Here is a 68,767-nt window from a genome sequence, read left to right on the forward strand (position 1 = left end):
CGTCGACGACAACGAAAGTAGGATAGGGAAAGTCCATAACCAGAAAGGAAATAAAAAATCAGAGCTCCGTCAAGAAAGGGTCGGTTTGCTGGGGAAGGCGAGGGTTGCAAAGTTCGCGATTTGATCGATCGAGTGCATGGCCCTTGGTGGGCTTTTTTTTACGCCCCTCCTAACAACAGTTAGTTTTCGCTACTTTAATCTCCTCTGATCTGCTGCAGTCAGGTCTAGAACTTGAATAGCGAAAACCGCAGTAAATGTCTGTTTCGGGGTGCTTTACTTTCATACGGGTTTCCTTTGCTTGGCTGGCACTCGGATCGGCCATGCATCCCACGCGATATCTTAGGCAATAGTGGATACGAACTGGATAGGAGCAAATCTATTGATCCGATTTAATCGAGGTTTTTGAAATGAAACCTAAAATAAGACAAGCAACAGAACCAAAGGGCCTGAGAAATAAGAGGGTTGATATCAGCAAAAAATGTACAATCTTCAATTATTGACCGGTCCCCCTGTCCTGGCCTACACAGCAGGCCAATACATGAAATGAAAAAAAAAGAGAGTTAAAGAAAAAACATGAAAATACGGAAACATGATTTAATTTGTCTGGCAATCTGGCCACGGTAGTCTCGCCGTTACGACAGAAACCTCAGATAAGAAACCACCACTCAAACAAGAAGAAGCCGCGACGGAAATATACATAAGAGAATATAGAAAAAACAACCAACACCTTCTTGAGGAGGAATACTACAGGAAATATACCCAAAGCATTAGGCAGGGTCTCGGAACCCTTCCCTCGCTCGTCGAAAGAGCTTCGAGCGAGGATAATAGAAGTAGAACCCACACAAAACAAGAACACAAGAGGGCCCCAAAAATAAAAACAAGAAATCATTGGTAACTACCTCCACCGCTCGCCCATCCAAGCAAATAACCATCCATATTTTTTTTGAACGAAAAAGACAAAACCCAGAGACAAAACAATCAATAATCAAAAACATAGCCCAAATTGTTTCGTGAAAAACAACAACCAAGGAACCCCAAAGAACCCCGTTAACAAATTCATAAATGGCATAACCCAAAATCGACAAAATCCTGAACCTGAGAAAAGCCGCTACCAGCACTGAACCGTCTCTCTCTTCTCTTTATTAGCTCATATTCGCATATTGTTCTTCGTCTCAGTTCGTGAGGTCGTTAGGACTGGGTGTTGTGTACATGCGCGGGGTCCAATGGCATATTTACTACCGAAGGAAATGAATATCCGTAGCTGTCCTGGCTTGACGGGGCATTAAGAGGTGAAGAGGCAGCTGAGGAAACCACCTGCTGGAACTGGCTCATTGAAGAGGTGCTGCTGTTTGAAGGCGAGTTCATGACGTGCCTCTGAGGAGGGCTCCCGGTGGAACTGGCTGGGCTAGTGAGATAAGGTGCACAAGATTCCATCGTCTGCTGGCTCATGCGATTCGCGTTGCTAGCAGCAGAGAACTCGAGGGGGCTGCTACGGCGGAGAGTGCAGCTAGGGCAGTTGCGCACAAAACGTGCAATGAGTTCCTTTGTACCCTATTAAGCGCAATTATTAGCCAGGTTACTCATAGTTAGAATCCCAACTAAGCGGCCTACCATGAGTAGTTCTTTCGGACCTGAGCAGAGGTCTTATCACGTCCACCGTGCTGCGCCTGTCCGTGAGAGGTTGTCAAGACGTGGTACAGGTCTTCCCGCACGGCAACCGGCTTGCCCTCGTGGCAAACAACGTCATTGTAGCCATCCTCCTGCTGCACCAGACGGAACATCTTCTTGGCCCAAAATCTGAACTGAGCGGACTCAATTGTGGTGCATTTGGGGTCGCGCAGAACGGCGCGGATGTTTTCGTAGCGTTTCTGGGGAATGAGAGCCTTGTCTCTTTTCTTGGGGAAAGCGAGAGGATGTATTCGTTCAGAAGGTTCTCGAATTCGGCGGCTGTGGGGAAACCTTCCATGTTCTGTGGTTGTTCATCAAACTGGTTGCCCAACTCAGATGTAGGTGTAGGCATGAGGTGTTGCTGCTGTTTGGGACTTGAGTTCATGAGAACCGCATGCTGATCCTAAAAAGCCATGTTAACAACCGTTTTTAATAGACGACACCGGAACAGGATCTTCGACAGAATAGCCACTGTAACCACCACATTCCATATGCAGCCGGAGGTAAGGGCAGTAGTATTATCTACCACTGCCAAAACCTCGTTAACACTAGGTAGGAAAGCGGTACGCTGAGCCAGTGGCTGTTCTCTCAAAAATTCTAGTCACACTGCCCAGACGAATTGTGTCTCACCTGCTGTTGCTGCGCCTGCTGGTGGTGGTGGTGGTGGTGGTGCTGCTGGGGGTGGTGGATGTTGTGGTGGTGGGTATGGGCCTGTTGGTGAGGGTTCGGCGAAAATTGTAGTGGGGTAGGCATGATGAGGCTTCCAGGTGGGGGAGCGCGATTGTACATCAGGCTAGAGTGAAAACGGCTTGATGGGTGAAGTCGAATTGTGAAAGGTTATGGAGATGACGGTCCATAGCTGGCATGGTGTTCATCATGATTGTTGAAGTTAGTGTTTTTAGCTAAACGAGCGTGGGGCTGGCCGATGCTTGTCGACTATATTGGCGAAACTTTAAAAGCGAGTGCGATGGGACTTTCAAAGTGGCAGAGGCAGAGGACAGGCTTTAATGTATTTGTTGGTGAAGATGGTTGAGGATGAGGGTGGATATGTAGTAGGTATATAGGCAGGATTATAAAAAGAATGAGCCTGGACTTCTCTCGAGTATATAATGTAATGATGTTGAGTATGAGGAGAGGAAGAGGGAGAGAGGGAAGGAGCAAGCGGGAAATAGGGCAGCTATTAAGTTGGGGCGACCTAATAACAGTATCAGTGATAATGGATGGATGGCCAACTATCGATAAGTAGAGTACGATGATCGGGAGAACCGAGCGTGAAGGAATGGGTATATTTTATTTTTATTCCCCGAGTAGAGAGTGGGTGGGAGGATGTTCTACTGTCACACAACAGGCGAGCGAGCAGAGAAGAGGCTAGTCTACAGGTTACTTACAGCGGACGAGCTTTCTGCAGCAGAGGGATTCAGGATGCTGTTTCGGTGCTCGTGCTGTGCGTGTACAGTACGTTGCTTGGCCTCACGGGAGGAATTGAAGTGGGCGTAGTGGAGGGTGGGATGGGAGTGGGAGGGTTGGTGGTGGGCTGCAGGCCGGTGCTGTCTGCAGGATTTGGGGCATGGGTTGAACGGGGGGGTGTGGACTGGTGGGTTGTGGATTGGCGGGATGAGTGGGGTCCTTTGGTGCTCTACATATCGCGTGGAGGTAAAACTTATTGATGCTAGAGTACATGTACCTACATGTACATAGGTACTTCTTTTCCAAAATTTGAACACCGAGTCTTACTTTCATCACTCGGCTTCCCGGCGCCAGGACTCTCATTCAGGAGTGGAATCCCGATATGTTGATGGCCATTTCAGACCTGAGCTGAGTGTTTCATGAACACGGCAGATATTCACGTAGCTAGAGAGGTCTCTTTGCCATGATACCAGTTATTGCGATAGATTCCCAGTGCATGTTGCAATAAAGTTTTTAATCGAGGTAGGTAGAGTATTCGAGTAGATATCCGAGTACGTATCACCGTCACATCACAAACCTCCGGATTCGCTGGAGAGAGAGGGAAGTGGGAGTATCATGGAGATTAGTGTGGTGTAGTTGAATCGGCGTCCGTGACTCGGCTGGGGACGATCAACGGTCCTCCCTGAACTGTCACAATTCCAATTTCGTGACCTTTCAAGATTCAACAAACATGACGTTTTGTCCACGTCTTAATTTTGATCGACGTTATTCCATTTTGGACAGCTTCGTAACCTGGAACAGCACGATATGAGAATTACGCCCTACACGTACTTCGGAGTACTCTACTTGGTATAATTAGGAAGTATGCACTTTATGTACCTGTGTGTAGATACATAACTCATTGCACCAGGCAAGTAATACCTATAGGTACCTCTTACCAAATTTTGACCATGTGTAACTTGAGGTTTCTAGTGACAAATGTCGTTTTCAAAAGCCCAGAAGTTCTTACTTCAATTTTCAACGGTTTTCCTTTTTTTCACACCCCTCTTCTACGATAGACAAGCGAGCGAATCAGACTGAGAATCGAATTAAGATCTGAAGAAATGAAAACTTGCGATCTCGGAGGAAAGTTTTCACTCTCGATAGCCTGAATGTACCATCACACACGTACCATATCTTTACTCTCTTTATAATGTCACAAACCTCTCTGGATTGGATTCGTTTATACAAACCTTGTCTCCAGTGAGATCGTGACAATCGCTCAGAAAGTCTCAAAACACTCGATCGGTTTCTTCCTCTCCCCTCTTGTTCATTGCATGTCTAATCTCCCCACACTACGAGTCAAGGTCCCTCCCACGCACGATGATATCCACATATTTCAGATCTCGGAATTGCCAGGTTATCAAAGGAGTGTTTGCTCTGTTTATCCTTTGTTGACATCAAATGCCTTCTCTTTCTTCATCTCGTAAGAAAGCACCTACCTTTTCACTCACCTGTTACTCTTATTCTTACCCCCACTATACAACCCCCAACTCTCACCAGATCCCTAATCGGAGTATCTAGGCTTCCTCCCCACACACGCATAGTTTTCCCATTCCCGGTCTAATTCGCATCCTGTCTTTCTGTTTAACTACTTACATACACACGTACATCATGCCTTACACACCACCTAAACACCACACACCACCTCATCCACACCTACATAAATACATAACACATAGTTATCCAGATCTGGCTTCTTCTTCAAACCACGAAACAAGCCCTCTCTCTATCTTTCAACTCACATGCAAATCATGCGGCTGGATTAGATGGATCGATTGTGCGCATAGATACATGAGCTGTGGCTCCCCCCCCCCCCCCGGGGGCCGCTTTCGCGCGCCCCTGGTGGATAACGAGCCCGTTTCGCCTCTTCAATCCCCGACAAATTTTCGGCTGCCCGTTCTTCCTTCGTTTTTTTCGTCTCTGTTGCCTACCGATGATCGACGGCAGTGGATTCCTTCCTGCTCGCTAATGGCGCTTTTTATTTTTATTCCCCTGTCCATCATTAAACCAGCAGCATCAGACATCGAGTAACCGTTTGGAAATCGGACCAGGAGCATAATTGTGCTGGCTTGCCCGTTGTGTAGAGTACAGCTCAGCACCATGGCATAACCCTTCTCGGTTCTCCCCACCGCCAGGGCCGCTAAAAGGGCCGAGACCACCAAAACCAAATAGAGACACAGGCAGCCCTATCACCTTTCCCCGTCTGTGCCCTTCCCTCTTCCCCGGTCCGAAAGATAGGATGAACGTCCACAGCACTGTGGTTGGCTGTTGTGTGATTACCTATTTTCGCTACTGAATCTTTGGAGCCTTGGCAAGTAATATTTGGTATACTTGCTACTCTAGTAATACTAGTAGTAATCCAGAACCTCGTTGGCAACTAAATATTTGATACTTTTTATTTGCTTCTTCCCGGTTTCTGAACCCGGGCTTGATCTCTTTTTTATTTTTTATTTTTATTTTTGCTTCCTTTCATCTGATTCTCATTACTCGTAACCCTGGGACGGAAGGAACGGTTGAGTACATCAATGCGGGTAGCCTACTTCTACCCCCAGTTGATTGCTTTTCTCTAGAAGCATTGAACCCCTTCTGAGGATCCGATAACTAAAAAAAAAAAAGTTACATACTTAGTTTTCCCATGGCCATATCACATTCAGACTTACCTTTTGATACCGAGAGAATGGAATTCACATGCTTCGTCGCAGCCTTTTCTGCCTTCATTCCAGACAAGATCAAGCACGCCCCTACGAGACACTGAAACCCAAAATTCGAAAACCGACCCCCCAAGAAAAGAAAAAAAAGCCCTGAACAGAGCAGAAAAAGAAAAATATCATGTACTCCAAAAGTGAAGCATTACAGCTCATCCTCGTTCCTCCTTCCCATGGCAAGGCGCCCCGCGGTGCACAGCAAAAGAAAAGAAAATAAGCATGACCCCCTGAGTTACTGCAACTAATTTTTTTGGTTCCCCAATCTTTTCTTTTTTAGGTGTTCCGAAGCCCAAAGAAAGGCAGCGGTCTGTATGTAGTGCCTCGCAGTGTGCAAAAGCCGGCACCACACCCTCTAGTTCCCCGCATTTTGGGCCTGAACCAGCCATCGGACATAAAAATACAGTGCCTGCACACCCTCTTGTCTGCCCGTCAAATCTCTCGGCGCGCCATACCCCGGGCTCTCCCACCTCGCCTCTTGATCTATTTCCAAACTTGGTGCATGGCACCTGGTAAAACGCGACCGCACGCAGCGCATGCGCAGAGCAGTTTCAGCAAAGTGTTTTTATTTTTACTTTTTCTTATTTTCATTGAATCTGCTGCTTCCTTTTCTTCCCCGCCGTTTTTTTCTAGCTTCGTATCCCGTTCACTCCCTAAACTTTATTGATTCTCCCACCAGTTGACATTCTATCACACACCATGCTACCATACCACGTTCGTTCCAAGAAACAGCACACACACTACGCGGAAACAAGCAAGCGAGCCTCAGGAGTGGGAGCGCGGACCCACACTCACGGTATTCTAAACCGGAAGCTCGAACTTCTTACCCTTAAACACCCTGTTGATTTGCGAAAGCACGGCCATTAGTCTTGTTGCAAAAGCTTAACCTATCAATCGACCGATGATCGACAGGGCGTTTGATACGAAAGTATGTATTCAGGGGAAGGTTGGAGGGGTACGGAGGGGTACGTGGGGTGGAGGGTACGTGGGGCAAAAGGGATAAGAAAGGTACGAATGGAAAGGGTCAATCATACTTGGTGTAGTAGATGTAAAAGAAATCCGAGTAAAGGATTGTTTGGATGATACCAGCCAACGTAGCGATGGGATCGACGTGCCAATTTTCCGTAAAATAACGGTAGATCCAGTTCGGTATATACAAGGCCCTATATGCACCCAGCGCAAATAGGTAATGAGTCGTTATAGTTTCGGCTTCGCCTGTTCGTTGAACCATAAAAAGTTGAGGGAGAATGGCGACGCTTTCGAGCCAGATACTAAAGGTCCACAGAATCTACCGAGAGGGTAACCCAAAATAAACCCATCAGCCTGGCACTTTCAAAACTTTCGAAACTACCAGCAATTCACCCACGGGAGTGAAGAAACGGCAGTATCAGGGCCACCGGAACTAATCGCACCGGCGCCGCGATCTCGAGAAACTACGAAATCTGACACCCTAATCCCCCCGTTTAAATGAGTGGGTCAAATACCTCTGATGGTATCCACCTATATGGAAACAGAACTGCCAGAATCGCCGATCCACCAATCAGGTACTGAACCTTGAAAGTGTCTATGTTTGGATCGTGCGTTGGCTTAAAGTCATTCATCATCAGGTAAATTGTGTATCCGGCGGAGGCGATGAAGATGATCTTCATCAAGGTGTTGTATGTCGAGTGATTGAAAGTCCATAGAAGGTCTGTTAACATGCGTGGTCAGCACTTGTTTTTTCTTCCCGAAAACTACACACGGAGTAGACGCGCAGCATCTATCGTCGTGACGGGAGTATAGGAAGATTGCTCGCGCGTGGGGGAGCTTCCGCCTACCTAAGTACCGAGTGACATAGACTGTGAGATACAATACTTGGGACTTGAACGAAATCCCTGCGCAACTCTTAAACAAACCCCTCCGAATATCAGCCAGCCGAAACCGGACGAAACAGAAACCGAAAATTTCAGACTATATGTGTATTGGAAGGGGACTGCAATTGCACACCTTCGATGTTCGCATCTTCTGCAGTAGGATGAAGATGGATATGAGATGGGAGAGATCTCCCGTGACTCGAAAGATATTCATGATGGCGTTTTTTTAATAAATAATTGGTTTTTTTTTTACTTATTCACAGACTTGCCCTGGGTAGCCCACGGATGAAACAAAGATTTCCGAACGGGGGGGCGGATGTGATTATTGTGCCTGCGTATATTTTTGTTTTGTTGTCCTTCTCTCGGTTCGTTAATGGTTAATGGTAGAGGGGGGGTGGGAGGCTTGATGCGGTTGGGTGGATAGCTCTTTGAGGTTGGAGAGGACACGTTCCGCTTAGCAGTTTGGTACTGAGGTATTTGAGCACCTAACTTTTCCGGCGGTCAAGTGTAGACGGAGAACTGCAGACGGGGAGAAAAAACTTGAAGCTGGGGATGATTGATTGCTTTCAGGGTGAACGAATCTACTGTGTCTGATGGAATAAGTCGCGATCAATGCGATGCCGTAGGTACGTCGCTGTTGGCAGTCCTAGTGGAAATGAATACAGTGACGGAGGTCAGGGGTCTATTTTTGCCCATAGAGGTGGCGTTGCTTGGTTGCTGGCGTGAACAGCTTGGCGGACCTATCGCCTGCTGTAGTTACCCTGCCTGTGCCCGTTGCAGCATCAGCGGCCACTGCCAGCAAAGGTCCACCAGTCCAGTCACACTGGACCATTCTGAGGACTCCGGGGACCATGCCACGCTGCACGCAGCAGAAGCACGGGGGATATGCATTCGGGCCGGCCGCGTCCCGGGATCTCTGTCGGCTGGCTTTTACATAAGGCGGAACCGAACAGCACATATATACATGTACATACATAGAGTAATTTGATTGAAAGGCAGGTCTTGCACAGAGTTAGGGAGCTCCGGTGGCTTGAGTTGGCTCCAATGAATGCTTAATAAGAGCACTAAGGTCAATGATTCGTTGCAAGGTGAGACTACGAAAAATCTGTTTCTTGATGATTGACCTGGCTTGAGACATTCCTTGGTCCTTCGGTTAATGGCCCAGTCGTGGATTTCCTGGAGGTCTGGGCGGCCCTGGAATCTTGGTATGGGTTAGGGTTTTGATTTTTTTCCCTTGCTTACAAGAGCAAGCAGATCACCAGTTACATGTGTCAGTTTTTAATTTTGGCTTGCAATTTTCTTTGTTTCCTTCCTTCTCGCGCCTGGCAATTGCCTCTTGTCCCAAAGTTAAATGCACGCAAATGCTGAGTGTAATAAGAATATGTGACCGGGAGATTCTCTCGCGTTAACAGGCAATGAGGATATGTATTAATCAATGCATTGAAACTTCACTGTAACAATTCTCTGGGCAAAAGTTAATATATTGGCGGAACACAATGTTAATTTCCCGTTAAACCTCGGTGTATCAATTCCTATTGCCGTTTATTCTAGACTGTTGCCATGGGTCCGGTTGTGGGGTATGACTCTAACCCTTCCAGTGAAACGTAAAAAAAAACTTCTCTCGCCTCCTCCTCTGGCGACATCGACCTTTTCTCCCCCACACCCTTCATCGTTCATCGTTCAATCGATCCTCCTTCCTTCCATTCTTTCAACCACAACCAACTCCCCTCAATTGTTAATTCGCTCATTCTTTTTGTTTCCCTTTTTGTAATTGGGTTTCCCTACGCAGCGAATTGCCCAACATGCTCAGAACTGCTGCCGTCCGAGCTTCTTTCAGAGCTGTCCGCCCTCAGAATGTCAGCAAGAGCTGCTTTTCGACAACTGCAGCCCCTGCTGCTTTATCGCCGTACTCTCGTTCGGGTGGATTGTCGCGAAGTAAGACAACAGATATCTCACGGAATCAATCGACCACTGCTGCTGCTGTGTAAGTGTTTTTCACTGTCCATATTTTTTTTCTTTATGCGTCCCCGCAAACTTTGTTCTTAAGCTGCATAAAGAATTGATAGGGTGAATTCTGACTCATCGTTGGGGGACCTGCAGAAACCGGCCCGTGCCGTCTCCATCATTCAACCAAGATCCTCCGAGCGCTTCTCAACCCGCAGCTCATGACTTGCATCCTTTACAACCCAGGCAGGCGCCTGAAATGGATGATTCGTAAGTTCATGTCAGATGTCGTGTCCAATTGCGACTTTGGCTGACCCAATTAATCTAGCTTCGTGGGAATGTCTGGAGGCGAGATATTCCACGAGATGATGCTACGACATGATGTCAAGCATATCTGTATGTGAAACCAAGCTTTTGTAGATCTTGTTGCAGTTTTGTTCCATTTTTACTGACTGCAGTCATGATTCTTAGTTGGATACGCCGGTGGAGCTATTCTCCCCGTGTTTGACGCCATCTACAACTCACCGCATTTTGATTTCATTATGCCCCGCCATGAGCAGGGTGCTGGCCATATGGCTGAGGGTTATGCACGGGCCTCAGGAAAACCCGGAGTCGTACTTGTGACTTCTGGACCTGGAGCAACCAACGTAATTACCCCCATACAGGACGCTCTTAGTGATGGGACACCTCTCGTTGTGTTCTGTGGTCAAGTTCCAACTTCTGCAATTGGTACCGATGCTTTCCAAGAGGCCGATGTCATCGGCATCTCCCGTGCCTGCACGAAATGGAATGTTATGGTCAAGAACGTTGCAGAACTTCCTCGCCGCATCAATGAAGCTTTTGAGATTGCGACATCTGGCCGTCCTGGGCCCGTTCTTGTAGATCTTCCCAAAGATGTTACCGCCGGTATTTTGCGGAAGGCTATCCCAGTGCATTCTGATTTGCCAGCGCACCCTTCCGCCGCATCTATTGCTGCAAAGGAGGCCAGTAAGAGGCGTCTGGATGCCTCAATCCAAAGGGTCGCACGTCTTGTCAACATGGCAAAAAAGCCAATTATCTACGCCGGAGCAGGAATTATTGAGCGACCCGAAGGACCGGAAATTTTGGCCGCATTCGCAGAGAAGGCAAAGATTCCTGTCACAACAACTCTACAGGGATTGGGTGGTTTCGATGAGCTTGACCCCAAGTCTCTACACATGCTGGGAATGCACGGATCTCCTTATGCCAACTTGTCTATGCAAGAGGCCGATTTGATTATCGCTCTCGGTGCGAGATTCGATGACCGCGTTACCGGTAACGTCGCAAGTAAGTTCCGCCCATCAGAACAGAGAAAAGAAGAAAAACTAACGGGAGACTTTAGAATTCGCACCCAACGCCAAGATTGCTGCCTCCGAGGGACGTGGTGGTATTGTGCATTTTGAGATCTTGCCCAAGAACATCAACAAAGTCGTCCAAGCCACCGAGGCCGTTGAGGGTGACGTTGCAAATAACCTGAGTCTCCTTATGCCCCACGTTGAATCTATTGTCGACCGTCCCGAATGGTTTACCCAGATCAATGATTGGAAGAAACGTTTCCCTTTCGCCTACGAGAAGGAATCCCCCGGATCTATGATCAAGCCCCAATCCGTTATCGAGGAACTGAGCAGGCAGACTGCGGCACTTGACAAGAAGACCATCATTGCAACAGGTGTGGGTCAACATCAGATGTGGGCTGCTCAGCACTTTAGGTGGAGAAGTCCTCGTACAATGGTCACTTCTGGTGGGCTCGGAACTATGGGATTCGGTCTTCCTGCCGCTATTGGTGCAAAGGTCGCATGTCCTGAGGCTATTGTTGTCGATATCGATGGTGATGCCAGTTTTAGCATGACCCTCTCAGAGCTCTCGACTGCTGTTCAGTTCAACGTTGGTGTTAAGATTATTATTTTGAACAACGAAGAGCAGGGAATGGTCACACAGTGGCAGAGTTTATTCTATGAGGACCGTTACTCATGGACCCATCAAAAGAATCCTGACTTCGTCAAGTTGGCCGATGCTATGGGGCTTAAGGGTATGAGGGCCACAAAGATTGAGGAAATACCCGGCGCAATCAAGGAGCTGCTTGAGTATGATGGACCAGTGCTGTTGGAAGTTGTTGTTGACGTAAGTTCCATCTCATCTTCGAACTATTTTCTCCTCAAAGTAAATTTCTAACACATTACAGAAAAAGGTGCCCGTTCTGCCAATGGTGCCTGCCGGCAAAGCCCTTCACGAGTTCTTGGCCTATGATCCCGATAAGGACAAGATGCGAAAAGCCGCTCTCAAGGCCAGATACCCTGATGGCATCTTCACCCAACACGAGAGGCAGACAAAATACTAAACTAAAATAGATTTACAAGGTTTAAATTATGTTTTGAGGGCTTATCGCTGTTTCCTTTTTACAAAAATTTCATTTTGCTTTACTTCGGTTAGGATCTTTTGTCTAGTATTCTGGGGAAAGGGTGTGTACGAAAAAAAAGTCTACCTTCCTTATTGTTATTTTGTATTTTTGGGGGTGTTCTTTGCGATCTTTATATCTGTATGTATGGGTTTTATGAATTGTCTTCTGGAGGTTTACTTTCGCTGCCCAAAAAGGTTTAATCGTTTCAAGGTCCACTTGACCCTTTTAAGTATATATGCATACTTCGTATATTTAATTTTTGGAAGTATGAGTGTATTCATTGAGGTTTTTGATTGATCCCCTGCAACGATAAAACAACCCTTGCTTGTTTCAGAACTGATCAACCGTTCTACTCGATTTGCCTCAAGTAGCTCGATTGAAGTTAGTGAGCTTTAGATATGCATACCCAAACAACAACTCTAATATTAGGGATGATGATGGCCATTGTGATAGCAACAAATCAATTTATTTTTCTAACCGATTATGTATTTGCATCACATAATGTCACTCGCCAGATGGATCCCTGTAGATCTGCAATGATTCTCGATCGATGATATGCCAGTTGACGTTATGTGACAACTCCAACCCCCGTCCAGCGTTAGCTAAGTGGGGGCGTTCCATAGGATTGTGTCCAAATCAGTGTTTTGAGTTGAAGCATGTGGGACGAGTAGATATTTGAGTCTAAGCGCTCAAACAGCCTTACCTGGCACGCAGCTAGCCTCAAACATAGGGGGGTGGGGGGTATAGGCCTAGTGCCTTGGGTGGTTTAGTCGCCCTTGTATTCTGGCTGTGCTGGGCCAGATTGAAAGGCTTGGTCTGGAGGGAGCTGGTCGATTGGGGAAGGATGGAACAGGTATCAGAAGTTAAATTTTTCACAACTACGGTCAATATACTATATTTATCACATTGGTATGCCGCCGTAATATTTCCGGTAGAGGATTATATAATATTACCTCTGGTGTATGTAGGTACACCTAGAAGCCCGCGCACGGCCCACCAGTTATAAAGACAACTGCCTGTGATTGCAGAAATAAGTCACAGTCAACTGAGAAAGTCTTGAGTTTCTTCTGTCACTTAACGGAGCTGCAAAAAGAGTATGTTTTTGTCCCCGAAATTCAATTACATGTAAATACTTTACTAAACCCTACCTAATGATAACAAAATTAAAAAAAGAAAGAAACCCTAACCCACCACCGATCGGTCCAGCCGTAGCTTCGCCGGGCTCCGTCCCCCAAAATGGAAACGGGGAACCGGTGAAAGAGACGTATTCCCGATTCAGAATTCCTTTGAATCGGAAGAACCAGTGGACTCAAGGAGGAGGGGCGTGTTGCTGAGTGGTAACCGGCTAGTGGTGATGGGCACGAGCCGAGCGGGCGCGAGCTTTGAGCTCGAGATCGAGCTCTCACTGACGAGCCCGAGCCAGCCCGAGCCCATGTCCAAAAAGCTTGAGCCTGGTAAAACATTATTGTAGTAACGATTCGAGAAAGACACAGCTGGGCGGTTTGTATGAAATATATCCCCCATTATTCATCCTGAATAGAAATTCTATATGTCGACTTACTTGAAGGTCTATTTTTAGGTATAAACATGGGAGCTCGAGCTTTTGCCTCCACAACCCGGGCCAGCTCGAGCTCTACCCCGGGCTCGTGCCCATCACCACCGGCTATGGACTGCCCCGGAAGCAGTACTATGGGGTTTAAAAGAGGTGAGAGGGAAATTGTATATCTATAGCGATAAGAATATGCCACCATGACTTTATTTTGATCGCTCCTCTGTCAGTACTTCCTATTTGACACTTTAATTTCGAAAATTCTGCGAGGAGGGATTAAAACAGCTCTGGGTTATAAGTCACAAAAATCAAGACTTTTACAATTTACTCATCACACCAGGAGGCATTTCCATTAGTCGAGTTTACCACAAAGACTACATGTAAGTTAGTATGTATGTAGAGATGATTTACCCCGAGACTAGGAGGGAGCCAACATGAAAATGAATATGTGTAGATACAAGTACGTCAAGTAGCAAGCTTCGCACATACGTATGTGCATATATGTACCATCACTGGAAATACAGGCCGAGATACGTTAGTTTTAAGGGCGTGAAGCTGATGAGCGGTATTTATATGTAAAGACCTAGAGATAGCATCCGTGATAGCCCTTACGGTTATGACCTCTAATGCGTGATAGGGGCTCTATAATACTACGCATTGTCGCAAGCGTCTCATGACCCTTAAAACCGAAAGTCACCAAGCTGCCTATCCACGATGATAAGTCTCACTGCCTTGGCAATCGGAGGGTGCATTTCGTTTATGAAGTATTGATGACCTTGCGTTAAGATATTTGTAAAGATCAGAATCTCTGGTAATTTGCAAAATTCAAAGGTGTATTTCCTTTTGTTCTCTGGCCGACGGTCTACCTCTCCCAGCAGATATCATGCCATCCTTATATAGAGCTAGAGGTAGTGACCGGTAATCTAAAGGCGCGAAGTTCGAAGGGTGCTAAATAGCGAGACTTGCGGTGTCAATGATATCTTTTACAGGTAAAATATCAGACCTTTGATAGCGAGAATTAGATAAGCCCCGACTTATAAAGGGTTGATGGTTGATAAGCCAATTCAAAATCCCAAATTCCAATTCCTGCGCCTAGCCATATCAGCGCGATTTGCCTCGTTCCAAAACATACAATCACAGCGCACCACGTGCACGGGAGCTAGACAAAAGGGGAGGAAGGGTGGTAGCGAGCTGTTAAGGCATTGAATGCATTTAAGCTCTAATTTATATTTACTGATAGTTAATTTCTATCAAAATGGTATTGAAACCTCCAGAGGAAACCATTATTGAGAGCCGGAAGTCGAGTGATCATTCATGATTAATATTCGTTGCCAAGCATATCAATAAATTTATTGAAATTACCTCCAGAAGGGCGCAGGTTTTCGGGTGCATCATAAGCTCACCTCCTTTTTATGGCTTATTTTTGTCCTTTCCCTCCCTTCTCATTCCGATCCACTTACTAAGTTGATTAGGCCCGGATTCTCCATGAAATGGCGAGATAAGAGTGGTCCAAGTGCTATGATCCTTTTCTCCTTCTATAGACGACATTATTAAGCAAAAGAGGATTAACCCACCGTGAGACTTTTCAGGGACTCGAAAGATGAAGAGGAAATCACGAACCTTGTTCATAACGCTTGGGGGAGTCCTAAATGACTGCAGCGAGTGCCACTAGTATGATCCACCAAGAAATACAAAGCCGTTCAAGTCGGGAAGGGAACATAGAATTCTCAGATCGTCAGAAACTCCATGTGTAGCTACTTGGGCGTGGTTTATGGCTGTCAATCACGATATAACTACCGTTCGAAATGAAGTGCGGTGGAAAAGGACTCTTATACTCAGAAGGAGAAGATTTTGATGGTGTAGCCGAGGATGATCTGGGTAACTGTAAAGTTAGGGGATTAATTCTCTTAAGCCTGTGTTAGCCGGCAGGAATGGTATGACAGCAGTTTTAATTTAAGCCCGTAACGTTCTTGCCGTATAGTTAAAACATATAGATGCGCATTTGCCACTACAGATAATAGGCCCCATTGATGCTTAATAGCGCAGTAGGCCCGGTCATTGCAGACGGAGAGGTCTGGATGTTTCGATATTCGATGTACATATATGTGTAGTTATTGATGGTTGGGATACATGCAATATGCTAGCTCCCGGATCTGCTAAGTCTACTTAAGTTCCCCGATGAAGTTAGAGTTCTGTTGATTCTGCAGATCAGCCCTGTTGACCAATGACCAAGTTGCCCCACTGCAGCTGGCAAATTGGGAATTCGGTTAACAAAGCCAACTCAACATCGAACAGGTTTACACGCTTACCAAGTTGGAATTTGACTTACTCCATTCACCAAGTACTTAGTGGAGCCAGAAACTGAGCTCTCCCCCTATACTATCTAACTCATGGTAGGCCCTCGAGCCCGATCATTTGATAGTTATCCTACCTATATTCATACCTATTCTCACTTGTAATTCACTAAGTCTCCCGCTGTATAGCAGATTATATAGTAAGCCTTCGAGCCGTTCACGAAGAGGGTACTGCTTTACGAAGCCTGATAGACAGAGTACTGTATTTCCCACACAATTGGCCCGGCAGGTACACAGCTCGAGGTGACTGTATATACGCCCGACCTCAGTGTAACTCTAGGGGCCTTAAGATGACCCTCCCATACGGGAGATGCATATGTAGAAGAGCGTTACCGCTAAGATCGTCCAAGAATACTAAAGCTCGAACCCCCAAGCCCATTTCTTCCTGTCCCTCCAAGCGTAGAAACCGGCATCTACTGACCAACAAACTGGGCTAGGGATTCCCGTGCATCTTGGCGCCGGCTTAGCTGTCCTGTCGAATATCAGAAATTGGAACACGCAGAGTGTTTAATTGCAGAGCATCTTGCTCCCATGCACAGTATGATGAAAAGTCTGGAACTGAAGCCAAGAGATCTGATGGAAGCTGTAAGAGGGCCCATACCTCCAGAATCACCAGGATATAGAAGAGTCTTGGGAAGGACCTTGACTCTTCACCACATAACTTAGTAGAGTCTTTGTGAACGGTTCGACTGCCTGTTACCCCCCACGGACTCGGAGGACAGGGTACCCTACTTAAGCCAGCTAGCGGAGCAATTTGGTTGATGGATAGAAACTGCACTCCGCTCATAAAGTCACGTCTTACAAAGATCTCGTGCTGAATTAAAAGGCCAGTCGTTCAACAGTCCATACCGCCGACTTTAGGCGACTTGGTTAGCAGTGTAGAACCTAAGCGACCTACATTCATACTTGACCCAACCTCAAATGTGTCTGTAGTATTGCGGGCATTATAAATCAAGTCCGTGATATCGATATCAACGGTTTACTCGGTTATATATCGGATTTGTATCTATCACGTCCCCCAACACTCCCCGGATCCTATGCTCTTGTCTGTCAATAGCCCTCGATCCCGTGGCTCTATAATTGGGAGCTAGTCATCCATAGGGGACCGTGGGAATCTTTTAGACGCTTATTAAGGAGATCTACTTCCATGATTAAAAATGCGTTGGTTAATGCCGGGAATTCGACACCCCAGGGAATAGGGAGAGATCTAGCGTTTTGGTGAATAGATAATTATCGGCGTTTTGAAACTATTTAGTTTTTTTTTTTTTTTTTTTTTTTTTCGGAACAACAGTCCGAGAATAATCTCACAGTTCCTATGGCAATATTCTAATCAATTCAAGTGGCGGATCCGGGCATCATTATCGTAGTTATGGTCAGTATCAGTATATATATTTCATAGTGAGGAAATATTATCGTTTGATACATACTAACTTCTCAAATCAAGACTTGAATCGAGCTATAACTACATGTAGTATGGGGCGGTAAATGTGTCAAAAGTAATTTTACCAACGGTAGTAAATTACTTCACCACCGGTGGTGAAAATAATACCAGTATTTCACCACCGGTGGGAAATTTTCATAAGTTTTGGCATTAATGATTGAACATTTACTTATTTAGTATAGCGCAGCATAAAGTCCGAAACTCAGTGTTTATACTGGTGGAAATGTACTAATGTAGGATAGCGTGCAGATACAATGACTGAAATTCAGTGCTTATACCACCGGTGGTAAATAATTTACTACTGTTGGTAAAATTACTTTTGACACATTTACCGCTCCATACATGTAGTACTGTTAAGGTCAAAGTAGCTATCTGCATACAATTAATGAGAAAAAAAAAAAAAAAAAAAGTCGAAGTAGCTAGGTGTTATACGAGTGATATTTCATGATTCATCACGTGAACTAGCTATCCATAAACCACCTCTCTTGTGAAACAAGAGGCCGCAGCAAAATCGAGTAAGAGATCAACACAGCTATTATATTATTGGCTCCAGCCACGTCTGGGCCTTGTGAAAGAGGCGTTAGCATTGTTTCAACGGTTTATGGGATACTTGATTAAAGTGCCTATTTAACTGTCTAGTGCGCCCCTCGAACCTTGAAGAGAAATAATCTCATAAGGGACGAGAAAACCATTAAATAAATGCGGTACACAAAGCCTTATGTCATGCCAGCTTGGTATTGAACAGAGGTCAACGGATGACTTTCACCTAACCCTAATTCTAGGGCTAACCCTATTGTCATATTTCCTTGCGGCTGTCCAGATTTTCGTACCTAGAGTACAGTACTTTACGGTGCACAGGCCTAATATACTACTTATTATACTTCAATATAAACACGCCCAGTACCTTATTTGAGCCACAAAGTTTGTTTTGGTGGGGTCATTGTGAGATAGAGTTCACTGCACAAGATCAATAGTACAGTACCAAAAAAGCGGGTGGATCCAGTATTGTTACGGTATTGCTACGGTATAATAGTTAGGATTCCGATTTAATTCGGAAGTTTTGCACAATTCCGTATTGGTACAGTACCTATTACTAGGGGTGTGCCAACTCGCGACCGCGAGTAATACGTTGGATTATGGGTATCAAATAAAATTTAATTCTCCCTCTACAATCATGAGGGGCCTTCGGCCCCATATATCCTCCTCCTCTCGTGAGTGCTCAGTACTTTGATGTGTCGTGCTTACTAAATACCCCTGTCGCTGTCGACCAATCAGAGTGCAAGGCCCTACGAAAAATGTTAATCCAGTACATAGTAGACATCCTCTTTTTTCGTACTGTATTTCTGGCATGTGAGCATCGCGAACTGTCGCATGATGACGCTGTGCGACCAAAGATTACTTATATATATCATCTACAGAAAATTCTGTGAGATGGAAGAGCGCGTGGGCCTGGGGTACAAGGGTTAAATTTATGCAGTAGCCAGATGATTTGGAGAGGCAACACCATTCTGAGATTTTTGGACGCAGCCATTTTTTGCCCCGGTCTCTGTTCCATTCCTCACAAAATTATTGTATGGAATGCTCCTGAAACTTCCGTATGAGGCTAGTGATGTTGCGGGGTTAAACTTTCATGAACTCAATCCATAGACTCGGGGAAGGTAGATATATTGGTACATATGACGTTAAAATAATATTTTATGAGGTGAGGAATGCAGTCGTGATTTGGAGGCTTGGTATTGATATCTGTGACTTTGTTATTGGATACGGATGACACTTGAAACCTCCTGTCCTTAATAGAGGCTACACTCGATAGGTCAACCAATGTTAAGTATGATATGTCAGTGCTTGGCAATACTGCATTGCTAAGAATATGTGTACCGAAAAGATGAGCTCGGAGGTAATCCCTGCAATACTATCTCTTCTCATCGCCGCCCTCTCTAAGGGCTACATTCAGAAAAAAGAAACGTAAAAAGAGGAGAAAATGTATGACGCGGAGGAGCCCTTATCGTTAACCACTCAAGCTCGTATTCCGTACTCCTGTAAAATTGACCTTAGAATTCCTTATTCATCGGCCGGTTGTAACTGTTGGATCTTTGAAAAGTTGCCTAGGACTATCATCGAAAACCACTTGAAAATGTTGCGAGATATCTGCCTGGGGCGAGCTGTTTTTCAAAGAAAGAAAAAACCCAACAGAATGTCTGTTTTATTTTCGATAATTCTTGTTTTGTTTAATGGATGGACGGTTGCCATCCGCATCCGAGAATCCCGACAAGAGCTCCTTCACTCCCCCACTCCCGTAAAGCCGACTTTAGAATGGTCATATCAGATCAAGCTGCTGGCGTTCCTCTGTCACTGGTGATGCGCCATCATGAACTCACCGCAAAAGCGGATCCTTCAACATGTGGTTTGGATAAAGTTGAAAGTGCTAATCTAGCTGTTTTCGTCGTTGTAGATCCGTTAATCCTATCTCAATTGACAGCACTGCTGTCGCGGCCATGTCCTTTGAGCTAGACACAAACCAAGGTGTTCTGTCTCGAATGTATCCGGTTACTGGCCGTATAGAGCTCATTGTCGTCCTGGGTGTTTAGTGAAGAGATGAAGCCTGTATGACATTAGCTTGGTTAAAGACAAAACTTCATTCTATCTGTGCTATATTCATGCGTAGATAGCTCTGTACTGTTACCGGTATTAATAGCAAGCAAGCACAGATTAAGGAACCTACTGCCAGACGATAAGTACATGTAGTTCTTCTACACGGGGAGCTCACTGTCTTTTTGAGCAATCACTGACAGTGAAGGAGGTCGCGGCCCGGCTGGACCGACGGGTGAAACAGACGACAGGGTTACTCGCGTGTCTCTTGGCGCCCACGAGCCATCCCAACGGCTGTTGGTTTGTTCACTATCTGTAGGTCAAAGAATATTCTTTTGTCGGGGATCCAGCTGTGTTTGAGCAAGTTTTGTATTCCGGCAAAATGGAATGTCTTGGCTGACGACCCGAATTGAAGATCTTTGTCAACAGCGAATATTCCCAGCGGAAGGCTTGAGTGATCTGCACCCCTTCATCTTCATATGACACTGGGTGGAATTAGACTGAATCATACATGGTCACCCGGAGGATATCTGCCAAGCAGGCAGTGCTACAGTCTGAGGTCTATTCTATTACTCTGGGAACACTCGTGATGTTGAGCGGAGGCTCTTTAGGCTTCGGATTTCTGGTATCGTGATCATTGAGGCGTTACAAGGGTGGTGCTCCGGCAATGCACACCATGCTGAATTTGATATCGTACTCTATGTAGGTACATGTACTCGGGGCAGGCAATAAGAACCCGAAAATGCAAGCTGCAAGCAGGGGCTCAATTTGGTGTAGCTTTTCGCCAGCTGCGAATCAGAGGTCGTTACCATAAAAAGCTATTTTCAGGTTCTTCTTGCCTGCCCCGAGTACCTACCGACATGTTACACTCCTTCGGTGCCCCGCATCCGTTAGCTAGTGTGATGAGAACCTGGGACTTCTTCTACTGGCGTATTCCGCGACTCCCCGCGCAGCCTTCTCGAGTGTTCCTACTTCTTCGAGTATCAGAGGTTAATCTCAACGTCGAAATAAAATAAAAGCCTCGATAAGCTCTGCAATTCTTCAGCCTGAAGACTGATTAGAAGCAGAATGTAAAGTTCAAGTAGGATTTAATTGCAGTTCTTATCAACTCTTCCTCTACAATATTGACTGTGGAGGCGCTGGCTAGCTAGATTTTAGTCTGCATAGACTTCATGACGATCACATGGTTACGACTCTAGCTTACCACCAATAACTCTATGCAGCTTGATCTTTGCTTTTGTTTAAACTCCTCCAGTTCAGATCTTGATTTATTCGAAGATATTTGAGACGGTAAGTAGATGCAGGGTTCATGCAAGAAATAGTCCTATGATTCTAGATGGGAATCGAGTACGTCTATATAAGCTGATGTTATTGAACATGAATACAGCTTCTGAAGTTCTCACGTTCTTGAAGAACATTGTTTCTAACAAGGCGTCCTCCGGCGAAATTTCTACGCTTTTAGACGGATTATGCGCAAGAGCCGGAGCGCAAAGATAACGTAGTTTTAGGCCAGGATGCGATTGGACAAGAAACAAATGGAACTCGAGGATCACCATGTCTGCACGAGCCGTTGTCCACACAGAGTAAGTACCGGCTGTCGCTCTGTAACCTAGAACGCCCAATTATCCGGTGTGTACTTAGTTTTTATGTTAAGTTGTGCGCTTTGGACATCACATTTCGACCTGAAACTATTCCACTACAGGTAGCATTTAGTTTGAAAGAGCTATGATTTACCATTTTGGTTATGTTTCCAAAAAAACAATTATACAGAAGTAACTTTTGTCGGCTTGACCTGCTTGTATGATATCACCACCTCGGTTATCATCAATTGTAGTTACATGTATGTATATCCTGCCTGGATAATGAGCCTTCGAAAGGTGTAGGAAAGAGTCATGATCATGAAATACGGATTCTAGTAGAAAGAACAGCTATGAAGTGAATGATGTTGTACTCTACTCCTATATATCAACTTCATATAGATTAAAAATAATAGTCGAGTGATATTATCATTTCCTTGATCCAGGTCTTGTGCCTCTGGCAAGGTACCAAGGAGCCGCGCACTCACAGAATCCAAGCATCATCCAACACTCAGCTGCTGCACGTCTAAACACTTGCACAGCTCAGCAACCATCAGCAGAAGCAACCACCACGCTCATTCATCTCTTTGCCTACCACCCTCTACGTGACCAGGTTTGAAACCCACACGAAGTGGCAAAGCAGGAAAAGCCCCTTTGGAAAGCTCCCCCCCTCCCCGAACAAAACCCTCGCCCTTCCCGCAGCCCGTGAGCCGTGGCTGCCGTCCTGGACCCTTCACACCTTGAAGAACACGGCTGTTCTCCAGCCCAACCGCCTTCACCATTCCTTCCACATCGTCTACCCGCCAGACTCAAATACCCCTTCGTACCCTAGCTTCATCCTCAGCGGTAAGGGATCGTGACCGTCTACACTCAGAATCCCTACTACCTGGGCCTTCCCACGATAGCTCCCATCGCGGGAACTCCTCACATTCGAGGTTGTCTGTAGACTCAGACGACTTTTCGTGGAGCGACACTGGTGATTTAGCCGAACAGCTAGAAGACCAGGAGGATCCCGTATCTATAAAACTACGAGAGACTCTTGACGAGATTACTCCTACAGCTTCCTCTAGTAAACACCGCCGTACTGGCTCCAGGAAATCTAACAAATCTCGGCAGTCGACTGAATCGTCCGATCACGGACACAGTACGAAAGAAATAGTAATTCATATACCAACGCCTGTGAATAGAGCTTCCAACGCGCAGCGAATACTAGCTTCCGTCATGTCTGGCGGGAGAAATGGCTCGTCAATCCATGGATTGACGGGTAAGCCGTTACTGTTTGTATACCTAGAGCCTAATGGAAAAGAACTGTTTAGCTGATTTCTAAAAGATATTTTACAAGTATCTTCGTGAGCTTGGGTGTGTTCTTATTTGGTTATGACCAAGGTGTAATGTCTGGTATTATAACGTATGAACGCTGTCTATTCTTATTACATGTTCTCAGTACAAGGTGCTGATTCTGTCCGCAGTGGACCATATTTTAAAGACTACTTTAATCAGCCAACTCGAGCTGAGATCGGGACTATGGTTGCTATTCTAGAAGTTGGAGCTTTCTTCTCTTCTCTTATAGTTGGTCGATTAGGTGATGTTTATGGTCGCCGAAGAGTAATTCTCTGGGGAGCTGTAATTTTTGTCACTGGAGGTGCTTTTCAGACTCTCTCAAATGGCATGGGAATGTTGGTACTGGGCCGTATCATTGCTGGTGTTGGTGTTGGAGCTTTATCAACCATCGTCCCGGTCTACCAATCCGAGATCTCGCCTTCCCATAACCGAGGTCAACTTGCATGCATTGAGTTCACTGGTAATATCATCGGATATGCATCTAGTGTGTGGGTTGACTACGGCTGCACCTACATCGAAAGCAATATGTCATGGCGTCTACCGTTGTCCATGCAATGTATCATGGGCGCTCTTCTCGCAATTGGTTCATTAATCATCTCTGAATCCCCAAGGTAAATTCAACCTGCTAAAATATGGGTAAAATATCAATATCTAACTCTATTACAGGTGGCTTCTTGACAATGATCACGATGAGGAAGGAATGGTCGTATTGGCCAATCTTTATGGAGGTGGAGACGTCCACAATGAACATGCCAGGAACGAATTCCGTGAAATCAAGGAAAACGTTATCATGACACGCCAAGAGGGCGAGCGCTCATATTCAGAGATGTGGTCTCGATACAGGAAGCGTCTCTTGATTGCCATGTCATCCCAAGCATTCGCTCAACTGAACGGTATCAACGTGATCTCATACTATGTACGTCATTTCAAACTATTTTTTATCTCATAATAATCGACCATAAAAGCTAACAATGATAGGCCCCGTTGGTTTTTGAACAAGCTGGTTGGGTTGGTCGCGATGCCATCTTAATGACCGGTATTAATGGTATTGTTTATGTCTTGAGTACCATTCCTCCGTAAGTTCTCTTAGATTAGACACAAACCCAAGAAGTTTGATGCTGATGCTGGTGATAGATGGTATCTTATGGATAAATGGGGTCGTCGCCCGATTCTTTTATCAGGTGCTATTGTTATGTGTCTTTCACTTTCAGCGATATCTTACTTCATCTACATCGACGTGCATTATACACCACGGATGGTTGTTATATTTGTTATCATTTATAACGCATTTTTCGGATACTCATGGGGACCTGTCCCATGGTTGTACCCACCGGAGATCATGCCTTTGAGCATCAGAGCTAAGGGTGCTTCTCTTTCAACGGCGACTAATTGGGCTTTCAACTGGTTGGTTGGTGAAATGACACCCATTCTACAAGATTGGATCAAATGGAGACTCTACCTGGTCCATGCCTTCTTTTGCGCCGTCAGTTTTGTGCTTGGTAAGTATCAAAATCAAATTGTGTGATATTCGTAACTAATGGGCTCTATAGTATGGTTTGTATATCCAGAAACCAAGGGCGTTGCGCTGGAAGACATGGATCAAATCTTCGGAGATCAAACCGTCGTCGCAACACCGGCAACTGCCAGAGACTCACTCCTTCACCCAAGCCGCACTGGAAGCCCAGTGCCCTCACTCGATATCGGCCGCTCAGATGCAAAGCGAACACCCTCACCAGCCTACCGTAGCCGAGGCGGAAGCGGGATCGGCGGATGGATCAAGGGAGTGTTTGGCGGAAAATCCGAAAATGAGACCGGAGGAAATTATAGACGACTTGATGAGGGAGATGACGTTTAGATGGTCGGAGTTTTCCTGCTGGGTTTTCCGTATTCTGCATGTTGTGAGTATTCATGGGAGGTTGCTTTTTGTTAGGACATTTGGGATTTTGCTCCTATGAGCTATTATTTGTGGGCTTTCCGCCGACATGCGGTCATGCTCTTGTATTTTTTTCTTTTCTTTTCGGTAAACTTCGTTTACCTCATATTTTCTTGTTCAGACTGCCCTGCATTTTTGCTTTTTCAGTTGGGTATAGTAAGTATAGAGAAAAATAGAAGAGGGGCAGCGAATGTTGCTCCTGATCGACATCTCTGTTTTTGCAAGAGTTAGGGTGTAGAGTTTAGTTTATTATATTTCTTTTGAGCCGGAAGTTGTCGAGTTGCGAAACCTTTCCCCCTCGGATTGTTCATTGTGTATCAACCAGAACACCGTTTAGCAAGTGTGATATCTCATTTCTGCGCACAATGTCTGTAAGACGGACACAGAGTCAAGTTTCAAATGCCATGTATGTTGAAGTATTGAGAATGACGACAGTTATTCAGACGCCCGCGCGCAGGATGCCAAACTCCAGCTAGTTGTTGGTTAATACTGCTGGAACGTTGAGTTAGTACTACTACGCTCGTTTTGTAGAACAGCTTCTAGTCTTGTTCCTAGCCTGTGGTGCGATTCTGCAGTCTGCAGAACGAGGAACGAGTTCACAACAAAAGTCTGGGCACGAGACTAAACAGCTTCCGCCAATCTTGTATCGTGTAGCCAAGCCGGCAGCGGGCCGAGTACGTAAGGGCATTATGTAGAATTAAAGTTTTCGGTAGAGACGTCGCGGCTCCTCCGGCCGACTCCGCTGGGCACCTGCCTAGACTTCCGCCATAGGTGCCATAGGTGTATGGATCTCAGAGCCAGCCCGTGAGCTCCCGCCGCAGCTATTGCAACGACATCGACCACCACCCCCCCACACGACTCGAGACATCGATAACAGCCACCCCACCCCGCCATTCGTTTCCTGTTTGCTTATCGCGAAACATATCCATTCTCTTGAGGGCGAGCTTGCTGCTATGAGTGTGGTGACGGATTTGGTGTTCGCGCTGTTGAGTTTGTAGCCTTTCTGGGAAACGTGTCCGAATGGGATAGATGAAACTGACTGTCGTGGGCGTGGTGGATAGAGCGCGAAGCGGAGGAGCCGGATACTGAGGGTACGGATTCTTAGTGACTGTTGATATTCCCCCCTCAAAGCTTTGCGTTACGGTTGCGGCTGTATTACCGATGAACGGATGGGAGAAGTGCAAATCCAGGGAGAGCTCGTTCACGATGGCTAACGTGTAGAACTTTGCAGAACCTACCGATCCCGGCGAATCGGAAATAATATCATCATGGGCGTTATTTATCCAGGTATCGCTACTGATATTAGCACTGTTCTGCAGTTACTATCTGCAGCTGAAGAAGATACAGGCGGTGCACGAGACTGTGGTGTCGATTTTTGCGGGTATAGTTTTATTTCCTTGTGGTCTTTTTGGAGTCGAGAAAGTATCGTGGGAGCTGCATCTGGGGCTAAGCTAATGCTGTGGGATGGGGTAGGTATGTTCGTGGGGCTGTTAATCAGGGTCACTCCAGGTGACAATATTCAAAACCTTGTCAAATTCGACTACCAGATCTTCTTCAATGTACTTTTACCACCGATTATTCTCAACTCGGGTTATGAGCTGCATCAAGCGAATTTCTTCCGGAATATAGGCTCGATTTTGACGTTTGCGTTTGCTGGGACTTTTATTTCGGCAGTAGTTCTAGGAACCATAGTATTCATCTGGTCTTGGGGACCTCTAGAGACGCTTGATATCTCCTACGTTGAAGCTATTGCAGTTGGCGCGACCCTTTCCGCGACGGACCCTGTTACTATTCTCGCTATATTCAACACATATAAAGTGGATCCGAAGCTTTATACTGTGATTTTCGGAGAGAGTATCTTGAACGATGCAGTTGCTATTGTCATGTTCGAGACTGCCCAACGTTTCCACGGAGCTGGACATGGGCCAGCAAGTGTTGGAAGTCTGTTCAAGGGTATCGGGATTTTCTTCATTGTCTTCACCGTGAGTCTGTTGATTGGAGTGTTTATCGGTATCGGAACGGCTTTATTATTGAAATATACATATATTCGGAGGTTCCCGAAGATTGAGAGTTCATTTATCCTCCTGATAGCATATTCATCGTACCTTTTTTCGAACGGATGTCACATGTCTGGTATGATAGCTCCGAATGGAGGCATTCCACTATTCATGATTCTTTGAAATTATAAAGCTTACTCGTCAATTATTTAGGGATCGTATCACTACTATTTTGCGGTATCACACTCAAACATTACGCTTATTACAACATGTCCCGCCGAACTCAGCTCACCACGAAATACCTCTTCCAAGTTCTCGCTCAGCTTTCCGAGAATTTTATCTTCATTTACCTCGGCCTTTCACTCTTTACTGACACCCAGCTTGTCTTCCGCCCTCTCTTCATCCTCGTTACTACAATCGGTATCTGCGTTGCTCGTTGGGCTGCAGTGTTTCCTCTCTCTAAACTCATCAATTTTGTCATTCGCTCCCGTGCAAGAGCACGCGGACAAACCGCGGCCGATGAACTCCCGCACTCATATCAAGCCATGCTCTTTTGGGCCGGACTTCGTGGAGCTGTCGGTGTAGCCCTCGCTGCCGGTATTACTGGCGAGAACGGGAACCCACTCCGAGCAACCGTCCTTGTCGTCGTCGTGCTCACTGTCATCGTCTTTGGTGGTACCACAGCTCGAATGCTTGAGATTTTAGGCATTCGTACAGGCGTAGTGGAAGAAATAGATTCTGATGATGAGTTTGATATCGAAACCGTTGGCCCCTACTTCAAGTCTCCCCGCGGAGGCATGGGTCCCAATTCTGTTCCCTTGTCCAATGTTGACAGCGGCATCTACGCGTCTGGTCAACGAGGCATCTCCCCAGACACACAAGATACACCGCTTGGTAGGCGCGGCCGACGGGAACCGGAGCTTCTGCGCACGGATTCGAATGATAGCGATGCTGATAGTGATATCGATGATCTGCCGCCTATGATACCGACCACCGTACGCCCCCGTGGGGCATCCATAACTAGAACTGCAAGTGCAAGTGGGAACGGCGAAGGTAGCAGTACTCAGGCGCAAACGCAGACACAGGCTGCGAGCATAGGTATCACGGCTGGAAGCGCATTCAATAGTTTAACAGGTATATTTTCCGGGACTAGCGACGACCAGGCAGAGTGGTTCCGGAAACTGGATGAGGGTTACATCAAGCCTACACTGCTGCTGGACCCGGGGAAGGGTAATGGGGGTGGGAACGGTTATAGGGGCCCAGGGGCTGTTTAAGAGAGAGAAAGAAAAGGGGAGGGGGGGGGGGGGGGTAAATAGGACATTTGAGGAGTGCAGAAAGGCCATGGCATGTGTGCTTTTCATGTGTGTTTCTGTTAAATATTTAAGGCGCTCTTTCTGTTTTGGAAAAAGTTCCGTTTTTTTTTTTTTTTTTTGGCCTTTCTTTTTGTGTTCATTTTCATTTCTTTTTTTTCCTTGGGTCAATGGTTTCTTGTGTATTTTTTGTTGTCTCATTCTGGCCATGGGCATGATAATAGATGACTACCATGAAGTCCTGCTCAACAGTAAACAGTGCTTATTTCCTCTACACCTCGCTTTGGGTAAAGGATGTTTGATCGTCATCATGGAGATATAAGAGTAAGAATTGATCTTTTGAGCACACATGTACTTGAGGTGTAAGAAGAGTCTTTTCCAAACATCACCTCAATATCCGCGAGTTGATGGTGTCGAAACACTAGCGCAAGTTGAGGGTTACAAAAGACGCAACAGATAGAAGTGTGTGCTAGCTAATTAACTATTGGGTAATAACGCTTGAGTTGTTTTGAAAGTGATGATTAAGCCAAGCAACCCAACCTTGTGTCACCAGAAATGATCCGCGCGCCCTGTATTAAAACGGCGAGTGCTCGCTCATGATTCCAATATTTATTACCCCGAACTTCTATTTTTTTTCTTTCTTTCTCGGTATCTAAACTAAGAACCTAGACCAACTAGCAAACACCTAGTTCTCATAATCCTTCGTCCAATAAATCCTATGATGCTCCCTCCCCCCCACCTCCGTAATCTCCCGCATCACCTCCTCGCCCAACTCAAAATCCACACCCTTAAACTCCTCCTGCCTCTCCGCCCTACTACTCGTCGTAACCACGACCACCCCCATCTCCACCCCCCACCTGATCAGCACCTGAGACTCCGTGCGCCCTTTCTCCTCCGCGATCCTCTTCACCACGCCGTCCAAGGGGCCCCCGGGGAACTTTGTAAGCGGCCCCAGCGGCGAGTAGGCGGCCAGCTGGATGTTGTGCGACTGGCAGAAGCACAGGAGGGGCGCATCGAAGCAGTAGGGGTTGAGCTCGACTTGGTTGTAGGAGGGGGGGATGGTGGCGTGTGTGAGGAGAGAGGTGAGTTGGGGGACGGTGAAGTTGGAGACGCCGATGGAGCGGGCTTTGCCGGATTTTTGGAGGGTTTCGAAGCGGGCCCAGATTTGTGGGATGGTGAGGGGGTGCGTGGGGGGGAGGAAGGGCGCGTGGATTAGGAAGCTGGGAGGGGGGGTTAGTGGGGTGTGTGCGGATGTGCGGGGAGTGGGGTGCGGGCGCGGGGGGGGGGGGGAGGCTTACAGGTCTACATAGTCGGTTTGGAGCTTGCGGAGGGTCTCATTCAGGCCTTTTTCGGGGTCGTCGAGGGTTTTGAGAGACTGGTTTTATACATAGTTAGCTTCCGACTCTATACCATACATCCCAATTGCAACTGCAAGTATAATAATAAACTACTAGCTAATACTGCTTATAAACTATACATACCTTCGCAACGATAAACAGCTCCTCCCTCGGGATCCCACTCTCATTGATCGCAACGCCCACCTCGGGCTCAGTGCCATACACCTCCGCGCAGTCGAGGTGGCGGTACCCCAGCGCGAGCGCGGACTTGATGGAGTCGATCAGCACGCGGTTGAGCGGCTCAGACTCGGACTTGTACCAGGCGGTGCCGGTGCCGAAGCCGAGGGCGGGGATGGGCGCGCCGGTGGGGAGGTGGAAGGTGGGGATTTGGGTGGTCATTGTTTGGCTATTGGGTTGTGGTTGTGGCTGTTGTTGTGGTTGTGGTGGGGGAGGTGGGGGGAGGTGGGAGGTGATATTAGGAAGTGAGTGATATAGCATGAAGGGGTGCTGATGTGGGGTTGATAAAGCTGGCCCGGGGGAGACAGAGATCTTCAATTCATTACAAATTGGCTATGATGTAAGGAGTGGGGTTAACTACGGGGAAAGGCCTTAACTACGGGCCGAGAAGCTAGCCGGTTTCGCTTGCTTTGCTTTGCGAAGCTTATTTGACTCTTTGTCGTCCTTCTTTCTGCTTCATGAGCTACATGTATCTATCAGTCATGCAGGGCACAGACACGAGAATTATTATCTGATCTAGCTAGACAACCGGCTACTCACGGCTCTCGAAGCTGCTTAGCAACAGCTTTGTTATCTGATTTCGTGATTGTGGCAGACCGGGCATCGGGCCGGACACGCGCTTGTCAGAACTTATGAATCAGTGGGCGTCTCTGCGGGCATAAATCGTGGTTGCAGCTAGTACTGTAGGTTGAGGTGGTGGAGAGAGAGTTTGGTTTGGTTGACTGAGTCTGCGTAACAACAACCAAACCAAACCAGGCCAACCACTTGCTAGCCGAGTGAGAGCCGAATACGCCACTACTGAGTACATACATGTAGGTACTCTAGAGAGAGTACTGGGAATGCGATGTGAGGAATGTAGATTTGCATCGCATCGATTGCGATCCATCAGCCTGATTCCTTGGTTCGCCAGATATGCCGAAGTAAAAATACCTATATGATGTATCTTAAAGGTTTGGTGATTACTGTGCTTGTCTATCCAGTTACACATAGTAGACATGTACATACATGCTCAGTTTACCTCTCTACTCTACTCGCTCCGGATTCGCAATGCTGTGGCGCATATTACCGCTTACATAGATGACAAATCGGGGTAAAAAAGAATTAATGAGACAACTTGTAGCATAGCATACATATAGTTTCTAGCTACTTCATCGTCATCATCAGAACCTCATCGGTTCATCGCTAGTCCAAGTTATTCACGTTTGCATAAATTTGTTGAGAATTAAGGATCACTACCTAAATACGAACAGCCAACAACGCCTGTAACATGTACGTACTTAATACGTGCACCTTCATCGTGGTGAGGTCTGGTTGTGATGTACATGTAGTGTAAAGAGTACCTATGTGTTTTCTCCTAGTCTGGATCACAATCGATCTCCTACCTACATAATTACAGCGACGTTCATGACTCACCTGAATGTTTGGTCGACAGTTGTTTTGTTATACCCAAAAACATGTAGCTCTCATCCTTCTTAATGCTACGGCCGCAGAAGTTAATGCAAACAATGTTTTCCAGCTGCATAGTATTCACCTGAGTGTGATGGGTTATTCTAGACTCGAGTCTATCCTTGAAAATATATTATGATTATTATACATGCACATGTAGTTATGGGAAATTCTCGTTGCGATATGTTGGGGCCTTGCCATCTTCAGCCTTGTGATATTCCAAACAGTATATGCAATTGCGCGCCCTAAGAGATCTAATAATGTGATACTGTTTGGCACGTGACTGGTCCACGAAGAGACGTTACGTAGAGTATCTAGATCCCCGAGGCCAACACGCAATAGTCCCCCTCTCATCGTCAAGTTGGTGTCCGCTCTATAACATTAATACAAAGTATCGTTCATTCGTCACGAAACCAGTCTCCTTGCATGATCATCTTCAAATTCACAGATGATGATTTCCTGATGTGGTGAATATCACTATCAAGCACTTCTCCATTGGTCGTATTTGGAAACGCGAGTAGAGTACCGCAAAAACTCGAAGAATTTGCTAGCTCCGTGAGATCAAAATTACTTCTATGGGAAACATCTGACGTAGATCGATGCCATCCAACCAATCACTCGAGAGATAATCCCTGGGCGGAGCTAGCGAATTTCTCGAGGTTTTGCGGTAGTAGAGGTGGTGATGGGATGATGACTTAGGTAGGTCTAAGCGAGGAGGATAAATTGGGAGGAAAGGAATAAACTTTACAATTCGATTCTTCTACATCTAAATTCTCCTCAAAACTTTCGCAACGAATTTTCTCAATACTGCGGTACTCCACTAAGAAATTTTGCACCGCCAGCCGATATTTGCAGTTAGCTTCTACAATTTGTATGGTGAGCCACCAATCGCTGAATGTCGTGAAAACGAACGAAGAGATACATAGTAGCAATCTCAAAGCACGGACCAGCACTAAAAAAATCTCTTATGTCGCAGCCCTGCTTTTCTTTTTGAGCCTCCCACTGTTTCAACCCTCACCACCACCGCACTTCATCCAACCACTGGCGCTGCCTCCCACAATTCAATCCTCAAACGAACAACACACCTTACCTCACCCCTAGAAACTCAACCCCACAGCAAACAGCAATGGTCCGCAAACTCAAGCACCACGAACAAAAGTATTTCACCACCTCACCTCGCTGCACCTCCCTTCCTGTTGCCCCCAGTTCCCCCCCGCTCCACCCCTTGCCTTCGCTATACCATCATCGCTAACAATAAACTCCCCTTGCTCCAAGGCTCCTCCGAAAGGTAGATTTCCTCGAATGGAAATCAGACAAGGGCCACCGCGACCATGATGTTATGCGTCGCTACCACATCCAAGATCCTGCCACCTACGCGAAGTACAACAAGATTTGTGGGTCCATCCGCCATCTCGCGCACCGTCTTGCGCTGTTGGAGCCCTCCGACCCGGTGCGCCGCAAGCACGAGGACTTGCTCCTAGCCAAGCTCCATTCCATGGGCATCCTCGCGCAAAAGACAAAGATGTCCGATGTGGAGAACAAGGTCACTGTGTCGGCATTCTGCCGGAGAAGGCTGCCGGTCGTCTTGACGAGGCTGAAGATGTGTGAGACCATATCGGCGGTATGTGATAGATTTTTTCTCATTCCTTTCCCTCGTTGTTCCGAATAACCCATGTCGTGGCTTGATCGGTAACTTGAAACCGAAACACTCAGGCTTAGCTTAGCTGGCTTAGCTGCAGTGTGGCGTTGTGGCCCGTCACCGGTGGAGAGACGTTGTGAGGCCCGTTAACTAACGCCAGGTGGATAATGTAGGCTGTCAAGTTCATTGAACAGGGTCATGTCCGAGTCGGGCCAGAGGTCGTTACGGATCCCGCGTACCTCGTAACAAGGTAAGAGAGGAATTCACTCCAGGGGTGTTGTTGGAGGGGCCGCGCAAGTTCAGCTTATTAACCGCCCTCCAATGATGATAGAAACATGGAAGACTTCATCACGTGGGTCGACTCGTCCAAGATTAAGCGAAACATCATGAAATACCGCGACGAGGTCGACGATTTCGACCTCCTATGAGCGGGTACTTTGTTTCTGTTTTTATTTGTAATTTTGCGGCAATTGTTTTTTTTAGGTTAGGGCGTGCAGCGGAAATGATTGGAAGTGAGGGGAAAAAAGTTAGGGCTATCTGTATCATATCCTTGGAGTTCGGCTTGGAAAAAGGGAGAGAAGAAGAATTCGAAGAGAATTAATGAAAGTATAACGTAACGTCTCTTGAACTCGTCTTCTCATCTCATTCTGAAAGGTTCAAGAGCAAGTTAATTGAGTTTACACTAGATCAGCTGTTAGGTGGTGTTTATAGGAATCAGACCACGTGCAGTTTTTTCCTCTTTCCAGCCAGCTGTCTCCTGATCCTGATCGTCTTTTTAATCAAACCTCCGTGTCTATCGTTGTCCTCTCAGTCAATCAATCAAGAGGGATTTTAGTCAAATCAATGACAGTCATGTATCATTGAACCCCCATCACATGGCTTTGTTTCAATTCAATTGTCTGCGGGCCCATACAGAACCACGTTGATATGTAAGACGCACCGAGATCTGCTCGCTCTTGGGCCTCCAGTTGGTCAATGGCTCTCTGGGCATCACTCGACGATCCTTCTATACAGATGATCTGCTCTCACTATGACCCTTATTAATCACCTCACCATTTTGAAGAATATACACCGAATTCCAATCAACCAGCTCTAGGCACTTTGTGCATATAGGGCGCCTCAGTCAATCAGAGGAGTGCATGCAGTGCACATACAAACAGACTGTTTAGGAATATCAAACATGTCCCTTCTACCCTCACGAAAGTCTTTAATTTATTTGCAAGGCTGATTGGGAATATTTCTCGTATTTGAGAGAGAGCCCCGGGATACTACTGCAAATTAAAAAAGAAAAAAAAAGGCAAAATTTCCCGTTCTACAGGGCCTCAATTGTTGTTTCCAGCCACTCAGCACAGCACGATCGAATAATTACGAGTGATCAGTATGAATTATAATAATACAAGTCGGTACTTATAGATACTTTTCCCTGACGGGGCGCCCAATAACGACTCGTCCGAATGTTTGCTTTCTTCGAGTGGGTCACTGCAGGATCGGATATCTATCCGAGGGTTAATATCTATCTATCCGTGGCTCGAAGGCATCAGCCCAAGATTGCATCCCGAGATCGACCGCTGCCCTACGATCCTGTCACTTTCGAGTCGAATAATTAGGAACCGGTCCTTTGATCCCTTATTCCCACCACTATCATCAGATTCTACGTACATATGCTCCTTGATCCCTTCTACTACTCACATTCATCCTTCCCGCTCCCGTCTCTCCTTCGTACCTAGCATTCGAGTCATTTCCACCAACACTCATCGCCTCGTTCAATTCGACTGGTCTGATATATGGACTACTGCCCCTGCAAATATAATGTCTTTGGAAGGAGGGCCGAAGTCTGGATCGCCGCCACCAGTCAAGACCTTTATCATTGGGTATTCAGGCCTCGGTAAACCACTAAACCTGAGAATAAGCTTCCCGCTGGTTCAGCTTCAGCTCCTGCCGAAAGTCATAAATCCTGGTTGAAGCTCTCAAGCAAGAAGGCCAGGCACATTAAGAGCCCTGCCAGGGTCAGCAAACCGTCAGACAGGGCTTGCGAATCCCATCCCCTCATCCCCTTGACTGCTTACAGTTCAGCGCATCTGTGCAGCAGGCCTTGACGCCTTCCCCAGCATCTCCGCCAATATGTGTTCCCCAGTCCCATCCCAGGGGCTCTTCTGGATCCCCTCGCCTCCTAATTTCTCCATACGTCCCTGGCATTCCTGCATGTGCCCTGCCCTAAAAGAACAAGCATATCGTTCAATCACTCGTCGTCTTTTAGGGAAATAAACTCCCGGACTAAACACAGGGCGCCACACGGCGGCTCTAGAACACCCCATTACCTGCCACTAAGTAGCAATCATTGCTCCCGGTGCCAGATGACCTCTGTGCAGTTGCGACAGGCTAGCGATGTCCCAACCGCTCGCTACCAACCGCTACCTTAACTGAGTGAGCATTTACCGAGTGGGCCATCACATCACATCCCAGACAGAAGCTTTATGGCTCCCTACGTACGCTTCGAGTGGCCTGGGCTTCGATGCTCTTCATTTCTCTTTTAGTGATTTTTTTTCTTCATCTTCTTCGGGAACGGGAGAGGCGCATGCTTCCTGGGCAGGGCCGGGCTGGGATAGATGACGGCATTGAGGTTGTGGAGGGTTGATTCCTTATATCATCTATAATTGTACCTGTACCACTGAAAAGTGAATGATCGCGTCATTGACCCCCCCCCCCCCCCCCCTTTTTCCCCCGGCCCTAAAATAATGGCCAGGGACCTGGGGGGAATCATAATCTAAGATCGATCGAATAGAGGCGTGATTTTTTTATTTATTTTGATTGACAGGTAAGGGTTATGGGGTTCCCTGTCAATTTCCACGAATCTAGACGTCCTTCTATCCCGTCCATAGCACCTTCCGTGCAGTTTTCTTATTTACTTTTTTTCATTCACGCCCTTTTCTTTTTTTGTTTTTATTTTTTCCTAGACTGGGATTTCCAAGATCTCTTCAATTGGCAGTCTGAGACTGTTTTGTTTCTAATGCCCTCTCCGGCGGCGTCGTGTGATCGAAGAGCCCTCCTTCTGCTCGGGAAAAAAGGATGCAGCAAAATACTGCAATCGTACATCATTGACCCGTTCTCACCCGTCAGTGAAAATCATCCTCCGTATGTAATGTACCTCCAAACATAATATGTACATGATGTAGTAACACAAACAGAAATTTTTGCCTTTCCTTTTCGTGCCCCGCTTTACATACCTTTTTCAACCACCAAGCCATTGATTGATTGATTGATCGACAACTAGCAGCAGCAGCTGCTGCTAGTTGTTATCGTAGTACTGCGTGCGCAGGGAAGAAAGAAAAAAGAAAAAAAATAAAAAAGAGAGGGAAAGAACAAAATAAAATTTTAAGAAAATGATTATCTATCGACAACGCTTGCAATAACCTATCCAAGCCTGAGGAGTGTTCAGAACGCAAGTACTGGGCCCATGGGAAATACTGTAATACCTATTCCCCATTCCCAGGCTAGTAATAGTTCTTGTAAATAATTGCGCCCCATCTCTTGCACCCCCCAACCTAGTCTCAGTCTCACGTTACTCTATCCCCCCGGGAGAGCTAGCTCGAGTGCTAGTTTATTTACTAGGAGCCCTATTTGGGATTGTAATACTTGCCCTAGGTATGCTGCCCCGATTCTCCACTGTGTTGAATGCAGGCAGGTCTTTGAGGGCTGAGCATGAGCAGCAAGCAGCTTTTTTCATGCAATATTCCTATTATTATTGCATACACGGCTGGGCTCAAAGGGGAAGGGATCTGTCCCTGCAAATGATGAAATGTGGTACAAGAGTAGTGAAATGATAGCAAACGGTAAAATAGCAACTACTGCGGTACTGTATCGACTGTATGTACCAGCTTTTGAGGAGAGGGAAAACAACGTTAGATGGCAGGGACTCACTTCATGTCTTTTGGGACGCTTGTAACACCTAAATCCGGTCCGATCCCCCAAGGTTTAACACACCGGTAGGTAGAAGAAAGACTAGACCTGCATAATTTCAAGCGATACCAGTGAAAGTCAGGAAATCGCAAGCAGTTGTTGCTTCTACTTGTAGAAAAAGAAGCTACTCTACTATTTTTCCATGGATCGTCACGCAAGCGGCGCTAAATAGCTAAATGGTATCTTCCTTGATTCCACGACATGCCCTCCTCAGATCTCCTCCAGATCACCAAGGTCATCAACAGCCGGGAAATCACCAATTTCAACACGGTCTGGTCTCACGAAAGAGCCGTGTTTTGGTGGGCACTTGAAGTAGTACTCTCCATTGACAGAGCCATCGTTTTTACCTGTTCAAGAAGCAAAACCCAACAAAAGGGTGGATTACCGGTTAGCCAAGGTGAAGGTGGCTACAAGTGCCGGCCTCCTATGCAGGAGAAACACGACCACACGGGGGATTAATTCGGGGGCTAAATACCCGTTGGTTCATCGGCCTCCACACCCACCCAAACTCCGCCATTAGGGATCTCCTTAACCTCTCCGACATACCTAACGGTACCTCGGCGGTCCAAATCCGCGCCACCCACCCGGCATCGCGCACCCACGACGATCTTTTTTGCCTCAACTTCTTCGTACTGACGATTCAGCTCCTGCTGTTCCTTCTCATCCTTGTTGGGGTCGAATCGACCAAGCTTATTTCTTCGCTTCCATGCCAGAACGGAATCCTGGAGTTTGTCGTACTCCTCCACCGGCATTACGTATTTCTCGACTGCAGAAAGGTCCTGAAAGTTGGGACGAGCAGATAGCGGGCGTGTATCGGCAACCTATTCAAACATGGGGCATGATTAATCAGAGACACTGTGTCAGAATTGAGATTTGGGGGGGGGGGGGTGTAGAGTATGAGTTTTTGTTTTCTTTTTCCGCCAGGCAACACAAAACTCAGGATGACAAAGGCTTGGCAAACTACGTAGGACTGCTGCGGGAGGGCGTATCAAAAAATAAAGAGAAAATGGGGCAAATAAAAAAGTACAAGCATAAAATGTTTTTTTTTTAAAGAGTAAAGCAGTATATCGAATAGAAGATTGTGTGCTAACGGAGGGAAAAGGAAAAAGAAAAAAACGCCGATAATGGGAAAGAGTTGACGGAAGCAAGCAGAAGGACCCAGGCATAGAAAAATAGATATCAAAAATAGAGGTCGACAGCTGTCGAGAGGGGGGGGGGGATGTCATACGTGTAATTCAACGTAAGGCTGAAGAGGAAAGCTGGCAATTTGCGTAGTCTCCTCATCGTGGCTCGAGATGGGAATAGGCTGAGGTGCATGCGGTAGACGCAGTGTGAGTTGCTGCGAAGATGGTGGGATTCCCGTAACTGTCTCCAGCTTTGCTTTCAGGATTGAGATGGTCCATGAAGGTGTGATACGGCGTTCAGCAGCAGCATTATCAGATATGACTCTCACTGGAACGTCCGCGGCTGTTACAAAGCTCATTGCTGCTGTTTCGATGATGGCAAAGCTGATGTCTGCTGTCCTTGAGTTTTGTGGGTGTGTACTGAACTGTATTCTGGCTGGTGGTCCTGATGCGTTGCCGATGCTAGTGTTGATGGCCCCGTTTGCTTTGCTCGCTAGCCTGGTTGCTGTTTATGCGTTGTGGTTATTCGTGAGTATGTTCCTCCGCTATAGTTCGTGGTGTTGAACTGCCAATATAACAGGCACAGAGAGTGCTTTGCTTGACAGGACTGAGTGGGGTAAACGATCCGTTACTGGATGGGTACTTGAGGACAACGTTACTAATGATGCATCCTCACGTTGATTGATGGACTCCACAAGCCCCTTACTACAATTAAACATTTATGTATTTCAGTAATACAAATAATGTATACATCTAATGTATCTCCAAACGTGTTTCTACACAGTGTAATGTGTATACTACATGTATTCTCTACGGAGAGTCACGTAATGATTTACCAGAAACTTTCAACGTGGATGAGATTGAGCACTGGTTTGATTCCACCTACTATACTACCTACACACTTAGTTATTTTCCCACGCACAAATTCATTAAGTGACACAACTCATATTCATGCAAGAAGCCCCTTCGCTGAGAAGGTGGAGGATGCCATAGTAGAGTAACTGCGACGGAGAAAGCCAAGTCGGATATCTGTTGACAGATTCCGATATATGGCTGCTGTGACACTACCTTCTGTTTCGCTTGTACATATGTATCAGATCCTGGTGTATCGGTGGGACATCTGTACCCCGGTCCAAGCCTACCGAATGGTAGGTTTCGAGCCGCAGAGCATACTCTTCTTGCAGATCGCTAGGTTGAGTATGTTGATCTCAGATGAAATCACAGAAAAGCAGCAAAAAAGAGAGAAATAAACGCAAGTATGATAATGAGAAAAGAAGAAGAAGGAGGCGGGTACTCAAATCATTAATGAATGCACATGGGACGGCCGGGAAACATCGAAACGTGCTCCATGTATGCACTCCAATACAGTACCAATTAGATTAATAGTATACACCCCTACGACAATGTATACCACACCTAGGAAAAGAAAAAGAAATGCTTTCGTCCGATAATGAGCACACATATTTTACAAACATAACCCGACGTCACACGTGCCCAAGAAGCCTTTTTCGTTTGCAGCATGACAAGGAAATAGAGTGGACCCTTGGTAAATACACATGGTGCTGCTTCTCCAAGGTAACGGCCCGATATGATGGGTGGTCTCCCACCGTTTTGGATCCATATATCTGAAAACTTCCAGAAGCCTCCAGTTAAGGAGTCCAGAATTCCTTTACCTGGTTCTTCCCTGCAGGGCCTAGGCTGATAAATTAAACACATCACACATGTTAATTATAATACATGAATACATGTACATGTATATACAGTACGTATATATAGGTATGTAGGTACCTGGTAAGAACCACAACTCATTGATCAGCTTTTCCCATCAAACAGAACGAAAAAAGTAAAATACCAGCTACGAAGTATTGGTCTAAATACAGCTGTGGATGTAGTTCTAACAGTTCAGAACGTTATACCAGATCAAGGATGTGTTCGATTGATCACAGCTGTGCTGTGCCACCTACTAATGGGTATTCTCTGGTGACTGTCACACCTTACCTGCGTATGTAGCACCAGTTGGGCCATTAACAAGTACGTGCACGGGCCAAACGAGCCCCCTAGAGGGAAGCACAATTGCGTACGAGTCTAGCCACTTCAAGTGTACGCATTGTCCTTCGGTTCATCGCATCTTTTTGGAAAGCCCTACAGTCTTTCTAGATAGAGTTACACCTCAATGGTTCACTTAGAAATGAAACGCCCCCCCCAAACTAGTATTTTCCCAGGATCAGAAGTATAGGCTGTATGATTTTATTATGTACAGTACAGTGATAGTAACTAGTCTGATCTTCAAGACACACTAGAAGTTTAAGGGAAGCTCTTCTAGGCTTAATTTACAACAATACAGCATCCATGTATACAGGTTCCTACAGTAGCGATTTTTATACCTACATGTACTCATGGGAAACCCCTTGTAATATACGTCAGTCAAGCTCTCAATCAACGCCCCTGAGACCTACACGCAATTCGTCTATCATGTACATGTATTGGTGCTAGACAAATTTCCAACCTGAGTGCAGTTTAATAAATTTCAAGTGGCCAAAAGCTCCCCCAAAGAGAATTAACGAGACAACGCCCCCTGGCCTTGACTCGTCAACACACGATAATTAGTCCTGACAAAAGGCTCATATTGAAGAGAGGAGACATCATCCACCAAAAGAATGTGATTCATTGATCTCCCGCACGTATATCGAGTGTTCCAAGGTATCGTAGAAATGAATATCTTGTTCCCGTATCTATATCCAACCCTGTCACAGACTGTTGAATTGATTCCAAAATATCCAACGAGGTAACCCATATTTGCCTGACACCAATAGAATAGAGGGAAAGGGTTTAAAATGCCCCACGCCACCCTCAGCTTGAGCTAGACTTATCCCGCCCACATCCATTCCTTCATAAGTCACCGTGCAGGAAGCGCATCTGCTCTCACCTCATCACCTCCATCTTCCTACACCTCCTTCATTTGTGCTCATCTGAGTGAGAATAACACCATAATCCCCCACACTAGATTTTCTCGACGTCATAAACCGACAAACATTTCCCATCCAACCCGGGTAACACCGTCCCGCTGGCTTCCATCTCATACCTCCTCGCTCCGATGCCGCCCAAGCAGAAAGAGCCTCCAAAACAGAAGGAGCCTATCCACCTTCCTCAAACTTTATCGCAACCACCTCCATCCCCCTCAGCAAAGCGCCCTTTACCCGAAAATTCAACAGCCTCGCCTGCCAAACGCCAAAGCAAGTGGAGTCCCGATGAAGATGCAATTATCATCAATCTTCGAGGGAGTGGCCTGAAGTGGGAAGACATTTCAAAAAAATTGCCTGGAAGGTCTGCAATTTCGTGTCGTCTTCATTATCAGAACTACTTGGAACGCCGATCTGAGTGGGACGAGGAGAGAAAAGACCGGCTGGCTCGTCTGTATGAAAGGTAAATTTCACCTAGTTCAAACCCAGGGATCGGCCAAGGTTCATCGGGGATTTAATCTCGGAATGCCTTTCCGTGGTGCGACGTGAGCGACTTTAAAACAACCCGCTGACAATGGGTTTTGTGAGAAATAGATTTAAACAAGAGATGTGGAGCCAGGTTGCGAAGGAAATGAATATCCCCTGGCGAGCAGCTGAAAGTATGCACTGGCAGTTAGGCGAAAAGGAAATGGCTAGGCGTGCTGGTGTTGTACCATTCTCCCAAAGTTCAGTTGCACTCGATGTCCCCCCGAAAAAAGCTAGTCCGCGCCGAAGTCCAACCCCCGAGGGGCCGGATGAAAGATCATCTTCGGGACCTTCTGCGCCTCCAGTGGAAGCCGGTCCCATTTTAGGAAAAGAAGATACTACCAAGTAGATCGACAACCAAACTCTCCGGACCAGATACTAGTCCATGAGTATCGGTAAGCTTTTTCTATAGACAAATTTGTGCGGTATGATAGACCGTTTGTACTCTATGATTTTCTTTCTCTTTTTCTTTTCCTTTTTCTTTATATCATTTATATACGGGCTTGGCCCAACTAGGGAAACGGCGGCAACGGATTGTAAGAGCGAAAATGTGTTCGGTTCTGTTTGTATTTGATTGTATTTTTTCTCCTGTATTTTGCTGTTTTCCCGAATGCCTGTTAAGTTTAGATGTTTGTGACTACTTTAGCTTCGTTTGCTAGGCCTCGGGTTTGCATTGCATATAGTAAACGGATACATTATATCATTAGAATAATGGGACAAGGATTATACACCTACAATAAGAATATCCCGGGACGTCAAATTCGGCTGTGGTGATCGGGAGTGATTCCGGCCCAAATTTAGACATGGTTGATAGGGCTACAGTAATAAACAAGTTTCAAACATGATCTGTGGTGTAGAACGCATTGACGGCGAGTGAGACGGGTCGTTCTGTTGTGATTCCAAACCAGATGCCTGATACGCAGGCATCCCACTTGGTTATCACTCACTGGATGTATGCTGCAGGCCGTTGCTCTGCAAACACCCCCATTCTGTGATGACTGGTTCAAGACAATGTCTTTCCAAACCCCGTCCAGCCAAAGTGCAAAGGTGAGCAATATCTTTGATTCTCATCCACACACACACATATACATCCCGTTTACCTGTGCGGAGGGGCACAGATAGCCCACCAATTATCCTTCTCATAACCAGATTCCAGTACTATGCCTCCAGCAGCCACTATATCTTGCACCAACTCCCCTTCCTTATAGAGATGGTAGTATCTTTGGTACGTGACTACTTTGTCATCCTTGCTCAGCTTACCGCTCCCACCTTTCACACCTGAATAACCCTCGGACGTTTGCCATGGGACCATGACATCCTGTGGATCACCTTCTTTCCAGCCTCTCTTTGAATTCGGCTGCTCCAAGGCCCAGACATAGATAAGCGCTTTCCCGCCATTAGTCTCGCCATTGGCAGATGGCTTTAGCGTAGCAAGGATGCTTCGTATTGAAGCGACTCTTCGCGCTGTGGTCGAAAAATGGTGAATAACAGCGATGCTAATTGCAAAGTCAAATCGGGAGTCTGGGTGGGGCAGCTCTAAAGTATCTGCTATAAAGGAATCCTGGGTTTTTAGGTCGTGGGCTATTCGTACAAGGGCAGTTGACCTACACGTAACAATCAATTTATGCAAATTTGTACAATTGAAAAAAAAAAAAAAATGAACCCCAAATGAATTGAACCCGTGACTGACCTGTCTGACCCGATCATGAATACATTCTCATTGACTGTTAGATACTTTCCGTTGCCGCACCCTAAATCTAATCCTATCGAGCCAATAGGAAGGCCCTTTAGAAAACCTTCAACTATTGGCCATGGCTAAAGTATATTCAGTCAGTAAAGCCTCATTAAGAGTCCAGTCCGTATTGGTCGAGAATACGTAATTGATAGTAAAGAATATGTACCTTAAAACGTGTTGCAGAGAAATGGGAGGCGATGAGTTCATAGACACGATGCACGTGTTCAGCCTCGTAATTTTGGGGATTGTTGATATCCATCCGGTAGAGATGCGTCTTGTGGCGTGGTGGTTATTCGGTATCTCGAATCTTGGGGGATGGTTCCGAGGTTGCTTCGTGGGGGACACAAGTCGATCATTCGGTTACTACGCTCTGGTTGGGGGAGTCGAGTTTGGTGTGGGCCCTGGTTGGCTCCCCGCAGTCTTGGCATAGATTGGCGACATGTTACCCTGACCAACCCTTCTCGCGAATCTTGGTGCGGATCATTGGTTAAACTGCACTAGGCTTAAGCTCTAGATTCGATCTTCTACTACTATCATTTTACAATCTACAGATTTACTACGACCTTCTTCATCATTCTCCATCATGATTTCTGCAAATGATAATAATCATACTAACTTTCATGAGAACAGTTAACTTTAGATAGTAAAGCTCGATTCGCGGTTAGTACTCATGCTCATCACGAAACCATACAGCTTGGTGAAACCGTGACTCAGCAAGCCCTCAGTTCAGGATGAAAGCTGAGGTTAAGAGCAATGTTATATCTATATCCAGTTATCAGAGTAGGCTTGCCGTTTTTTGCTGCCAATGGGGGTTGGATCATGTTTTTCCTTGCGGAGCCCGAATATAACAGGCATTCGAATCGAAACAGACAACCAGGGTAAGCAAACTTGATTTATTGAATAACAGGCCCCTTTAAATTCCCCATGGCTAACTAGAATCCAGGGCACGCTTTGTAAACATAATTCCACAAGGACTGGTAAAGCGGGATGAACGACCCGTTATCGGTATATCCCAATTCCCAAGATACCCTTACTGATATCTCAAAAGATCATGTTCTACAGGACTCTAATCATTATCTTTTATGGTAGTCCATGCCCGAATTTAATCCGATGACTCAATCACCTGACTACTCTCATGTCATCCCAGCTATTTAATTGGAACGGGAATTTCTCATCAGTATTAAATTTAGTCACATGGACACGACTAAAATAGGATACAACTACAATAATTGGCTCGGTTTTAATGGATTCTCTTGTGCTTCGGATCCGTAGCGATCATCGAGAGATTTTCAGATGCCCTCAAAGAAGCTAAAGAACTACACCCCTGGTAATTCCAACCTATCAGAATTAGCACACGGAAGATCAAAGGGGGCACATCTCGGATGACACGGCTTTGGAATATTTGGTCGCCTAGATGAACCCAGCGTCTAGCTATCAGCCGATACTGAAACTGGGCGATTGTTGGGGATTCAGTACATGCCTCAAGAGAAAAAATAATTTCTATTAAAGCAGACTTTGCAGCGATCACAGGTGCTCAGGGATGAACTTACAGATCTCCGGCAAGAAGATGGCTGAGTGTGTAATATAACGAACACCCTCATCCATGCCGAGGAAATCTCTGACACCTGCCGAAGTGCAGCAGTGGGGGGGGGGGGGGGGTCATACCATGAAAATCACCCTTGATAGATACACCAAAAAAGCAAATTTTCCTGCTATGACGTTTGTCCAGGCACTAATGTATCACATAACAAGCATATTGCTAGAAATAAGGCTGTCAAACCAACTGCCAAGTGATCACCAATGTTAGGGTTGCCGATATGTAAGTACTGTCGTTCACGGGGTATTGGCGGATACTGGGTGATGGCGGACAGGGCAAAAAAGAGACAGCCAAGCCAACTTTTACCTGCAATTCGCCAATACCCAGTATCCGCCAATACCCCGTGAACGACAGTACATGCAAGTCAGCCAGGTGCAAGGCCCGCCTTCTTTGTTACATCAGCTCTAAGATGCTAATCATATGCTAGATTCCATCAGGACAGGAGCTAAAACCAAGGCTAGCATTCGGCTAAATTCGAAGAGTGAGTCACAGTGCGTCACTCGGAACCACATCTCATGGAATAGATTATTCAAGTACATGCCGAAAACCGACAACCCATGGCCAAACAACCATGACATCAATAATTTTTATGGAAATTTAGAGAAACTCACCTCTTACGACCTCGCTTCAGATTTGCCGATGCTAGCTGTATGTACCTACCTTGTGGCGCTAAAAACTCTGATCCGCTTGCATATAACCCTACATGGTTAGGGTAGCCGTAACACTACATTTTTATCCGTTCCGAAAAGAAACAATTAAGCTGACCAAAAAATCTCTAAGACTCGATACGTGGAAACACAGAAAAAGCAACAGAGTAGGAGAATATCGAAAAATGAAAATAGAGGGTTGAACGTTGCAATAGTCGGTCTTGGCTTGTGTGGGATTGATTGCTTCTCAAAACATATTTCGGTAAAAACCTATTTTTTGGCCATGGTTCAGGGATTTGAAAAACAAATAAAAGGATGAAAACTCGTTTATTTCACTCTTACCCTTATTAGGTATTCCAAATTCCTTAATTATCAATATCGATATTATTGAGCGAATATCATTCTTACTAATCGTTGTTAGTGTACTATTGTGGGTCTGGTGTGCAGTAGTATAGAGGCGTACGCGTGCGATATATTAGTACGAGTACCCAGATTGCAAATATTCAGGTGGCATCCAAGCTAACTATAATATGCGCGTATAGTAAAAGCCGACGTCCCACCCCCCTCTACTCGTCAAAGTTTGGGTTAACCACGATTCGCGCCGATGTAACTCCACACTTCAATCTGCAATCAATCGCGAAATTCGAATATTACAACCTCTCACTGGTAAAGAAATTTGGCATAATTTGGTATTCACGACAATTATCAAAAGAGATTGAGGAATGCAATGGGGCATAGCTCTACACACATAATTCTAATATGTCTACGGGGAGGCATAAGGCAAGGTTTTGATTTAATTGGGATATGGTACGATCAATTTAGGCCATGTGGAGCACATCGGCACGTTGTGCGCACGCGATTTTTTGAATCGCGCAGGGTATATATTGTTTTCGACAGAAATATATTGGTGCTTGTTTACTCTAATTTACCCGAGATCTCGGGTTATAGGATAACATAAAGTAGTTTTAGGGAACCGAGCGACGAACATGTGGGGATGGCGAAATTGACGTAAAACTGGTGGTCCTTTCAACCACTCTATTTTGATGAACCTAATATCCTGTCAAGTCTAGATCTAGCTAGGGCCTTAGGCCCTAGACCAATCGCGGAAGACTGTAGCAACGACCTGCCTATCTGGTATGATCTCCGTATCAGACGTTGAATCTATATCTCTCCAATGCCAGTGATTTGACGTGGAGTTTATTACATATATCTAGATCAGTTATATAAATATGATGCAGTATATAAATTCGGCGCGAATTCCGTTTGTTGTCAGAATCGCAATTAGCTACAGTAAAACCAAATGAAACCACCTTATATTCGATAGCTATAGTACTATGGAATTTAGTAGAAAATCTATTAACCAGGATTTGAGGGGATTAGACACTGCATACGGTTCCCTAGGATACTGTCTATATAACGCGAAGTTTGTTACCCTTTTGGCCGTCAAATTTCATAGTGGGTTCATCTTCCATTTCCGTGCGTATATTAATTTTATATCGAAGGCCAAAAAAATGTAGTTACTTATGAACTATGTACCTGCCAATGTCTCGCAATTTGAGCTAGTGTTGCATGCACCGATGTCCGAGTTCTGCTTTCTGCTATCTCGGTCGTCTATGTGTTTATATATGTAGTTATATGTAGTTACTAGTGAGGAGCGGCCTCCGGCCGCATATAAAATTAAATATCAGTTCGAGGAACCGCCGATATCACAAGAAAAGTATGTAAAGATCCAGAAAACTCACAGCTCTATTTAGTGTTTCGAATTGAACATACAGCTCTATACAATGGTTCGGAATAGAGATCGATTCCTTGCTCGCGTGAAGTGTTAGTTTCAGAAGAGCTCAAGAAGAACCATTGATGGAAAGTATAAAGGTTATAACGTTGGTCAGAGGGGCTATCATATATCATGACAGAACTCGTGGTTTGATGACTTAAGAAAACATGCATGAAAACATGCATGTCGTCTCCCTTAATGCACCAACTCTTTGTCTATCGACAGCTGTAGCCCACCGGACTATACTCTAGAGATGGGAGGTAACTAACCAGCCAATAGAAACCTTTCGTGATGACAGAGATACCTGACTATTCTATTTAGATATAGTATTGACCGGGATATTAACCTTGCTTAATACGCACGTAAATAAACTAGGCTCGCATATAACATTTACAGCTCCAATGACTACATATACTTAATATCAATGATATCCGGTTGGCAGTAATTTGTGGATACTAGTTAAACAGCTAGAACTCTTTTTAATAGCTTAATATAATGCGGTCTACTAGTCGAGCCTATAGCTATCCAAGCTTGGGCTGGAGATTTAGGCGACGCTAAAAACCCCAATGCTACAAAGATTCAGAGACTATATGTACTAGGGTGTATGTGGAAGTAGCTAATACAACAGTAGTATTTAGTTGAGGTAGAACGTGCTTTGGAGGACGTGCAGAAGAGGACAGATTTTTCTGAATGAACTGAGTTACTGGAACTAGCGCTTTCTGGGTATGGCTAGGAGTATCCGGTAGACTGGTTCACCCTCAAAGCCTCCTGGATAAATAGATTTTCTCAGGAAAGGGCTGGATAGAACAGAATCGACTTTATCCGGCTCTTGGATCGCGGTAGTACTACTATATACCTACAACAACCAGATATATATTGAGCCATTTAATTATCTTGTTTAAACCTACCGTTAATGTGTAGCAGCTCAGCCCATAGTATTGGGGTGTTATATGCGCATCCAATGAAGATGCGCATTCTCAGGCGTTTTAATTCTGCTTATTATTCTTTAGACTGCCAGATGCTGAACATTTGCTCATTTTCATGGAGGCCGTAAACCTTGATAGAGCCAGATGAACGATTGGGCATTAGTGACAGTCGAATAGTTGATCATGAAATAAAAGACTTATTGGCGTTGCCACATTTTCTCCCTCATTGGCCACGAAGAAGGGTCGGCGCTTAGTTGGTAGTCCAGTCATATAAAAAATACCGGTACGTCTTCAGATATATATATATGTAGTTATTAACCCTATAGTATAGGCATGATATGATCAAGAAATACTTGAGGTCATCGCGCGCAGGTGGTTCTGTCCTGGCTCTTTGTAGGTTCAGAATGTTTTGCTATAGTCAATCAAGGGGTGTTTCACTGATATCTGAAAAATTCATTTATATCAAGCTATCAATGGGCGAGAGAATGACTGAAAAGCAAGCCCCGAGTGAACACAGGTGATGACTCGGTATCCGAAATCGCTGCCAAGCGGCGAGTGATTTCCTATGACTACAGAACGTTGAATACTCATGAGGAAAAAATGCGGGAGACTCCTGTCTCATCATAGGAAGCCTCAGCTTCCGCATATTTGTTTATTAAGATTAACTCCTACTAATTATACCAAAACCCAAACCCAAACCTAAACACCTGTAATAATCAAGCTTACGAGTTAGTACTCGCTTCATAAGACTCCTTCGATCTACAAATACAAATAGTACTATCGACGCTTTTTGCACTCCCTATCAACAAATAATCAAAGATACACAGCGCTAGGTAAAGTACAGAGCCGGTTAACATAAGAACAACAGTCAAAGGAACGATGCACGGGTTGGGTTTGTAGACATATACAGCCGTGCAGATAGACGAGGATAGTGTACAGGTGGCGACAGCGATGTGAGAGAAGGCGACGGCGCGTTTTAATCTGATGCGTTTCGACCTTTCAAGAACCATTGTATTTTGTCGTGGGGTAGTTGAATCCAGGTGCTGCCGTGATGGTGGATGACGGCAGGGATCTGGTGGTATTTGTTCGAGTGCTGTGGGAGGTTTTCGTTAGTATAGGGTTATGATATAAGCCCAACAATGCGATTGGATAGTAGATGCATAGACCAACCAGTATATGTGTATGTGCTTCTCGACGCCAGGGTGCTAGAGTGAAAGGCCCGTTCTGTACACTTCAAGTACAGTACTGGCAAAAGAGACTACAGCATAGATTGTGGATCGACGACAATATTGTCACCAACAGCTTCTTGGGTAATCATTAGAACGTCACGTTATTGAAGTTGACTTGTTGGGAAGGAAACCTACAGAATGTTTGGGAAAGGAACCGAGAACTATGTGTACACGGCTTTTGTGGAATAGAGTCACTCGGATACGAAGACTGATTTGAAGTATTAGCAGTAGAATATTGAGGTGGAAAGAAATAAGATTGGTATCGTACCAGAGCGAACTGTGGAGTGAGTAGCTATTCAAAACTATATGTAATTGGTGGGTGCTTTAAGTAGAAATCGACCGGTAATTAAGAAATGTCCGGGATATCATACAAAGAGAAAGAAAAAAACAAGTCCACAAACCCCCCAAAATAACAGTAAAGACAGGCAAAGGAGATAGTGCTTTGAAGAATGCAGAACTCAAGAGGAAGAAGAAGTAAGGGAGCAAAGTGGAGAACTCCCATTAAGTAGAAAACCTGAGACAAGACTGTCCCCTTTCTAAGAATAGCCATCTGTGCTGATAAGGTCTGAGGTTGTGCTCGGACAGCTCGGACTAGGAGCACATATCTGTAGTTTAATTCCCACCAACCCGGGAACACTTCCAGAACGAAGGGAAATCGGGTGGGCGCGAACGTTATCGATTGGCAAACATATGCACGTTTATTTGGTTACCAGCGATAACAGGGCTGATGGAACTCCGGAACCTGGGAGATCCGCAAGGACGGAGATATTTTGTCTATGCAGAAACCAATGCCAATCCTTTTTCAGCATGAAGGCCCGTTCTAAACCTCTCGATCCCCTTTCCCCACAAGCCTAGAACCTCGGGGTACATACATAAGCATTATCTTGGTAGCAAATGTAGGCACGCTGCAATTGTCGTCAAATTCTTATCGTGAACATTGCTCAAAAAATCCAGGTGGCTAGCTACATTACTGTCGGGAACCCCATCTCCGGCGTGCCAACTCTCTCGCTTCTGAGATGTAGTTAAAGTTGAGACATCAAAATATCTACCTATATGCACACTGCACGGCTTGCATGTTCGGAAACTTCCGGATGAACGCGTGTTGCGTTCTTGCGGGAAGGAAGGAAGCTTGATTACTGACTGCAGATCCGGTATCAATAAACACCGTAGATCTCCCGAAAGTATGTGTTTGAAACATTAGTAATGAGACTCGATGTTTTCACAAAATAGAGTGTCCCTCAAATGTCAGAGAAAAGGTTCAATTTCCGGGAATGGCTATGCTGTGGCCTCTGGGCGCTGTCTTAGTCCAAGTCATAATGCACTCCAGATATTCATTACTTGTCATTTGGGGTGCATAAGTAGTGTCGTGCGTACGAACTGCCCACGACATACCTGCTTCATAGTCCTCGAGTCCCAGTTTGTAACATTCGAAGCATGGTGCAACAACGCATCAAGCACCTGTGGTCTACATGTCCCCACAATTCCTCTGTTCACCGAGACAGATTGACTTATAATGTCTGGCCGGAAGTGATATAATCGCTTTTGGGACGGCGAACTTGGGACAACGACGAAAACCGGATTCCAGCCAATAAAACCACTAGATACCAGCCTGAGCGCCACTCTTTTGACTACCAGGATCCCTGTTTGTCGCTCGTCGTTGTCCCCAAAATGCCTCCTGAGTATGTGCTGTGGACCGTGCGCTCGGCCGCGTGGTCTTCCCCTGCGCAATGATATGTCTCACGTTGACCGAACCTTCTCAACAAAACATTTTTTGTAAACATTCAAGCCGCAAGTGGGTGATAATCATCGATGCATCTGATGAGACAACTATGTCAGGTACATAGTATCATCGGGCCAATGGTAAAAACAAAGCTTATTTGTCAGATGTCAAAAGGTGATGGCCTTAGCAGATCCATATCCAGTTTCAAAGTCAATTCACAAGATTTCGAAACTCATCCAAAACATATGCATCCGATGGGATCTAACATGTGCCGTTCGGCGAAGGTGATATAGATACGTATATCGTTCGTCGGTCTTTAGTCGTTTGGCCGAGCTCTAGCCATTTGTCTTTCTTCCTTTTGACAACTGTATGATTGTAAATACAAACATAGCGTTCCCACCAATTATAAAACTTTAAGCTTATGAGCTCCTCCTTCTGCCGGCCTACCTGTTGACTGAATGGCATCGTGGCTCAAAGTGATATGTCGAACCCAAGGATAATGTTGCCGTCATAGTGTTTTCAACAGGACCAATCTGTTGCACAGCGGATTAATGAAACATAAACCAATCGGTATGCTGAGGTAGGAGTGTGAGGTGGGCTGTTTTAGATGGTGAGTCGGAAGTTGTTCAAGCTAGAGATCTGAAGGCGATATATACGGTATGATATTTATGATAGTGTGGTGCCAATTGATTGCATAATGAACACTTCCACCAAGATATCCCCGCAACTGGTTGAGAGGCCTAAAGATAAGGCGGAGCCCTGCACAATGATGAAGGAGAGGCCGGGGCGGAAGAAAAAAGCAGAGAGGCCTAGAAAAGAGTGTTTACTAATCAGGAAGTCACAGGTGGACGTCCGACATTGCTTTTAGCTTCATGTTGCGTCACTCGGCGGGACGCGGGAGAATTACCCGGCCAAAAAGAAAAGTATCAACGTTACGTACGTACGTACCCGCACTAACAGAGAAAGCTAGAATACCGGGATTATATCTTAAACTATATGTAATTTTCGGGAGTATCGACATACAAGTACATGTACGTGGTCTGTCGATATTGATATTCCAAATAGATTACTCGGGGCAGGCAGAAAAAGAACCTGGAAGTACTTCTGCTGGCAACGGCTTCTGATTTGCTCGAATCTCGAATTCCGCGACTCCAGTCCCTGCTTGCCACCCGTTCTGTAGGTTCTTTTGCTTTTTCGGAGTGCATTGGTACCCACTTGCGCATGTATGCCCGAGACGGGCTCACGAGGCGTCTAAATATTGGCCCACCGCTCGGGTCGATACTTAGCTCTGCATGTTTAATATGTCTCCCCTGAATTGAAGGTGCATACATGTACCTGATGGACCATGATGCCCAAAGTTCCATCAAATTACAAACAAATGCATCGATATTGTCCAGGACTATACATGTCTTTATTTGCATAAATCCCTTCATTGAACGCTGGACTCCAATTCCCCCACGACGCTCCAAGATGGACTTCATAACCGTTCGAGTTAGTAGTAAAGATTTTGCACATCGCTGCCGCGCTGTTCACTCCTCCAATGCGGAATAAATGGTTAAAATTCGGTAGGACTTATGTACTTCTGTTGTGTTCGGTCATAGAACGATAAAAATGGAACCTCCCGTCTACCCTACTGTACCCAACTACCAACTGCTGTATCGCTTGGTTAGTACTACAGTCGGTGACAGTGTGGGAATCCCAGGTACTGAACCCCCTTCCCACCCCCTTGACATGGATTAATGTCAATGGAGAGATGCTAGACTACTCTTGCATTTGCAGAGTGACTTATGTGCTTTGATATCGATCTTAGATTTCGGCACTCTGTGGCATGCTGCTACGATGAGTTACCGCGCTTCCAACCCCATCCCATAGAGTTGTTGTGATACTGAAGAAAGGCGCTTGACTCTTATTCGCAGATGAACCACTTGAGCTTCCTTCTCAGTACCGCCGAGCTTCCAACAGTTTGGTAAATGTGGTTCCTGAGCGGCGCCTAATGCTCAATTATATACTATGTATTACACGTAATACCAATAGATTCTATCACACCATCAGCCAATATTCAAGGGAAACAGCTAAGCCTGACACAAGTTGGGTTGGGCTTGGCTCACAGTTACTCACTCGGTTTCTCAAGCCTGTCTAGAGGCAATAAAACAATTGGTGCTATAAACCCTCCTTGATGGGAATTAGCAAAATTGAGTTCTGGCCTCGGCTTAAACATGAGTTTGTGAGGAATATTACGTACCTCGGAGGGCCGCGTCAACTCGGGTGGATTAGAGAGAGACACACTGATATGTACTTGCACTTATGTACAGCAAGAAAAGTGACCCTCACCCGGCGGAGGTTGTGATCTAGTAAGAATATGCCATCGCGCGCGCGTGTCTGTTTTCAGTAAGTAACTACAATGCCCAGTCGCTGCCATACAAATTTGAACGATTACATCGAGTTAGGATTCCGACTTAGCTGCCGCAAAAGTGAAAGACGATTATTGAATCGTCGCAGTAACTTGCTACGCACTGGCGGTACTGTCCGGACGCCTTACTTGAGGTGTTGTGTCGGCGGTCTTCTAGTGGAGCTATCAGTGAGAGATATGGAGGGCTACTGTGTGTCGGCCTTCCGATAACGGCCGACATTCGTTTGCAAACGTGGCAGGTTCCGTCGACACTTATTATACGCACAAGTCATCCCCTACTCATCAAGGACCGTTCATCTTTACTCTCGTTTCTTGTTCGTGGTACTGCTGATCTGTGCCTAAGCGGTTGAAGAGGTCAGTTGCGCCGGCGGAATATGGTCAAGTCATAGTTCATCACTCGCAACCAACAACCGACGCCGGTGCTAATATACCTTAAGGTTTGAGCTCCAGCGGGTGGAGGGTAACGTTCAAAGATACCTCTTGATCAAGCTTGTGTTGATATATGACCTGACCCAGAATATGAGTCGCATCAGTGGGTACAGTGCGGTTCCAGAACTCCCCTGAAAATGCGTCCTAGAACACGATCTGTATGTTGATCAACGTGTGCTACCCTCTTTATTGCTTGGTTTGTTTGGCACTATGGGTACTGTTGGGATCGTGAACTTATGGACATTTCGACCTTAGGTTTTAGGCTCCGCCCGGTGTTTCCCTCGGCCCAGGATGGCTAGTCTGTGCAGCCAGTGGAAGGGGGCTTTTGTCTTTTCTGTTTACCACACCTGGAGGGGCTTTGAGTGCTCGAAGGGAGCACTCCCGTAGAACCCCTCACCACCCATATTCGACAAACGCCGGTGGTTCTTTACCGCAGAAGGCCCAAACAGGACTTGGTTTCTCTCCACTTTCTCCTACACACTCTTAAGGATCTTAGATATACGAAAAAAATTCTTCTTCCCTATGGGATTTTCGCTCGGGTGTTTCAATTGACACTAGTCTACGACTGAGAACGGCCGTCGACGTCCCTAAGCTCCTGGCGTCATGATCAGACATTGCCAATGGGTGATCAAAGTGCTGGCTATATTCTACTATCGTGCTTATGGCCGGACTTTAAACTTGTTTGGCACTGGGAGACTATGCAACTGAGGGAACTGAATACGAAAACCGAGAGAGTAGCTAAGGGATTAGAGAATTCCCTACTCTTTCGTAGTTGGTTTCTCCTCCCCCTTGCCAATCGTGGTGAGCTCTTTGTGAGTATGAAGATACCCCGCCTTTGAGTCAGGCCTTGCATTATACAACACATAAACCGGGCTCACCGGGATACGTGATGGATGGTCTGGGTCAGGCAGGTCGATACCACGTCATCGTTAGCTAAGTTGAGAGAGAATTTCTACCTGGGTAGGTTTGTTTCAGCAGATACACTATAAACGATTTACCTTTTGAAAGTGAAAGGTGAATTACTGAGATAAAAGTGGAATCTCTGAGGTCTCACATCAATTATGGCCATAATAAACTAGGGTGACGGATCAAGAGCACAATGGCCAGAAGTTTGATGATTTCCCACAGTATCAGCAAGTAGCAAATACTAAAGCAGTCTATACATGTTCAAAGAGCACTACACGAGGGAAAGAATTGATGCGACCCAGTGAGCACGTCCAATAGATCGGGGACCGCATTTTATCGAGAGATTTTAATGAGAATCGGAGCATAAGAATAGTGGTGTCTGTGACTGAAGGTGCGAAGGACCTCTGGAGGTACTTTTTTTTTTTTGTTTAATTCATTAATTACATGCAACCTTACAGTTATGGCAATTTTTGAAGGTACCTAAAAGTATCATGGACATGGAGGTCTTCTCCTAATGTTGAGTGTACTCGCGACCCAGCCAGGAAATTTAGAGGTCATTATTGATTGGCCATGCATGGGGCTGGCTCTAGATACCACAAGCTGGGCGGAATGGGCTAAGATTTGCTTTAGTCAGGCCCTTCGGTCTTTGATTCCTCCTCTTCTTTCAAGCGGTATCACTTACTATTACCAGAGAAGGACATCTATCTATTTATCCTAGAATCCTCTCACTGTATGTTCTAGTGATAAACGTTTAAGCTATGAATATCTGGGGTTTCGTTTTCATAAACTACATATCTATCTATCAATCTACGAGCCAACAACAGTCCAAACCCGAGATGATATTATTTACAAAGCTCGTCACTCCAGCAACCTCTCATATATTCCACCACCTCGGCAGGCGGGCAGCGGTGAGTTGAGGAAATTTTCTCACGTCGGCCCTGTCATCTGGCTACGAGTGATATTCAATGCCTGTGGGAACCACTTTCAGTGCGAGGTGCATACCAGCGCGCCGACGCTAAATATCCATTCACATACTTCTGCATGTTTTGGGCACTTTTTATGTGAGAAGAAACCTCCTATCTGAAAAGCGCCTCATATATATGACCTGTGCACACTGTACTCCCGGAGGTTCCATGAGGTACCAAACGTACTGGAGGAAGGCATCAGGTTACCTAGAACTAATACACCCCTTAAGCTTATATCCTGACTCAGCTTACGATATTAGAGTAACGGGCGCCTGCGGGCAGAGAAATTACTATCTTATTGCGCCCCCGGAGTATGTGTCGATACTAGAAGGAAGACCGAACCATGATGATCGTGTCTTGTTTCGGTGCATGCATTGCGGGTACTTACAGCCTTGTGCAGACTCAGTTGCCGAACTTTGTATGACTCGAGAGAGGCTCGATCGAGGGCAGATTTGGAGGCTCCAAGAGGTAAAGTGGAACTGATCTAAGGCTGTGAAGTACACGTACATACTTGACTTCTGAGTACATCCGTGGAATGGAATGATTCCTCTACGCCCATGATGATAGACTAAGTGAATAGATAAGTTACAGCCTCATAAAACAACAAAGAACCCGCATATCTTAGGATAGTGTACGATTAATTGGCCTTTGAGAAGAAAAAATATCCCCACCTCCTAAATGCGCTGACAACGCATATGCACCTTCATGAAATATCACTCGACCATTCAAATACTCTAGAGTACCCCTCCTTTGCAACCCAACTAACCGTGCGTGCACGTGATTTCTGCACTTGCACTTTTTTTTTTTCCCCGCAATTACTCCAGAGCGCACCGGGCCTTTTGGACATTCGAGAACACAGCCCCCGCACCTTTCCAGTTGTGCTTGAGATTGTTATCTAGTGGAGACCGATTGACGAAGATGATAGGGTTTATCTTAAGAAAGTACACATGTATACATGTAGTTATTCGTAAGCTACGCCACTACTTAACCGCGGGCTCATATACGGTCTGCTATAGAGCGGGGCGGGGGATATAGATAGCGATCCCAATACTGGGTAAAAAAGATAACTACTCCCAGCGGGGTTTTTCAATAAACCCACAACCAACCAAACCCCAACACGAGTGATCACCCATGAAAAACTCTGCCGTATGCTAATCATTATTGGCCGCCAAGACATGTGCCTCGACCTTCCCACCCCATCAAGAGTACCTGTGGATGTGTGAGCAATTACACACATGTTTTGTTTTTGTGTTTCTCGGGTCGCGATGCGCCCGCGGGCGGGCGGACGGGGGAGGGAGATCCTGGTGTAAACATTCCTGGAACTGCCGCGCGCGCGCATGGGATTTACAGGACTCGTTTCTTCTTTCCTTTTCCTACTAGGTGAGTTTTGTGCTAAATCTACACCGGGTTGCGGCGCTCTAGCGAACGAAACGAAGCGTGAATCGCGGATGCCATTCTGTACCTACATCGTTCATATCGATCGCAGAGTATTTAGAGTACGGAGACAAATCCGACTGTCGGGCCCAGATTCCGTACGTACCCTAAGAAGTACATGTAGGTAGAGGGGTAGATAGGTATTGTATCCTCCTCCCCCTTCAGATTAATCTATAACACGGGTTTCATGGGCGATCGGTTGTGCAGGGGTTTGCTTCCGACCGAGGATGTGGTACATTTACATGTAGTAGAGGGTCAAGAAATTCAAGTGTTTTTTTCTGGCGGGAGATCGTGGATCTCTAGGTGTGAATTGGCGACGGTGGGCGGAGGGAGGAAGTGGTGTGATATGAATGATGGAATAATGGTAAGCAAGTAAGGGAAGGGATTGAGCACGGGCCTGACGAGGATTGTCAGTCAACCGCGGCGTTTACTTGCTACATGTGCACAGTGCGATGGATTGTATTAAAGCACGAATGTTTAATTCTGGGTAGAAAGATGATAGATATGCCCTCTATTAATCGCTTCGTGGGCCAATGTGAGTACTAGATAGCAGTATCAGGGCCAACTGTAGCGATACGGTACACGATAGACAAGAGGTCAAGGCCACAATCAAGACACCCGCCTAAGAGATACCGGTTCCCGAGTTGCGGGGGAGGGGAAGGATAGAGAAAATAAATGGTTTAACTACAGAAAGTAGGTACAAAACACCCTCAGATGCTGCAATCCGTTAGAATGGTTTTGGCGGAGGTAAGCTGAAACACTGCTGCACCCGGGCCTACATCATACAGAAAGGAGAGCTTTCTCCCACTGGCTGGCTACTCTCTTCCCATGGTAGAGAGCTGACAAACATGCAATTGGGTTTTGTCTAAATATGGGAAAGGAAGAAAGGAAGGAAGGGGTTCACCGCACAGCATGACGCGAGGGGAGGAGGACGATGACAGAGGAATAAGCTTGTGTGCAGCCACAGAAACGTTAAGTGTGTGTACCTACATGTATGATGTAGGGTATCTCTTGTACCTGACTTGACCTCTCTTCTTCGCAGCGGGAGATGTCGTGCGTGTGTGACATCGCATAGACGATCGAAATCAAGGCACCGTATACATGACGCTTGCGCCATAACGGATTAGGCCCAACCCCAGATTGATTGCTGAACCCTTGCGCGGCTTAAGGATCTGGGGGAAAGGGGAGAGATGAGATGGGGGCAGAGGGAGGGGAGGGGAGAGAGGGTGTTTGGCTTTTTCCGTCGACGTGCAATTTAACGTATATTGGTCAGTTGGGGCAGGACCCAGTCGGATATCGGGATGCGAGTCCTTGCTTAGGCGTGGAAGTGCATTTTGTCTCGAGCTGAGCTGATTGATAGGTTTACATATGTGGAAATAAATAAATGGCAATTGGCAACGGGGGCGCGCCACGGGGGTTCAATCCAGCAGGTATGAGTTTTCTTGCCCTAGATGCCTAGATGGAGTAGAGCCTACACAATTGTAGGAAGCTATGATGCGTGCAGAATTGCATCTGGAGGGGGGTAAAGTATGTGGATGTTCTGATAGGGCGGGCCACAACCGCTACCCAAGATAACTTAATCCTGCCCTCTTTTAACCGGAAATAAGCTATTTTACTTGACAGCCTCTCAGAAGCGTTCTAACGATGGCAAGCGAGTTGTCAACAGCTGCGCGCGGGGAGCCAGTGAGGAAACTGGATGAATCCCATGAGGTGTTTACCAGCAGCAGCAGAGAGATCTAGAGCGAGCGCGCCTTCTGTCGTATTACACTGCCTGCACGAACGGTTCTGTCACTGTGTGTGTATGTTGGTTGGTTGCTGTGTCAACGATCGAGGGATGCGCTAGTTTAACAACCTTGATGTCAGACCCTTTTGATCCCTTGTTCTCGCACCCTGCCTAGCCACACTTAAATCCTGAAGGCTTTTAATATAATACTGCGTGTATTCCCCAAGTATCGATGCAATCAATTGCTGTTTTACCGCCGATGATTCTCGAGACAATATGTATGATGATGCCGAAATGTGGCAGAAAAGGACTTGAAGGAATGAACGAGTGACTGCATGCGTGACATGTACGTACAACGTAGGTAAAATGTATCAGTGAGGGTGGTACTGTAGATCATCATCATGTTCCCCGGGAGGCCTACAGTACTTGTACCGAAACAGTGGAGTGACCGGCTCCCTCATCCCATGTCCTTCTTTCCTTTAACCAAAGGCAGCAGGCAACACCGCAGGGACAATTGCGATAAACAAAACCTCCGATAGATCTTTTCTCTCTCTCTTTCGCTTTCTGATTCTTCTACATCCTCTCCAAAAGTTGAAGGGCTGAGAGCACGCATTGCCAGCTAGCTAGCTAGAGTACCATCCGTAATAATACATCCTGCTACATTGATAGTATTGTATCACTCACCCGCTCACTTACTCCATTGAATTCCTCATTATCATACCCTCAGTTATCCCCCTCTCGTCCTGCTGCGCGCGTTGTCGGCCCACCCTTCATCCTTTCTTTCTCACGCACTCACTCTGCTGCATTCATTCACTCAATTCAAGCATATTCCCCCCCTCCATCGAAGGTCTATCCGCCACGAGACGATATTGTACAACGACGAAACAGTTGGCCGGGGGCCCCGTTCTGCTTGCCAGTGCTGCCTGCCTGCCTGCCCTTGATACAATACATTACACACTACTATCGCTCGCTACTATACACTCGTTTGGCACACATTTGCACACCATCCCGTCCCCCCCGTCCCTTTTCTTTCTTGCAGTGTCTCTCCTCTCTCTCCTACTTTACTTCTACAACCCAACAACCCACACACAACACTTTTTTCGCGAACAGCTGCAACAATTCTATTTCATCCATCCATCGATCTGATCTGTTGCGTTGCGTGGAGGAAAGGATAACAATCTCGCAGATACAATGTCCCAATTCGGAAACTTTCATGTAAGTTTATTATTTCTATTTGATCGTACGTTGTATTTTAGGAAACCATTTTCCTATTTGTCCTGGTCGAGAGGAATTTGGTGGTTAGCTTCTGGTTGCTGGTTGCTGGTCTGAATCACGAACGACGAGGAGGGATCGGCCTGGACGCGCAACAACAACGCAAGGCACACACTCCTGAAGAGAAAGCAAGAAAGAATCGAAACCTGTTCAACTCCACGAACCCCGGGAATGAAACGAATGCTAACTGGTGGGGCTATGCATAGGACTTTTGTCGCGATTCGACATTGCCAGTATGCAACGTACGTTCTTCCTCTTTTAGATGTCCATACCTACCTGCCTACCTACCTGCCTATCCTCCCGCCGTACCTACATCCTATCTCTAGCCGAGTTTATGTGTGTGTTTGCATGTGTGCTCGGCCGGTTCAATCGCTCGTTCGCTCGGTTCGGTTCAGTTCGGTCGGTCTAACATCAATGATAGCTTTTCAGGAATGGCACGGATCCGATGGTGGAGAAGCGGTGTCAATTGGTTGGAATCGCGGTCAACAACAGTGATAACTATATAAGGAATTTGGGTGCGTCTATTTTGTTAACAAGTTTATTTGGCTATGGGCGCTTGCGTCTAAGCGTGCCGCCTAATATTAGACCACTGGCTCGGGGCTAACTGTTTGTAGGTTCAATTGTACTAGCTGCGCTCGCGGTGTGTAGTTCAATAGGGTTGATACTCATGTCTGAAAGGAAAAAGGCCGCAGTCGGACGAAGGTACTACTACTACTGATCACAAGCTTATCCCGCATGCAACTAATCACGATATGCAAATTACAGGGAAATCCAGATATTCCTCATTGGCTACATCCTCATGTCAATCACCGAGATATTCTCCGTCGGCGGCTTCCTCACAAACCAGACCATTCTCGTCTGGTTCTCGGCCCTCCATATTGGCGCCATAACAGCAACCGCATGGGTACTGATGCTTAACGCCGTTGTTGGCTACCAGCTCCTGGACGACGGGACACCTCTCTCGCTTGGACTGGTGGGGACGTCGTTTTTAGCCTTCTTTGTTGGCACGACGTATGTTGCCGTGGATACGGGGTTCAACTACACAGGCACCTTCACAAAGGACTCGGACAGCATTAGGAACTATGCGCTATATGTACTGTATCTGCTGTTCCCGCTTATCATGATTGCGGCATATGTCATCCTGGAATCTGTGCTGGTGATCAAAGTGCTGGGAGAAAAGATACCAATGAGTAAGTATCAATTTGTCGGTTTTGGATGTTAGAGCTAGAATTAGGGATTGCGGGTGTTGATAAGTGGGAAAAATAGGACGTCTCAGTGCTGCAGCACTCTCATTCGCCGTCGGCCAGGTCTTCAACTTCGTCATCAGCGTACATCTCTGCGAAGCAACGAACGGAAAGATTGACGGCGCCCTTTTCGAGACTGGGTTTACACTGATCGCGGTGATCTTTTTGTGGTATTTCTGGAGCAGCATCACGGAGGACGAGTGGCCGGAGGACACAATGCGGCCAATGAGTGAAGCGTACCCTTGAAAACACACACTGCTGTTGCTAGAGGGGAGGGTGGATGATATATATCCCTTTTTTCCTGTTTTTCTGTTTATCGTTTTTTTCCCCTTTTTTTCGAAAGCTAATGTGGCCACATGTATAATTTTTTTTCTTTTTTTACGGGTGGTTTGGTTTGGTTTGGTTTGTTTTTTGTTGGTATGTATTTTTCGGCGATATTTATGGTTTTCTCTTTTTTACTATATCCCACTTCTTTTTCTCCCAATTCTTCTTTTCTTCTCTTTCCAGGCCCTGCCACTGTTCGAAGAAACTTGGAAAACAATCCGGAAAATCATAACTCTTTCACTCACCCCCAACCCCGTCACCACCCCGCGTCAATGGTTATTTGTCAGTCGTTTTTTTTTATCTTATCGTTACATATCTTTGTGTGTATGGTTTTTTACGAACTTTTATAATGCTTAGGGAACATGGTGATGGGGCGGAGGGCTAAATGGAAACGCCATTCTTTTTTTTTTTTTACGAGAATAATGGGATGGCTGGCTTTGGGTTGGGTTTGGGTGGCTTTTTTCTTTTTTTCTTTTTTTTCCTTTTCTTTCTCTTCTTCTCTCGAGGTAGTTTTTAGTTAGTGGCTGGCCGTGGTGTGTACTTGTTCTAGCTTGAGCGGGTTTTTTTTTTTCTTCTCTGTATTTGCGATACCCCTGGTTTTGCTACGGATCAGTCTGAGAGGTGGGGGGAGGGAAAAGAAGGAACTACCGGGCTGGTGGGAGCTGTGGGATGTTAAAGAAGCATTGCAACTCCTACGATACCACAGCACAGATATCCAGCACGCGCGAACAAACAAACGGGAGCACATCACACAACAATGGGCTTGATGAGACGGTGTATATGTTATTTGGATAGCACGGGCTGAGCTTCAGGAGGAGGGATATGAGGAATGCACAGGCCTAGAAACACTTTTTCTAGGCTGCACAGATCTTAAGCATTGGTACTCTAGTTCTAGCAGTAGGCGGGCATGTTAGCAAGCGACAGCCTGGGTGGCTGGCTGGCTGTAATCATGTAGGGCAGGCATATCATTCCCCGCACAGACAGACGGGCAGGAAGAGCGCGGAGGATAACTTAACAAACAAAACCAATTTAAAAAAAACATTCTTAAAACATTGAATTTCGACTCCCCCCCCCCTTTTCCTATTATCTACTCTATGCTCCAGCTACCCGATATCTAAAAAGAGAAAAGGAGAAGAAAAAAAGTAATGTCCAACCCGTATCTGTGCTTCAACACAAGTCTCTGCGTAGCAGCTCTTCAGCAGGCCCGTCACCCCCACCAGGGAGGGGGATCTAATTATTGCGGCCCTTTTCTCCTTTGCCCTCCCCTCCTTGAATCCTACTCTCCCCTTTTCCTTTTCCCCGCCTTTTCCCTTGACACAGTGCCAGAAAAGAGTGAAGAAACCGGGTGTCGGTTTCTTTCACTTCCTCCGATAGCTGTGCGTCGGGGGGTGGGGCGGGTGGAGGTAGGGGGAGGTAGGAGGGGGGGAGGAAGGAGGGGTGAAGCCCGCTCCCGTCACCGTGGGGGTGTCGGGGTGAGGGAGGGGATCTGTGGGCCGCTTATTTGTGTATGGGGGAGGAGTGAGGTGAGTGTAGATATAGAGGAGCTCGGTATACATAAGGGAAGCTCGAGAGAGGAGATGGGACATCTAAGAGCCGAGGTAACTAGCTTGGAAAAGAAAAAAAAAAGAAAAGTGGAAATGATCGATTGGAAGGTTTTTTTTATTATCGGGATATAATGATCAGAAATAGGAGTTTCTCTAAAAACTAGATACGCAAATTCGCCAGTTTTTCAGCATTCGTTCATTGATTCGGCCAACAGCCATGCATATTATAATTGCGAGTTGTAATTTTCACAGTAATTCTCGCGTGCTTGTTGGGGTGAAAGGCGTATATCAAGCTGCTGTACTTCTCACCCAAGTCCCAAGTGCTGGATCCTGCGTCTTCACTGTACTGTACTAAATTCGGATAGGATCTCCGAGGCACCTGTGAAAAAAGAGTATCCAATTGATTTTTGGGGGGGGACTTTAGGAAAAAAAAATCTCTCAATTTCTTATTATTTGTGAGATTTCCCGAAAAACTCCTTTATGCTTTTTTATTTTTGTTAAACACAAATGCCTGACCCGCATAGCCCCAGCGAAAAGAAAGAAAGAAACCCTATAGCACACCCACATTTTCGTCAGCATTTCGTTCTAGAAACTCCACAATTTTCCAGTTCCCAATTGGCTCCGTTTCGTCTCTATCCCATCTTTTCCCTCTCCAGCCCCAAAGCCCCTCTCCACTGCCCCCCCCCCCCCAAAAAAAAAAACCCCCCAAAAGCAGCTAGAAAGACCACACAAACCTCTAGTGCTGGCGCGCCGGCCGACCAAACGTTCTTCAACAGACCATCCCTCTGGGCCAGCCTGTTGAGCGAGTCGTCGCTCTCGCCCATGGATCGGACGAAGCCGCACAGGGCGTAGGTGATGTTCTCGCCGGTGTAGCGGCCGGTCTCGTCGACCTTGCCGACGGAGATCTGCACTGAGGCGTGGTCCTTGGCCTTGATGATGCGGTTGGTGGCGCTGCACTTGCGGGGACGTAGCTACGGTGCGTGCTGGGTTAGTATGCGTAGTGGAAGGGTGCGTGCTTGGGAGCGGAGGGGGGGGTGGTACAGGTCGACGAGTTCTCCTAATGGGGGGGTTAGCTAGCTGTCTATATAGATATTTATGGGAGTAGTCGGGAATCTCGGACTCCGAGATTCGAGATTCAAAGGGGGGGGGGGGGGGGGGGGGGTGCGCAACCCTTATCGTTTTCCATTTTTGGCGATTTTGGTGGTGTTTTTAACGGTGAAAAAAAACGGACTATCGTAGACGACAATTAACTCGGGGAACCGTAGGTATCTTTGGGGGCAGCGAACTTGGACTTACAGTTGATATCGGCGGTGCTGGTGTGCTAGGGTGCGGTCGGTGGTGGTGATAATTTCCGCGTGTATCGATGGGGGTTGGTTGCTTGTTCGGTCGTGGGTGGTTGTGGAGACTAGGGCTTGGGCTGCGTGGGACTGCTTTTGCGCGTGACTAAGCCGGTGCTGGGGAGAAAACGTTTTCCGGGGGAGGGACCCAAGCCTTGCGCCATAACCAACTCGGCCATCTTGCCTTGGCGTTTGAGGATTGCTGACAGAGGTGGGGGTGGGTGGGCTGTAAGGCTGGTGTCGAGGTTCCGAAGGGCTGTGTAACTTGAGTATGTGAATCTCAAGGAAACACCCACTCAAATGTTCATATCCGCCTCGTAATATCCGCGCCCACGACCGCCTCATGTTGCTATATGTATATATCCGCCAGCTACTATAGCTACTACAACACCTTATCCTTTGGTTCGTCTTGTTTGTCTTGTCTTACCAGCACAACATCTGTATCAGGTCAGTATTGTGGCGCCCGAGTGGTACCGAAAGGAGGATGATGGTCATGCCTCTACTTGTATATGGCGGTTTTACAAGAGACTGAGGGGGATCGAATTGTATGATTGAACGATAACAGAAGGAACAGTCTCCTTTTATAGCAAACAAAGACATGATAAATACGCAGGGTACATATCATCAAGACAACCAAACCCGTTGTCTTGACACAGTACTAATATACTGATGTCCTTGATCTGCCATGCCGTTCTCTATCTGTTCGATACATGTAGTTGCACAGGATGCAGGCCCGTGTTTGGTAAAGTTTGCCTGCCAGTGAGCACACACGTGCTACACGACACGGGCACAGCACACCGATCGATCTGCAGTGAGAGTTGTGTGTAAAGCTTAAATACGGCACTTTGATGCCTACGATGCTGTGCACGGTGTACAGACAGACACAGAGAGTACAGACAGTAGTACATTACACTAGCCAACCATCCTTGGCGCACAAATACCATTTCTAGCCACCAACACACATGGGCGAGTGGTTCAACGGTTAACCCTCGCCAAAGAACACCGCGAGGTTTAGCCCTGCTTTCGATCACAGAAGGCCAGGGTTCGACCCAGGGGTGGGAGTAGTGCCAGTTCATCCCGGAACCGCACAGTACTTTTTGTTCTTTTTTGTGTATGAAAGAAGAGATACTATAAGACCACCCAAAACATACCGCTTGGGGTCTTTTTTTATTTGATAATAGTGCGCAATACCCCCAGTATAAATTTGACATTCCGTGGCATTTGGGGTGGCATTTTGGGTGAGCCCGTTGCCACGCCCGTTGCCACGCAGAGGTCAGGGGTAGGTTCCGCTCTTGGCCAATCAGAGGGCGAGTAGGTTCGCAGCATTAAGGGCAGTACATATTAGATACATGTAGTTGAAAAGTCTCCGTCTTTCTTACTCCGTGTGCAGCTGTGAGCTCTCATGACATCGATTTGTACTAGAAATACATGCTGCAATCCTAATATTCCTTCGAGATTCACCTCGTTACTGTTTATTCCTGTATGTAGTTCGCCTGTTATGCTATATTTTCAATACCCGACACACCCTCTGCAATGCTCCCAGTACCCACTCGCCATCCGTCCCTGCCACAATTGATCAACAGCTACACGTAGAGCTGCACCACCACCAATTACCACCGCAACCGCACACGCACCGCACCACACCGCCACACCCCACACCAAACCCAACCCACTCCACCGCCGCTGCTGCTGACTAACGCACACCACCCCAAAGCTCCCCCGGCGCGCCCGCACCCGCACCCGCACCCCCGAACCCCAAAGACAGACCCATCCAGCCATGGCCGACTCCGACGAGGACTACGTGAACTCCTCCGTTGATGAGGCGGTGCCCACACCGTCAGCCGCCGCGGCGCCGGCGGCCACAAAGGCGCGCGCCCGCCCGTCCAAAGCCCAAGAAGGTGCAGAAGAAGGAGGCGTGGGAGGACATCAAGCGGTCGTGGGACAATGTTGTCGAGGGCGCCGACGGCAGCATCAACGTCACGGGCCTGCTTGAAGCCGGGAAGCGCAAGAGGTACTTTTTTTTACACCCGGAGCGAGCAGAGGGCAGAGAGAGCAGAGAGGGGAGCAGAGTAGAGCAGAGAGGTGCAGAGAGTAGAGCTGAGAGCTGAGAGCTGACTGAGTGGCGGACATACAGGCTGCTCAAAGACACGACACCCGCTGCAGCGCGGCATCATCAGACATGTCATGCTTATCCTCGACCTGTCCATCGCCATGGCCGAGAAGGACTTCCGCCCCACGCGCTACCTCCTCGCGATCCGCTACGCGTGCGACTACGTGCGCGAGTACTTTGAGCAGAACCCGATCTCGCAGCTGGCCGTGCTGGGCATGCGCGACGGCCTCGCCGTGCGCGTCAGCGACATGTCCGGCAACCCGACAGACCACATCGAGGCCATCCAGAAGCTGCGCCTGGACGACCCCAGGGCTCCCCGAGTCTGCAGAACGCACTCGAGATGTCGAGAGCTGCGCTGTTGTAAGGCCGCCCCCCCCCCCCCCGCTGCTCTAGGTAGGTAGCGGAATACTGATACTGATACTCCCCGGCGCCGCGGTATAGTAATGCCCCGACGCACGGCACCCGCGAAGTAGTGATCGTCTTCGGCGCGCTGCACTCCTCAGACCCCGGCGACATCCACCAGACAATCGCACACCTCGTCGCCGACAAGATCCGCGTCAGCGTCGTCGGGCTCTCCGCCCAGGTCGCCGTCTGCCGCGACCGACTCGTGTCCAAGACCAACGCCGGCTCCACAAGCACCTACGGCGTCGCCCTAGACGACAAGCACTTCCGCGAGCTGCTCATCGACACCACGATCCCGCCCGTCACCCCTCCTCCAAGCAGTCGTCGGCCTGCCTGCTCATGTGGGGCTTCCCCTCGCGCGTCGTCGAGACCACGGCGTCGCTGTGCGCGTGCCACTCGCGCCTCGCGCGCGGCGGCTACCTGTGCTCGCGCTGCTCGACAAAGGTGTGCGAGCTGCCGATGGAGTGCCCCGCGTGCGGGCTGATGCTGGTGCTGTCGACGCACCTGGCGCGCCACTACCACCACCTGTTCCCGCTGCGCAACTGGGTCGAGGTGCCGTGGGGCGAGGCGGGCGAGGCCGCGGCGTGCCTGGCGTGTCAGGTGGCGTTTCCGCCCGTGCCCGAGAGGGCGGCGAGGAGTGGGCGCTGCCGGCGAGGACGGAGAGGGGCACGAGCGTGAGTAGTCGCTATCGGTGCAAGGAGGGGGTGTTTTGTATTGATTGTGATGTGTTTTGTCATGAGACTTTGTATAATTGCCGGCTGGGCTGCAGTCGAGGGAGAGGGTGAGTGGGGGTGCGGGGAAGAGGCGCCGAATGGGGTGCCGGCGGCGGATACGATGGAGATTGATGGGTAGTTGGTGATAATTCAGCTGATCTTCTTTTTTCTGTTTCTCTTTGTTTTTTTCTTTTTTTTTCTTTCCATTTCCATTTCCTTTCCTTTCCCTTTTCCTTTTCCTTTTCCTTTTCCTTTCCTTTTCCTTTTCTTTTCTTTCTTTGGCTTCCCTTTAATTCTCTCGTTTTGCCGGCTTCATATACACGTGTATCATAAAGGAACAGGTACGGAGTTTTGCTGCTTTTTGCTCTCGAAATAAAGATTGCTGCTGTCATTGCTGTTTCCATCGCTGGCCTGGAGTATAATAACGGGAGTGCTGGATGCTGATGCTGGATGCATGGGATATCACTCGGTCAAGCCAAGGCTCAATGTGCTTGGCAACGGGCATTTTATCTCAACATCCAAATCACTCCCATGCATGCAACAAAGTACAGAAGCCCATAAGCCTATCCGGGCTATCCCCAAGAAGATAAATACCCCTCTGGAGCGAACAGCATGCACGCAGATATGGCCATCAAGCAGGGAGGATCCAGCTAGGCTCAGGCGAGTGTCTTCGTGGGAAAGTGCTATGATACATAGTGGGGTTTCACCTTTACACTGCACATAGCTTATCTCTATTTCTCCTAGAGCCACAGAGCGCAGCCCCCCTAAAATCAAAAGTCTAAGCCCCAAAAACCAAACCCCCCAAAAACCAAACACCAAAACCCAAAAGATACGGAAGCACAGAAGCAAATAGATAACAGAGGCCATACGTACCCGCAGATAAGAAAGAAGCTATGAAGAGCTCAAACCCAAAGCCAAGACGAGTGTCGAAGACGAAGAGTAGGGAAGATGGGGTAGAGGATGGCCGGTATGTGGTTT

The 68,767-nt window shown here is 46.7% G+C and overlaps 13 protein-coding genes across 13 annotated transcripts; 7 read left to right on the forward strand and 6 right to left on the reverse strand.

Moving 5' to 3' along the window:
* Positions 1–1,188: 1,188 nt before the first annotated feature.
* On the reverse strand, positions 1,189–2,421 carry H6S33_009817 (uncharacterized protein; the record flags this gene model as incomplete). The annotated part of the gene is made up of 4 exons (XM_044841255.1): positions 1,189–1,551; positions 1,632–1,888; positions 1,960–2,071; positions 2,299–2,421. 4 exons carry the CDS (start codon positions 2,419–2,421, stop codon positions 1,189–1,191), a joined length of 855 nt encoding a protein of 284 aa, XP_044687494.1.
* Positions 2,422–9,474: 7,053 nt separating this feature from the next.
* On the forward strand, positions 9,475–11,972 carry H6S33_009818 (uncharacterized protein; the record flags this gene model as incomplete). The annotated part of the gene is made up of 6 exons (XM_044841260.1): positions 9,475–9,656; positions 9,773–9,886; positions 9,945–10,012; positions 10,088–10,921; positions 10,977–11,755; positions 11,817–11,972. The coding sequence occupies 6 exons, from the start codon at positions 9,475–9,477 to the stop codon at positions 11,970–11,972; spliced, it is 2,133 nt and encodes a 710-aa protein (XP_044687495.1).
* Positions 11,973–13,307: 1,335 nt separating this feature from the next.
* On the reverse strand, positions 13,308–13,466 carry H6S33_009819 (uncharacterized protein; the record flags this gene model as incomplete). Its single annotated transcript, XM_044841261.1, has 1 exon — positions 13,308–13,466. The coding sequence occupies one exon, from the start codon at positions 13,464–13,466 to the stop codon at positions 13,308–13,310; it is 159 nt and encodes a 52-aa protein (XP_044687496.1).
* A 9,297-nt stretch (positions 13,467–22,763) lies between these two features.
* Positions 22,764–24,738, forward strand: H6S33_009820 (uncharacterized protein; the record flags this gene model as incomplete). Its single annotated transcript, XM_044841262.1, has 7 exons — positions 22,764–22,819; positions 22,873–22,950; positions 23,012–23,494; positions 23,550–23,799; positions 23,862–23,959; positions 24,018–24,382; positions 24,434–24,738. The coding sequence occupies 7 exons, from the start codon at positions 22,764–22,766 to the stop codon at positions 24,736–24,738; spliced, it is 1,635 nt and encodes a 544-aa protein (XP_044687497.1).
* Positions 24,739–25,769: 1,031 nt separating this feature from the next.
* H6S33_009821 (uncharacterized protein) lies at positions 25,770–28,087 on the forward strand (the record flags this gene model as incomplete). The annotated part of the gene is made up of 5 exons (XM_044841263.1): positions 25,770–25,806; positions 25,878–25,907; positions 26,048–26,197; positions 26,290–26,798; positions 27,194–28,087. 5 exons carry the CDS (start codon positions 25,770–25,772, stop codon positions 28,085–28,087), a joined length of 1,620 nt encoding a protein of 539 aa, XP_044687498.1.
* A 721-nt stretch (positions 28,088–28,808) lies between these two features.
* Positions 28,809–29,859, reverse strand: H6S33_009822 (uncharacterized protein; the record flags this gene model as incomplete). Its single annotated transcript, XM_044841264.1, has 3 exons — positions 28,809–29,343; positions 29,422–29,498; positions 29,605–29,859. 3 exons carry the CDS (start codon positions 29,857–29,859, stop codon positions 28,809–28,811), a joined length of 867 nt encoding a protein of 288 aa, XP_044687499.1.
* A 2,410-nt stretch (positions 29,860–32,269) lies between these two features.
* H6S33_009823 (uncharacterized protein) lies at positions 32,270–33,210 on the forward strand (the record flags this gene model as incomplete). The annotated part of the gene is made up of 4 exons (XM_044841265.1): positions 32,270–32,301; positions 32,419–32,764; positions 32,956–33,032; positions 33,114–33,210. The coding sequence occupies 4 exons, from the start codon at positions 32,270–32,272 to the stop codon at positions 33,208–33,210; spliced, it is 552 nt and encodes a 183-aa protein (XP_044687500.1).
* A 3,739-nt stretch (positions 33,211–36,949) lies between these two features.
* H6S33_009824 (uncharacterized protein) lies at positions 36,950–38,222 on the reverse strand (the record flags this gene model as incomplete). The annotated part of the gene is made up of 3 exons (XM_044841266.1): positions 36,950–37,086; positions 37,215–37,560; positions 37,968–38,222. The coding sequence occupies 3 exons, from the start codon at positions 38,220–38,222 to the stop codon at positions 36,950–36,952; spliced, it is 738 nt and encodes a 245-aa protein (XP_044687501.1).
* A 2,735-nt stretch (positions 38,223–40,957) lies between these two features.
* On the forward strand, positions 40,958–41,697 carry H6S33_009825 (uncharacterized protein; the record flags this gene model as incomplete). The annotated part of the gene is made up of 2 exons (XM_044841267.1): positions 40,958–41,286; positions 41,418–41,697. 2 exons carry the CDS (start codon positions 40,958–40,960, stop codon positions 41,695–41,697), a joined length of 609 nt encoding a protein of 202 aa, XP_044687502.1.
* A 747-nt stretch (positions 41,698–42,444) lies between these two features.
* H6S33_009826 (uncharacterized protein) lies at positions 42,445–43,342 on the reverse strand (the record flags this gene model as incomplete). Its single annotated transcript, XM_044841256.1, has 3 exons — positions 42,445–42,952; positions 43,039–43,163; positions 43,250–43,342. 3 exons carry the CDS (start codon positions 43,340–43,342, stop codon positions 42,445–42,447), a joined length of 726 nt encoding a protein of 241 aa, XP_044687503.1.
* A 17,440-nt stretch (positions 43,343–60,782) lies between these two features.
* On the forward strand, positions 60,783–61,605 carry H6S33_009827 (uncharacterized protein; the record flags this gene model as incomplete). The annotated part of the gene is made up of 3 exons (XM_044841257.1): positions 60,783–60,817; positions 60,881–61,305; positions 61,382–61,605. The coding sequence occupies 3 exons, from the start codon at positions 60,783–60,785 to the stop codon at positions 61,603–61,605; spliced, it is 684 nt and encodes a 227-aa protein (XP_044687504.1).
* A 2,254-nt stretch (positions 61,606–63,859) lies between these two features.
* Positions 63,860–64,413, reverse strand: H6S33_009828 (uncharacterized protein; the record flags this gene model as incomplete). The annotated part of the gene is made up of 5 exons (XM_044841258.1): positions 63,860–63,901; positions 63,962–64,137; positions 64,185–64,198; positions 64,269–64,284; positions 64,398–64,413. The coding sequence occupies 5 exons, from the start codon at positions 64,411–64,413 to the stop codon at positions 63,860–63,862; spliced, it is 264 nt and encodes an 87-aa protein (XP_044687505.1).
* Positions 64,414–66,341: 1,928 nt separating this feature from the next.
* Positions 66,342–67,377, forward strand: H6S33_009829 (uncharacterized protein; the record flags this gene model as incomplete). The annotated part of the gene is made up of 4 exons (XM_044841259.1): positions 66,342–66,462; positions 66,534–66,575; positions 66,699–67,005; positions 67,116–67,377. Coding segments are annotated over 4 exons (732 nt in total), but the record flags the coding sequence as incomplete, so codon positions are not given.
* Between the last annotated feature and the right edge of the window lie 1,390 nt (positions 67,378–68,767).

The sequence above is a fragment of the Morchella sextelata genome, assembly GCF_020137385.1.
Source record: "Morchella sextelata strain SCLS chromosome Unknown scls_32, whole genome shotgun sequence".
Taxonomy (NCBI): Eukaryota; Fungi; Ascomycota; class Pezizomycetes; order Pezizales; family Morchellaceae; genus Morchella; species Morchella sextelata.